This window comes from Callorhinchus milii, unplaced genomic scaffold (assembly GCF_018977255.1).
Source record: "Callorhinchus milii isolate IMCB2004 unplaced genomic scaffold, IMCB_Cmil_1.0 Scaffold11, whole genome shotgun sequence".
In the NCBI taxonomy this organism is placed as follows: Eukaryota; Metazoa; Chordata; class Chondrichthyes; order Chimaeriformes; family Callorhinchidae; genus Callorhinchus; species Callorhinchus milii.
Genome location: NW_024704752.1, coordinates 2,560,732 through 2,625,509, shown reverse-complemented (window position 1 = coordinate 2,625,509; position 64,778 = coordinate 2,560,732). Strand labels below are relative to the sequence as shown.

Sequence of the window (64,778 nt, the reverse complement as noted above, 5' to 3'; positions counted from 1 at the left end):
GATTACGTTGGGGCCAAAGGGTACTTTTTCTTTAGCCATTCCGATCAGACCTTTGGTTCCTAATGACTTATTTTGTTTACGTCACTTGGTTAACCACACCCCTGCAGATTAGTTCTTAGAATCAAAATCATGCACGTTCAAAACCTCCTTGCTCTTCCAAAGAAATTAAAAAAATAATGACATCTAGATGTCTCAAAGCGCTTCACTGATAACCACTGCCAAGTGTAGTGACTGTGTGTTTTTGTAGGTGAACGCAGCGATCAAATTTCACACAGTTAACGTCCCATAAACTGCCATGTAGTAAATGACGGATTTTATTTTTAAACTGTTTGGCCAGGACAGCGGGTGAAACTCCCTTCTCTTTTTGAGTAGAGATGTGGGATCTTTGACATCCACCTGAAGAGTTAGATGGAGCCTTGGTTTAGTGTCTCATCCGAAGGACGGCACCTCCAGCACTGTGTTGGGGTGTCAGCCTAGACTGTGTGAGTTTGAATCCCCATCGTGGGTGGTTTGAACCCACAAACCTGTTAACTCACAGTTGACTGAGCCAGGCTGACACACGGAGGCAGGCGGGGAACATGTTTGTGACTTGTGTTATATGAGGCTTCTAAATCTCAATGATTAAAATGAATGAATCGATAGCTTTAATTATCAATGTGGATAAGTGGAAAAAGCTCAATGATAACGGGAAAAAATGGATTTCCTTTATATAAAAAAAAGTAGACTCTCGGGCCATTAAATTCAGTGCAGATAGCTCTCATTGTCAGAAATTTCAGGTTGAGCCCAGTCAAAACCAGACTATCTCGTTCTAAATCAGATGGCTCATCTCTTTGCTTTACACAGCTGAGATAGTGTTCCCTTGCTGGAAAAATAAGAGCCGGACTGTCAATGATGGTGTTTTATTGGAGTTGCGAGTGTAGTGGTTAGTGCGCTCGCCTCTATCAAATCCTTACGTTTGATGTAGAACCTTATCATGTCGTTGAGACGTCTCAAAGGGCTTCACAGGATAAAGTGGCAGCCAATTGTGCAAAACAGTGTCCCACAAACAGTCGTGGATTGAGTGACCAATGTTTGTTGAAGGGATTATTACCCCCGTAAAGTGATACGCCAATCCGGCTCTTTGAATGAGACGCTTTAAAATCTCTCTGATTACATGGGGGCAGAGCCCCTCAGGACACTCATTAGCTTGAGTGTCCCCACTAAGGAAAACATAATCTGCCTTGATGAGAGAGTGCGTGTGTGTCTGCTCGAGAGTCTATTCACTTTGCAGCCGATCCCCTGAGAGACTGGATGTGTTGAATCGAGTTAAAGCGGGTTTAGCTGTGTTGAACGAGGGCGTTTCAGGGACTGTAACGTGGAACTCCTGCATAAAGGGATTAAGGGCATAGCATTACATCTAACCGACTTATTGGTTGCAGAACTCTCCGATGGTTGAAAGCGCCTACTAAATCTAGCCATAAGCGAGTTCATATGACTCCCGGTAATCCAGAAAATATTTGTAAATTGCTGTTAATCTAGTACGATTGGCGTAGGTAGTTCTGGGAGATTTATTTCCAGAACACAGCGAATCTTCCCCCAGACCCGGCCTGGCTCAGCTGGTAACGCACTCTATTCTGGGGTCCAAGCCCCACATTAGGACTACGAGGGCTTTTTAACCTACAAAATACAGTCGATCCATTTTGCAGTATACTCTGCCCAATCCACGACTGTTTGTGGGGACCCTGGAACTGCTGTCGCAATTGGCTGCCGAGTTTCGCCCACAAAATGCTCTGGTCACTCCATCTTTACAGTTATTCTGTGAAGCGCATTAAGTCGTCTCAACAACGTGATAAGGTGCTGTATCGAATGCAAGGTTTTTTTTATATACAAGCTCACAGTCTAGGCTGACGCTGCAGTGCTGGTGGTGGGGGGGTGAAGAGTGCCGTCCTTCGGATCAGATGTTAAACTGAGGTCCTGTCTGTGCCCGTTAAAGATCCCATGCCATTACTTGGAAAAAAGAAAGGAGTTTCTCTCTCGCGGTGTCCTGGCCAACAATCTTGCCCCCTTCTCCCCTCCCCACTCCCCCCCCCCCCCTCCATAATGCAAATTGACTTGATGCAAGATGTCACATTGGCTGGTGTGTTTGCCCACAAAATACACAATTGCTTCACTTCTCAGTAAATCCTATTAAGATCTTTGAGACGTCCTCCTGATATAAAAAAGCTCTGCAATCAAACGCCAGGATTTTTTTTATTGTTTTATACTCTCTCCCCTTCTGCCTGTTTGTTGGACCTTAACAATCCCGTGGCACGTGTCAAAAAGAGAAGGGACTTTCTCCCGGAGTCCTAGTCAACAATTCCCCAGCTTTTTGTTTTAAAACATCATTCGCTTTGTGGCTGTTCATGGGACATCGATGTGCTCCAACTGGCTGTCGTGTTTGCTTACAATATAGTCATTGTGCTTATCATGAACTACCTGTGAAGCACTTTGTGACGTTCTATAGGTGTCATATCAAATGCAGTGATCATTAAGTATTTGGCGGGATGGGGGGGGGGGGGTGAGGAAAAGGAATAAATCATCTCTCACTCAGACACACACACAATGCCAACTGAGTTGACCTCGACTGGCACGAATATGAAGAAAAAATATGCAGCACAGAACTCCAACGCAGCACTCAGCAAAAACATTATGGAAAGCAGTCCGGAGATTTTGCACACATTTTGCATTTCGCTTGTAGCAACTAAGCAATTTGCTGACTCTCTCTTCAAAGCCTTTCTTTGAAACCTTTACAAAGATCTGGCCGGAGTTTTGGCTTAGTCCAGCACAGTACAGTCTTCATCTTGTCCCCATCACCCACGCAATTAAGTCTCAGCCCTTTTCTCCCCCCCTCCCCACCCCACATTATGGTAATGCCAGCTTTCAGTGCAACTGCTGTGACTTATGGCACTCCACACAGCAGCATAACTCACTGAAGAGTAAGCCAGGACACTGGACTCATTCGGAAATGGCTTCAGTGGCTGTAATGGATAGACTGTGCGGAATCATACACAGTCGTCATTCCCCCCCCCACCCCGTTCCCCTCCCCTGTGTCCCCCTGGAACTGCCTGAATTTTACTTGATTTAACTTTACTTAATTCAAGTCTTGGTAATGCGAGATTACATCCAGCCTGAAGGGACGCAATATAAATGCAAGTGTCGTTGAAAGTTTGAAGTGCAGCTCACATTGCAGACGTAGAGGCAGCGAACTTCCAGCCATGAAATCCGCAAAACTACCTTAATTTTTTATAAAGTTAAGATCATTTTAATTGACGAAATAGAAAACAAAATACCAGGATCTAATAATGTAATCCTGAGGCACTGTGGAACCCCCCCCCACCAGGTGACAGTGCTCGAGAATAACGCCTCTCATTTTGGATCCCACACGGCTCTGTGTACGCTCCGGAAATGCGCAGGTCTCTCTGAGCCTCTGGTTGACAGAATTGCTCGGAATTGTTCTTTCTGTTAGGAAATAATATCCGGGGATGCAATAATAATAATAATAATGCAATATATAGTTTGGGACATGACATGTGCAACAAGCGACTGCCAGGTTGGTGGAAGGTGAACCGGATAGACTTTGGTCTTCTATTGTCCAGCAAATTCTTACGTTCTTACCTGTGAGTGGGGAGTTCCAATATCTTCTCTTGCTTGGGTCTGGCTGAACTGCAGACATGAGGCGCAGTTTTACCTGGGTCTTTTGGTCATTTTTTTAATAAAACGCTGTTTGATCAGTCTTCCTTTCTAACTCAAGATGACTGGCTGATTGAGTTCAGCGTTTTATTGCTTTATATGCAATCATTCACTTATTTTATGGATTTTGTTGCAATGATTTCCGAGCTGCTTTTATTACTGCGAAACACCCATTCTCCAGGAAAGTCAGAATAACATGGGGATCGACTGATTTTTCTCAATGTGTGTTTTTTTTTAATTGGGTTGGTGTGTTGTTGTTGTCCTTCAACCTGTTCAAAACTATAAATAGACCAGCAGGTTGTTTAATTGTTGGAGATAGTGGCGTGAATGACTGAGACATTTTGGTCTTTGATCTGTTGGACAGATGGATGAAAGACCACATCACAGCAGCGAACAGCAATGTTCCCATTCCAGCCAAGCGTGATAACTTGGCTGAACTCTCATTGATTCCATTCCCTGGTCATGAAAACTATGTGGCTGGCTCATTATGGATTTATATTGACAACTGCGCTGGGAATTTTAAGTTGCGCCCCCTCTCTCTCTTTCTCTCTCTTGTGCTGTTCTGATCAGGATTCCCATTTCTTTTCGGGATTCATCTCAGTGTAAAGAGCAATAAAGTGACAATAATATAATCCTTGCAGTGGATATGGCGCCTTATGTCCTCGAGATGTCTTCAAGTGCTTCGCAGAGTATATTGTACACTTCACAGTGTGACTGTATTTTGTGGCCGAAACACAGGACTTTCTCTGACCATCATAATTGTTTGCAAGAATTTGACCTTTTGATTAAAACCAGTTTTGTGAAAAGTTGGGTGTGCGGTTAGGAAACAAATTCCACACTGTGCTGTTAACTTTGACTCTTTCCCTCCCCGCCTGCCGTCCCTGTGGCCCCCCTTGTCTTTCTCTCCCCTGGTGTTAGGAACATAAGAACGTAAGAATTAGGAGCAGGAGTAGGCCATTCGGCCCCTCGAGGCTGCCCCGCCATTTGATAAGATCATGGCTGATCTTCAGACCTAACTAATTACCTGCCCTATCCCCATATCCCCTAATCCCTCTGTGTTTTAAAAATCTATCTGTTGAAAGGGTTAAGACTGAGCCAAAGCCTCGTGTGACCCTGAACCTTCCAATAATCCGGTTTTTGCTAACTACATATTAACTATGGATTAGCTGCTACTTTTCATCCAAATTGCTCCTTGGTTACCAATTAGTTAACTGGTCTTCGGACACAGGACAATAGCGAATGCCACCAGCTTTTCCTCCCCTGCCCCCCCTCCCCTCCCCACCAAAGCTGTACCTGGTGATGGTGGTGTGGGGGGAAGCTGAGCACAGTGCGGGGAATGGGGGGGTGATTAACACCAGCACGGATACAATCACAATAATAATACTTGCGTTTGATATAGCACCTTATCATGTCCTTGAGGCACCTCAAAGCTCTTCACAAAATACACCATGAAGTGGATTCACTGTGTATTTTGTGGGTGAAACGTGGCAGTTGTGCTCAGCAATGTCACAAACACGAACAATTGTGGATCGGGCGACCAAAATGGAATTTATTTATTTTCGAGGGATTATTACCCCGGAAAGCGATCCACCAATCGACTAACAACCGGGTTCCTCCTTACTGCTGGGTAAACAGGGGTGTGTGGAGTAAAGGAAACTTGCCTAACGTTTTACCCCGCCGGGGGAATCGAACCCAGGTTCTCTTGCTTGCGAGGTGAGCGCGCTAACCAAGACGCTACAGGACTCCACGATGGACTTATCGTGGATCGTGCCGACCCAGTCGCCTTACGAAGTATTCCGTTTATGTAGTCGATCTGGAGACGAGAGTGGTGTATTTTGGGGGCCGTGCTTCGGGTCACGGTTATTTATACCAATAATGAATTGGAAATCGCAGCCTTGTCTTTGTCTCTATGGTGTTGTTTGTGTGACCCGTTGTTGGGAGTTTCTCAGTCTGATCCTGGAGATTGCATTCATTCTTTGCCCCTGTGAACAATGAACGGACATTTTGGTCGTTTTTGAAACTGGTTATAAAATGACCCAGGAATTGTCTGGGGGGTGAAACTCTCAACAGAAATCCACCGGGTTCTTTTGGTTTATCTCATGGAGGGTGGGGGGGGAGAAACGCTCCCTTTGTAACGTTGCCTCACAACGTGAAATTGATCCAAATTGTTATCAAACCCAGGAAATCGAGAGGACCTTGGAAAAGTCAAGGAATTTGGCTTTGTATTGTTTGTCGTAGCCAGAGGTGGTACTGTTCATATTCAGCAAAAACTCCCCTTTGTTCTTGGACATTCTTAAGATTCTATTCTGGGCTCTTTTGTGTGTTTCTATCACCTCCTCCACTCCCAACCCCTCTCCAGTGTTGGGTAAACTGTGTGCGGTTCAAGTCAGTTCAACTCCTGCAGTTACGGCACACGTACGTACCCCATCCTCCTCCCTGACGCTCACACACTAGGGTTCCCCCCAAGGCTTGGCTCTTGCCAACCTGCGCCTAATACACTCTGGGATTATTAATAATTCATTTAACAAAAAAACAACACCCACAACTTGAGTTGTAAAAGTCTTCCGCTCCGCTCCCCTCGCACGTCGGAAACCGATGGAGATTTGAACTGGGTTTTGGATCCACGCTGTGATGGTTGTAACCTTGGAGTGTGATCATTAGTCAATAAACAATAATCAATAATAATCCTTGCATTTGATATTGTGCTTTATCACATCATTGAGAAGTCTCAAATGCTTCACAAGATAGTAAAATAATAATAATAAGGTATACTGTGTAGTGCAGTGAAACCAGGAGAATTTTTTTTTAACCTAGAGCGTTGTTATAGTCTGGAATGCACTGCCTGAAAGAATTTTGGCAACAGCTTTGGTTATAGCTTTTAAAAGGGAATTGAATAGGTTCTTAAAAAAAGGAATCATTTGCAGGGCTATTGGGTAAGAGCAGGGGAGCTGGACTAGTCGGTAGCTTTTTCAAAGAGCCGGCAAAGGCACGATGGGCCGAATGGCCTTCTTCGGTGCTGTAAGATTCTATGACTATTTCTTTTTGTGGGTTGAACAGGTTACAATGATTTCACAGCAGTGTCCCACAAACAGACATTGTGTGTGTGTGGGGGGGGCGGTGGGGGTGGGGGGCGTATGGTTGGGAGTGTGGTGTGTGCGCGTAATGAACACTTTTAGTTTGTCCTGCTTTTGGGCGAAAAGAAAATCGAAGCTCAAATGATGTGCTATTTGCACATTGCAAACCGCGGTCTGGCAGACAATGCCGGCTCTTTGAATGAGACGCTTTAAAATCTCTCTGATTACATGGGGGCAGAGCCCCTCAGGACACTCATTAGCTTGAGTGTCCCCACTAAGGAAAACATAATCTGCCTTGATGAGAGAGTGCGTGTGTGTCTGCTCGAGAGTCTATTCACTTTGCAGCCGATCCCCTGAGAGACTGGATGTGTTGAATCGAGTTAAAGCGGGTTTAGCTGTGTTGAACGAGGGCGTTTCAGGGACTGTAACGTGGAACTCCTGCATAAAGGGATTAAGGGCATAGCATTACATCTAACCGACTTATTGGTTGCAGAACTCTCCGATGGTTGAAAGCGCCTACTAAATCTAGCCATAAGCGAGTTCATATGACTCCCGGTAATCCAGAAAATATTTGTAAATTGCTGTTAATCTAGTACGATTGGCGTAGGTAGTTCTGGGAGATTTATTTCCAGAACACAGCGAATCTTCCCCCAGACCCGGCCTGGCTCAGCTGGTAACGCACTCTATTCTGGGGTCCAAGCCCCACATTAGGACTACGAGGGCTTTTTAACCTACAAAATACAGTCGATCCATTTTGCAGTATACTCTGCCCAAACCACGACTGTTTGTGGGGACCCTGGAACTGCCTGTCGCAATTGGCTGCCGAGTTTCGCCCACAAAATGCTCTGGTCACTCCATCTTTACAGTGTATTCTGTGAAGCGCTTTGAGACGTCTCAATGACGTGATAAGGTGCTGTATCGAATGCAAGGTTTTTTTTATATACAAGCTCACAGTCTAGGCTGACGCTGCAGTGCTGGTGGTGGGGGGGTGAAGAGTGCCGTCCTTCGGATCAGATGTTAAACTGAGGTCCTGTCTGTGCCCGTTAAAGATCCCATGCCATTACTTGGAAAAAAGAAAGGAGTTTCTCTCTCGCGGTGTCCTGGCCAACAATCTTGCCCCCTTCTCCCCTCCCCACTCCCCCCCCCCCCCTCCATAATGCAAATTGACTTGATGCAAGATGTCACATTGGCTGGTGTGTTTGCCCACAAAATACACAATTGATTCACTTCTCAGTAAATCCTATTAAGATCTTTGAGACGTCCTCCTGATATAAAAAAGCTCTGCAATCAAACGCCAGGATTTTTTTTTATTGTTTTATACTCTCTCCCCTTCTGCCTGTTTGTTGGACCTTAACAATCCCGTGGCACGTGTCAAAAAGAGAAGGGACTTTCTCCCGGAGTCCTAGTCAACAATTCCCCAGCTTTTTGTTTTAAAACATCATTCGCTTTGTGGCTGTTCATGGGACATCGATGTGCTCCAACTGGCTGTCGTGTTTGCTTACAATATAGTCATTGTGCTTATCATGAACTACCTGTGAAGCACTTTGTGACGTTCTATAGGTGTCATATCAAATGCAGTGATCATTATTTATTTGGCGGGATGGGGGTGGGGGGGGGTGAGGAAAAGGAATAAATCATCTCTCACTCAGACACACACACAATGCCAACTGAGTTGACCTCGACTGGCACGAATATGAAGAAAAAATATGCAGCACAGAACTCCAACGCAGCACTCAGCAAAAACATTATGGAAAGCAGTCCGGAGATTTTGCACACATTTTGCATTTCGCTTGTAGCAACTAAGCAATTTGCTGACTCTCTCTTCAAAGCCTTTCTTTGAAACCTTTACAAAGATCTGGCCGGAGTTTTGGCTTAGTCCAGCACAGTACAGTCTTCATCTTGTCCCCATCACCCACGCAATTAAGTCTCAGCCCTTTTCTCCCCCCCTCCCCACCCCACATTATGGTAATGCCAGCTTTCAGTGCAACTGCTGTGACTTATGGCACTCCACACAGCAGCATAACTCACTGAAGAGTAAGCCAGGACACTGGACTCATTCGGAAATGGCTTCAGTGGCTGTAATGGATAGACTGTGCGGAATCATACACAGTCGTCATCCCCCCCCCACCCCGTTCCCCTCCCCTATGTCCCCCTGGAACTGCCTGAATTTTACTTGATTTAACTTTACTTAATTCAAGTCTTGGTAATGCGAGATTACATCCAGCCTGAAGGGACGCAATATAAATGCAAGTTGTCGTTGAAAGTTTGAAGTGCAGCTCACATTGCAGACGTAGAGGCAGCGAACTTCCAGCCATGAAATCCGCAAAACTACCTTAATTTTTTATAAAGTTAAGATCATTTTAATTGACGAAATAGAAAACAAAATACCAGGATCTGCCAATAATGTAATCCTGAGGCACTGTGGAACCCCCCCCCAGGTGACAGTGCTCGAGAATAACGCCTCTCATTTTGGATCCCACACGGCTCTGTGTACACTCCAGAAATGCGCAGGTCTCTCTGAGCCTCTGGTTGACAGAATTGCTCGGAATTGTTCTTTCTGTTAGGAAATAATATCCGGGGATGCAATAATAATAATAATAATGCAATATATAGTTTGGGACATGACATGTGCAACAAGCGACTGCCAGGTTGGTGGAAGGTGAACCGGATAGACTTTGGTCTTCTATTGTCCAGCAAATTCTTACGTTCTTACCTGTGAGTGGGGAGTTCCAATATCTTCTCTTGCTTGGGTCTGGCTGAACTGCAGACATGAGGCGCAGTTTTACCTGGGTCTTTTGGTCATTTTTTTAATAAAACGCTGTTTGATCAGTCTTCCTTTCTAACTCAAGATGACTGGCTGATTGAGTTCAGCGTTTTATTGCTTTATATGCAATCATTCACTTATTTTATGGATTTTGTTGCAATGATTTCCGAGCTGCTTTTATTACTGCGAAACACCCATTCTCCAGGAAAGTCAGAATAACATGGGGATCGACTGATTTTTCTCAATGTGTGTTTTTTTTTAATTGGGTTGGTGTGTTGTTGTTGTCCTTCAACCTGTTCAAAACTATAAATAGACCAGCAGGTTGTTTAATTGTTGGAGATAGTGGCGTGAATGACTGAGACATTTTGGTCTTTGATCTGTTGGACAGATGGATGAAAGACCACATCACAGCAGCGAACAGCAATGTTCCCATTCCAGCCAAGCGTGATAACTTGGCTGAACTCTCATTGATTCCATTCCCTGGTCATGAAAACTATGTGGCTGGCTCATTATGGATTTATATTGACAACTGCGCTGGGAATTTTAAGTTGCGCCCCCTCTCTCTCTTTCTCTCTCTTGTGCTGTTCTGATCAGGATTCCCATTTCTTTTCGGGATTCATCTCAGTGTAAAGAGCAATAAAGTGACAATAATATAATCCTTGCAGTGGATATGGCGCCTTATGTCCTCGAGATGTCTTCAAGTGCTTCGCAGAGTATATTGTACACTTCACAGTGTGACTGTATTTTGTGGCCGAAACACAGCAGCCAATTGCACACAACAGTGTCGCACAAACAATTGTGGATTGAGTGACCACATTTTTTGGGGGGAGTTATTACCCCCTGGAAAGCGATCCTCCAATCAATTTACTAATTTACCAATTTTACAGTAAAATGCTGCGAAGCATTATTGAGACGTGCTCTTGACATGAAAGGCGTATCAAACGCAAGTATTATTGTTATCCCCTAACGTGTGAGAATTGCAAGAGGAAAGTGCTGATGTGGAACGTCCGTTCAGCGAAGCGGACAGAACACAAAACACTAAAATCCTTCACTGGGTGAACAAAACCAAGGGGGACTTTGCAGAACCCAAGCAAGCAGCAACCTGTAGCCAAGAAATTCTGACGAGTTTTAGCTTGTAAGATCTTTTTCTGGGATGGGGGAAGAGAGACTTAAAATGTTAACATCGTGCACAGCTGTGGACAATTTTTAGTCATTGATGAGTGGAGACCAGGGTTTCTTTTTAAGAACTTTGTATGGTGGTGGTGGGGGGGGGGGGGGGAGGGCTCCCAATTTGAGGCTTAATCGTTTTGCACAATTCCTCTGAGACAAAAATATCCTTGGGGCTCGGTGGAATTTCGGGCAGAACGCCATGCCCGAGTATGTGTGTGTGTGTGAGAATGCATCACGAATGGAGTGTGAAAATATTACCTTGTTGTACCAGAATTGGCATTATTGCTCTTTTTTTGGCCTCCACCTTTTCTGCCCCCCATTCCCCCCATCCTCTGGAACTCCATCCCCGAATCCACTTGCCTCACTTCCTTCAAGGCCCTTCTCGAGACCCTCCTCTTCGACCACGTCTTTGGCCGCCCTCCTACCGCTGCCCTCCAACCCTCTCGTTTCCAATCCCTAGGCCGGGGTGAAACCCCTCAACTGTCCAGTGCCTTGGGACATCCTTACGCCTTGAAAGGCACTATACAAATGTAATTTGGTGATGTTCCTTCTGTGGTGTGTGTGTGTGTGTGTGTCACAGAAAGATGGAGAGAGAGAGAGAGAGAGAGAGAAGCTCCTTTCATGCCACTAACCTGGCAGCTCTTTATAGGCAGATAATGATTCTTTTTTTCTCTGGCATGCAAACCGGAAATCCCTGATGGCACATGGCCTATTAACCCTTTGGAGTCCTGAACAAACAATCGAGAGACAATTCAACGCCCTCCCGAGCCTCGCGCCTTTCCTCTCCTCCTTTCGAGTGCAAATCTTTTGACGTCTTTTGGTTCCGGGCGACGCGTGAGGGACATTCACTAAATGCTGGGTTGCTTCGAGGGAGAATAAAAGAAGTTAACAAATTCGCTCACCTTTGGAAGAGAGTTCACCAAAAACAAAACCCTGCTTGCGTGCAAGGGAATTAAATTGGACGTAAACCTGTAAAGGACATCCGGCTCCTGAAATACCAACCAGTCTGTGCAACTGTCTTTTTAGTGTCTGAAAATATAATAAGAATATTAACAATAATAATGCTTGTATTTGACATAGCGCCTTATCACGTCTTTGAGATGTCTCAAAGCGCTTCACAGAATATACTGTAAAGTGAATTGACTATATTTTGTGGGCGAAACGTGACAGCCAATTGCGCACAGCAGCGTCCCACAAATTGAGCGACCACATTTGTTTTTGAGGGATTATTATCCCCAGAAAAGCGATCTGTCAATCGACTAACAACCAGGTTCCTACTTACTGCAAGATAAAAGAGGCGCGTGGAGTAAGGAAACTTGCCTAAGGTTTCGCCCTGTCCGGGAATTGAATCCGAATCCTCTCGCTTGCGAGGCGAGTGCTCTAACCCCTAAACTAATTATACTTGAGTTTGGTACAGAACCTATCACACAGTGATGTCTGAAAGCGCTTCTCAGTGAACGCTGTAAAGTGTAGTGACTGTGCTTTGTATGCGAACGCAGAAGCCAATTTGCACAACGCTTGTGTGCAGCGGTGGAAAATCATTCAATTGTAAGCACCTGTCATCTGAGCTGAACCGGCTCTAAGATGACGTGCTCGGCAATGGAATCAAGTCCACCCTCTTTGACGGTCTCTAGTCCGGTTCCTGAGCCAGGAGGGGCCGCAGTATTGCAGGGCACTCACTGCTGGTGACAGCACAGCCCGGCCTGGCTCATCGGCAGGACCTGGAAGAGCCGACCAGTCACTGGGGGCAGGGAATCCTCCCCCTCAGCTCCTGTTAACCCAGCAGCCAAAGCCCTAATGAGTAGGATGTCCGAGCTGGACAAGCAGCGCAAACTCTTATGCAATTTTAGCTGGTTTGATACCAGTGCATCTGACCTGACCCCCCTCCCTCCACCCATCACTGCAAAGCACATTACGTCAGGAGACCGAGATCACAGTGGTGCCAAGGATCTGTTGGTTACCAGAGTAAGGCTGGGGCAAACTCTCAAGGAGACATCTTGTGAAATGTTTCGATGTATAAACGGAAATAAGTCCTTAAAGGAATCTTGTCCTTGGGACTGGCTGGTACACTCGCTCCATTGTACTCACTGCTTTTCATTCACCCGTTGGACCTGGGAATCAATAGTCCTGATTTAGAGTGACATGAAATGGGAGCGGGCTTCTCTCTCTCTCTCTCACATGCTCTCTGGTATAAAATTCCCTTTAATTCCAGGTTTATTAGCAAGTGATTTCCCCCACGCTCCTTCCCCACCTCTCTCGCCCTCCACACACACACATACACAAATTACAGAGTCAATTCGCTTTACAGTATATCCCGTGAAGTGCTTTAGTCGTCTCAATGCCGTGATAAGGCGCTATATCAATCGCAAGGATTATTATTATTAGTCGTAGTAGTATTAAGAATTTAGTTCCCTGTAATAACCATCTTTCTGACGACAACAACTTGCATCCGGTGTAGCACCCTGGAGTGCTCGACAGTGGGAAGGAGGTGGGAGGCGACCGTAAGCACGATCAAAGAGGAAGGTCTTTGGCGGGATTGGAAAGTGAAGAGGGAAGGGAGGAGGCGGGGCGGAGGGATTGAAGCGCTTCTTGGGGAGAGAGTCCATGTGTAGATCCTCTCAATCTCAGCCCGCATTCATAGAATTATACAGCACAGAAGGAGGCCATCGTGTCTGCGCCGGCTCTTTGAAAAGAGCTTTTCCAAATCAATCGCACTCCCCCACTCTCTCCCCATAGCCCTACAAACTTGTCCTCCCCGGATAATCATCTACCCACACTGCACAAGTGTTCTTGTGGGTCAGTTGTGGTCTTCCTATGTTTTCTTCCTGAGACACCTGGAGTGAGCCAGTGTTGGGGCCGCTCACAGGATTCGCTTCAGCTGAAAGCCGGAGTGTGAAATCCTGTCCTCACCAAGGACCAGTTTCTCCTGATTTTGGAGGGGAGGTGGAGGTGAGGGTGTGAGCGGCTGAGTTTCTGTTGACCTCACAATAAGGGTTTGGTGACCCCATAGACTCTTATGACGTGGAAGAGTTTTATTGATGTCTATCTAATCCCGCATTAACCTGATTGTATCTCAACCTGGTGGACATCCCACAAACAGCCGTGGAATAAACGACCGATTTTAATCGCGGGGGGCGTGGCGGGGTGGGGGAAGGAGGGGATTGTCGGCCGGGACACGGGGAGAGAGAGCGCGCGCGCGCGCGAGAGAGAGAGAGAGAGAGAGAAAGAGAAACTCCCTTCTCTTTCCAAATAGAGCCCCAGAATTGTTAAGGTCAAAGAAAAAAAAATGTGGTCAATCAATCCGTGACCTTTTGCGGGACGCTGCTGTGCGCAATTGGCTGCCGCGTTCCATCCACAAAATATCCAATTACTTTACAGTATATTCAGTGAAACGCTTTGAGACGTCTCAAAGACGTGATAAGGCACTACATCAAACGCAAGGATTATTATGATCAAGGTCCACCTAAACGGCACAGATGGGCGCTCGGTTTAACTTCCGAAGGACGGGTGGCGTTCTTGACCTTGGGGGTGAAGGGGAAGGAGGGGGGAAGAGATATGAAGAGACTGAACTTGCTTATACCCTGTTAAAAGTTTACCCTCTGACCAAAGCTGCTCATTGAGATCAGATCAGCTGGTGTTTCTCGGAGAGCGAGAGTTCGATCACTCCCATCTAAACATTTTTCAGTTTTAAAGAAAAGTTTAGCTTACGACCACGAGAGCCTATGTTGTTGTTGTTGTGCTTGCGATTTGAGGCTTGAGTTGGGATTTAGTAACGCCTTTCAATAGGAATCACATCAGCTTCACCCAAAGGTTGAGAAGTGTGCGCTCTCTCTCTCTCTCTCTCTCTTTCTCCGTTTTTCTCACTCTCTCTGTCTATCTCTCTTTCTCTCCCTCTCTCCCCATCCCCTGTTCAAACTCACGGTGACCTCAGCGAGAGCAAAGTGATGTGTGGCTCACTGCTTTGGGCAGCCAGAGATGTAATCCCATTAATTAGCAGACGGAGCCTGCGATATTAGACGGGGTGGGTGTGGGGGCAGCTAATCGAGGGCAGAGCTGGGAAAAGCTCCACTGAGGAAGTCTGGCTCCATTCGTTTTTGTTTGTGCCTTTGACCGCCTTCTCGTCTTCAGTCTGTGATCTCGTTGGCTCGCATTGTGGGACAGATTGCGCGCGTGTGTGGGTGCTACGGGGGTGGGGGGATTGGCGGCGTCAGGAGACATCTCACCCCGTCTCTCGGCTCGCACCAGCCAGCATTATCGAGCGCTTTGAGACATCCTCCTGACGTGAAACGTGTTGTGTGGATGCGTGTTGGTTTTGGTACCATCCAAGATGGGCAGATCACAGCCCTTATGCCCCCCCCCCCCCCCCCTCAACACCCGTCACCCGGAGAGGGGGGGGAGGTGTGGGCGGGGGGGGGAGGAGGGGGGAGCGAGAGCGGACAGAAATTTGCCGAAATGCATCTAAACCGCTTTCCGGGCTGGGCCCCAAGTCCTGGACCCCCAAATTTCTGGCCATATTTGAAGGCCATCCCGAAAAATAAACAGTGACTTTAACCGGGCTGAGAAGGGGAAGGGGGGGGGGGGGGGGGGCGAGAGGAGAGAGGTGAAGATGGATCAATGGTGACACTTTAGCTACGATGTGGAAAAACGGACCATTTAGCCAAAAAAAACGGCCTTTTTCAAACCATTGCCTCTCTACTCACGTGCGTGCGTGTGTGTGTGTGTCCGTGTGTGTATCCCAGGGCAGGAGGTTAATTATGGGTGGAACGCCTTGCTCCCTGTCATTCCCCAGAGAACCCCCCCAACCACCTCCCCTCCTACCTCCTCCCTCTCCCTTTTTATTATTGGAGCCAAATCTTTTGAACGAGCCCCCTCCTCACCCCCCCCCCCACCCCCACCAGCCCCCACTTCTCCACGAGCCCTTCGTCGCCAATAAACGCGACACCCCCTGGGAATCCCATGTGGCTTTCATTGTTCACCGGCCAAGACAAATTCCGACACACAAAGGGCTGTATTTCACTCTAAGTTCACAAACGTGCACTAGGAAATGAGATTAGTGCTTATTGCTGCTCGCCTGCTATCTGCAGGAAGTCACCAAGTGGGCTGTGGGCGAGGGTTTGTGTTTTTTTTATTATTATTATTATATTTTATTTTACTGGTCGGTCGCTGATCATTGTGAGCGGGACAGGAGTGCTGGGCGTTTGGTCTCTCCTCGTTCCACTACGAGTGAGCGAGCGAACGAGCGAGCACGGCTCCGGTCACTATGCCGCTCCCTCTCCTCTGCCCCCTCCCACCCCGCCGCAGCCCCCGCCCAGCCCGGCACCGACTCCGACTCCAACACCAGCTCCTGGGCTGACCGGCTCCTCAGGAATGCCGGCGTGGTGAAGGCACCAGCACTGGTGGGCTTACACACGGTGAGTGTGGGATGAGCGATCGGGAACGTGTGTGTGTGTAATAATAATAATAATAATCGTTGCATTTCACTGTTGCGTTCTTCAAACGCGGATTAGATAGTTTTCTTTTGGGAAATAACATTGTGGGCTACAGCACATAAATAGTTCGGGACGTATGTACATACAACCGCCAGGAAGCTGGAGGGCCAACTAGATGGACCTTGGCCTTTTCGCCATCCAGCATTTCTTATGTTCTTATTTGATGCAGCGCCTTATCATGTCGGAAGGATGTCACTCGAAGCGCTTCACAGGAATTAGTGTGAAATGCAGTGACTGCGTGTTTGCGGGCAAAACTCGGCAACGCAGTTAACGAACCTAATCCTTGCATTTGATACAGCGCCTCATCGCGTCGTCGAGCCGTCTCGAAACACTTCACAGAATGTAATAATAATCCTTGCATTTGATGTAGCGCTTTTCACGTCTTCTAGACGTCTCAAATATAGTGTAATACAGTGCAAAGCGGAATGACTGGATATTTCGCGGGCGAAACGCTGCAGCCACTTGCGCCCGGCAATATCTTACCAACAGCCGTGAGCAATTTTATTTGGGGGAGGTTGTTGGCCAGGGACAATGGGAGAGAGAAACTCCATCTCAACACTGTGAATAAAGAGCGAGAGGATGTTCACTTGTGCGTTGAACAGTGTCGCTGTGAATCGTATCGATGTCTCAAAGCCGGCACCTGATCCCAGGGGGTTGAGTTGGGAGAGGTTGGGGATGGTGAGGAAGAGAGACAGGGAGCTGAAGAGGTTTGGGAATGAGGGGGAAGGGGTGAAACATAGATAATGTAATTTTTTTCCCTCTTTCTCCATCCCAAACACCTTTATAGTTTTTGCTAAGATGCTAATCCCCTATATTGAGCATTTCTATTGAAACCGAACTCGCTAGGCATTCGGAGGGGAGGAGAGAGCTAATTAATTTCATACTTCACTTAGTCTCTAAGTGAAGAAATTCCTTCTAATCATTCCTCCCCCTCCAATAATCCTACCCCACCCGCCCCCAACAAAAGCACAATTTATGCCCTGTTTGCCCAAAGCTTCCCCTCCGCAGGTGTGAAGACCTCAATCACGTCCCCTCTCCATCTCTGCTCCGGTGGGAAAAAAGCCCAACAAGCAGTCACTACACTCCCGACCAACCTCTCGATTTATCACACCGCTGAGCATCTCAAAGCGCTTCCCAGGATATACTGTAAAGGGTAGAGACTGTGTATTTTGGGGGCAAAACACGGCAGCCAGTTGCACACAGCAGTGTCCCCCAAACAGCCATGGAGCGAGCGACCGATTTTATTTGGGGGATTGTTGGCCAGGACACTGAGGGAGAGAGAGAGACAAACAAAGTCCTCTCTGCCACGCGTGCAGACGCACTATATAAGTGTTGTCTCTCACCTTCAGCTTGTGAGGGAGAGGGAGGGGGGGGTAAACAGAGGAAGGTGGGAGGGGACGTTACACAAATAACTTAATCGCCACTTATTCTTTTCCCAGATGCCTCTCTACATTGAGTGGGTTTCCTGGTTTACAGTGACTCTGACCTCTGGTCACTTTTACAAAAAAATGCCTAAAATTGTGCTTCCCTCCCTCCGCCCTCCCCACGATGTACAAGTAATTAACTGCTGCAATAACTTTGAGTCTTCATCTGGTGCTGTTGCTCGGATGTTTGGCTTAGCCGGGCGTCTGACACGCGCGGAATCCCATCACTGCTTTGCTTTTAAGAGCCTCCAAACCAAACACAACAGAATAGCGTGGAATCCAGTTAGAGTAGTGGTTAGCGACCTCGCCTCGCAAGCGAGAAGGACCGCTGGTTCGATTCCGAGGTGGGTCAGGGCAAAACCGTAGGCAAGTTTCCTTACTCCACACGCCCCAGTTTACCCAGCAGTACGTACGAACCCAGTTGTTAGTCGATTGGCAGATCACTTTCTGGGAATAATAATCCCATCAAAATAAATAGAATGAATTTGTTCACTCAATCCACTGCTGTGTGTGGGACACTGCTGTGCGCAATTGGCTGCAGGGTTTCCCCCACAAAATATACAGTCAATTCACTTTACAGTATATCCTGTAAAGCGCTTTGAGACGACCCAATGATGCAATAATGCGCTGTATCAAATGCAAGCATCATTATTATTGTTATCATTATATAATCTTCCCCACACGTGGGTGGAAGTTGCCCTACGTCTGGAATGTCTGGCGGTTGTTTGTTTCGGGTGAGAGCACCAACAGTGGGTATGTGGACCAGAGAGAAATGGAGGAGAGTGATCTGATGGGGGTGGGGGAGGGAGAACGCGATGGGATGGGTGGAGACAGAGTTGGTCTGTGGGACGTTGCGCCCTCTGCCACTCCCCCCCGTGCCCCCGTCTTTGCCCGCTGTTGTCTTACCTGTGCTCGTTCTCTCTCCCCCTCCCTCTCTCTAGATGTACGGCCGCTACACCCAGGACTTGGGGGTGTTTGCTAAGGAGGAAGCGGCCCGTTTACGCCAGGAGAAGAACCGGGCGGGGGTCGGGGAGCGCGTCAAGCGCACCGAGCTGATCGAGTACGACCGGAGCCGCTGTGCCAGGTGTAGAAGTGAGTGCCGTTAGCCGTGTGAACTCACTGCCACCGTGAGCCTGTTGCAGTGTGTGCGAGGCGATGCGATGTGCCTGTTAGTCTTTTATTGCATCTAATAATATTGGCTTTGATGCCTTTGCGTTTCTTTGTCCTAAATTTACACGATGCCTTTCACATCAGGAGGATGGCCCAATGTGCTGGACGCTCAGGGGTTTGGACCCGAGCTGGGGCGAGGTGTTGGGATCGGGGAAGGGCGGAGGTTGGGAGGGTGGCCGATGGCCCGGTCGAAGAGGAGGGTCTTGAGACGGGTCTCGAAGGAGGCGATGGAGGGAGGGAGGGAAGGAGCAAGGCGAAGAGAATGTCGGATGGAGTTCCAAAGGGTGGTGGTGGGAGGGGGGGGCAAGTAAAATTCACGCAAGTGATATCAGTCGGGACCAGAGCGTTTCACGTGACTTGCCTGAACTCCTAATTGTAGGCAAACTGTACAAATCGCACAAAATCCGATTTAAGAGATAATCTACGCTGAGCACGCGTTAATCAGTGCAGCCGGTAAAACTGCACGGGGAGACAGATCGAGGCTACGTTTTCCCGTGCGGCGATGCGTCTTGACCCGTCACCAGGTGCCCCGCTTGCCGGCAAGGGTTGGAATCGCCTCGAATCGCGGGAAATTAAGTTCTCCTGCTCAAGTGTCACCGGGATTGCAACCACGTTTCCCGCGATTCAATGCAGCCGGTAAGTGCGGGAGTAATGGAAGGGAGGCGAGCGGCGTTCCAGGTTAGGAAGCGATTCCTGCGGGGGTAGCGCAAAGAAACCTCAAGTGGGTTTCGAGAAGGTGAGACGTTAAAAACCGAGTTCCCATCTGTGCCTGTTCGGTAGGATGTTCAAGAATCCCACGGTGATTTGGGAAGGGATCACCAGGGAGTTTCTCTCTCTCTCTCTCTCTCCGGGTGTCCTGGACGACAATCCCCCAAATTAGATGGGTCACTCGTTGCCCTGTTTGTTGAACGGTGCTTTGCACAGTCACCAAAGCGTCACTCTATTTTGAAGCTGGTTTGCCTCACGTCTTTAGAAGGGAATCGGACACATGTTTTTCTCTTGTTAAGGAACTTGGAAAGATTCGTAGCTATTGGATGGGATGAAGGAATCTCCAAGGAGGCTGTGTATGTGGCGTCCTCTGCTGACTGACCGCTGTTACTACAGTACAGCAGAGCCTTGTTTGACCCCCCCCCCCCTATATTATTCAAAGAATCATGGAATTATACGGCACAGAAGGAGGCCATTCGACCCATCATCTCTTTCAAAAGAGCGATCAAAATCAGCCCCACTCCCCCGCTCTCTCCCCATAGCCCTGCAAACTTGTCCTCCCCAAATAATTATCTACTTCTCTCTTAAATGTGGTTACAAAGAGAAGGGAATTTCTCCCTCTCTTGCTGTGCTGCCGACAACCCCCCCCCCCCCAGAAAAAACGGGTCAGTCGCTTCACGGCTGTTTGGGGACGTTGCTATGCGCAAATTGGCTCCTACTGTTAAGAGCGCTTCTACAATAAATCCTGTGAAGGGCTTTGAGATGTCCTGAAATGAAAGACGCTTCATTAAATGCAAGGATTATAATTTATAATATAATAATAATCCTTGCATTTGATACAGCACTTTTCACGTCTTCTAGATGTCTCAAACCGCTTCACAGAATACACTGTAAAGTGAATTGACTGTATATTTGTGGGCGAACGCAGCAGCCAATTGCGCACAGCAATGGATTGAAAATGACCAATTGTTGGTATTGTTTTGTTTTGGAGGGAATATTATTAGGCTCTGTGGCGTAAAGAAATTTGCCCAAGATTGATCCCAGGTGTCTCGCTTGCAAGGCTCTCACCACTGAGCTACAGGACTCCACGTACAATTTCTCCCCCTCCCGTACACCCGCCCCATCTTGTCGCAATCCGCAACATGATTTGCTGAGAATTCTTTTTGGGGGGGGGTCAGACACATGGGGAAACCCATCACCGTTGCTTAAGAGTCTCCAAACCAAACTGTTATTTCCAGGCGTCCCACCTACACATGGAAATCCCAGAGATAGATTGTTGGAATGGAACGCGCACTCTCTCCCTGGAGGGACGCCAACTGCTTACCTAATTCCAGAAAGTATTAGGCATTCCTGCTCCCAAATTGAACCAAATCACTGGGAATAAGGTCCTGGGATGAGACAGGTCTTTGAATTACTGATCATCTTCGTTGAGTCGAAGTGTGCAGTGGGTAGAATGGGACCCAAAGTATTAAACTAATCAAATAATCATCCAGTCAGGCCCCTTGTCAATCGCTCTGACTACTCAATTGTTCCGTCACAGCTTTAAAGTGCGGATAAGATGAATGACCCAATAAGACTGGTGCTTTTGTCTCTGTCCCATTGCTGGGAGCTAGACGTACCCATGAAGTGTCTTATCTCTTTATTATATTCACCGTGACTCTAGGAGAGGGAACTGTAAGCCTCGTGTCTGTGAATGCACAAAGGGAAAGCTTCATCCATTCAGCGGTGTCTGACCGTTTGAGGTTGGTAGTCAAACTGTAAGGCAGACGTCAGCAGTTTCATGGAGATTGAATCTTGGTCTTACTCTGTGTCCATGGAACGATCCATCAGACTCCCAATACAAACAGTGGTTATGTAGCTAATGTGCAACTCCCTGCACCCCCACCACCCAATCAATGTGCTCCTATCTTTAGATCTTGGATCACAGGCTGGAGCTCGAAGAGTGAACTTGACAGAGAGAGAGTGAGACAGAGAAAGTGGGATAGAAACAAAGAAAGAGTGAGACAGAGAAGCACAAGGCAACAACCTCCAAATGGCATTATCTTGTGAATGGCTGATTTCACCAAACGTCCGGGCGCTGAAAATCGGTTCATGTGAGTTAGAGCGCAGAGGCTTTGGCCTTCGTGTTTAACAAGATTGTTTTTTTCTTTCTCTCTCTCTCTCTCGTTCCTCGTCTATGGTGTAGGCAAAGGGCTCCAATTTAGCACATTCTCCGCTCCATTGAGCGAGCGAGCGAGCGGGAGGACATTTTGATGTTGTCATCGACCCAGGTTCAATTCCCGGGCGGGTCAACATTTTTGGCAAGTTTCCTTACTCCACACGCCTCTGATTACCTAGTGGTAAGCAGGAACACAGTTCTTAGTCGATCGGCGGATCGCTTTCCGGGGGTGATAATCCCTTCAAGAAATAAATAACCTGTGGCAGACGTGTGGGTGAATCGCACGTGTGCCCTAGCAGCTGGAAGCGTGTGCCCTTTGTCTGTCATGTGTCCAAACCCGAGTCCGTGTGAAACGTTACTGGCCAGTTTCCCCGGCGACGGTCCTCATGACAATCATCGGAGGCAGGGACCAGGACCTTGGGAAACTGATTCCACCTCAACCCTCCTTCCCCCCCCGTTTAAGGAATAATCAATAAGTGGCTAATCAGATGCTGAGGGTGTCAGTTCAGGAGAGAAATTGCACATCCCCATTGTGGTGTGTGCTCCTCGCTGCGGAGCAATGCCACACTCTGATGTGACTAATGGAGGGTGATTAGGAGCTGGATAATTATCCCGATTGGCCTTAAATAATGGAGAGATTGACGACGGCCATCTGCTAGGCTTATTTAAACCAGTGTCGAATGTTTACGAACAACACTAACAACATTACATTTGTGTAGCGCCTTTCACATCAGGAGGACATCCCAAGGCGCTGGACTGTCAGTGTTTCAGACCTGAGCTGGGGGATCAGGGATCTGAGAGGGTGGAGGGCAGGGAGGGGAGAAGCAGGGAGATCAAAAGCACGGCCGAAGAGGAGGGTTTTGAGACGGGTCTTGAAGGAGGCGAGGGAGGGGGTGAGATGGAGAGACTGCGGGGTGGAGTTCCAGAGGGTGGGGGCAGAGTGGCTGAAGGCCCGTCCACCAATGGTGGGGCGGGCGAGGTGGGGGACATGAAGCAGAGGGAGCGGGCTGGTTGGTAAAGGGGGCTAAGAGAGCTCGTTCAATCAACTTCTTGTCTCTTTTTTTACGTTTTAAAATCGCTCCTGTGGCTGTTAATTGCTTTGAAGATTTTTCTGCTTCATGTTCGAATCTGACACCAAAAAAATAAAGTTGTTCAGGTTACGATGAGGTGGAATTCTAATTGGACGAAGTAGCATTCATAATAATAATAATCAATAACCTTTGCATTTGATGCAGTGCCTTTCACATTGGAAAGACGTCTCAAAACAGGTTTTCCTGTAAAGTGTAGTGACTGTGTTTTGTAAGCAAATGTGGCAGCACACCAACGTCAAAGTGAATCACAATTTTTTTTTACAATGAATAATCTTTTAACGAGCGCCTAAAGGGGGCGCAGACCGGGACGTAGGATGTAAGATCGCAACTGAAAAGGGCGGCATCTCCTACAATGTGGAGCTCCCTTTCTGCACTCCCTCCCCCTCCCCCCGACCTCCTCCAACCACCGCGCTGGAATGTGAGCTTAGACTGTGACTGAATTGTCAGCAGATCTGATCGAGTCTGTTCTGAGCACCCTGTCGTATACACTGATCATCCTTTGACTTAGGTCCTGATATCCTTACCCTCTTTCTCCCCCACCCCCCCACACCCTCCCGCATGAATCAGGTTTTGATCACCTTTAACGGCAGCTTCCCGTTGAGTCAGAGCCTTGAGCTGAAGATCAGTAATTACATCAAAGCCTTTTGTCTCCTGCTCCTCTGCTAATCTCGCCCCAGTGTGTACACATATTTACTGTTTCTCGTTGCGATCTGTATTTATCTCCAGTTAAATCCCATCTGTCGCTCCGAGGCTCATCTGCCTAATGGGTTTCGATCGTCTCCGCTGCCATTTCTTCCTCCTTGTGGTGTTTATCTTCCCCAAAAACCCACTCTGGGTAGATGAAGGGTGTTTCATCTCTCCCAGTGTCCTGGCCAACAATCTCTCCAAATAAAATAAAACTCGCTCGCTCGCTCGCTCGGTCCATGGCTGTTTAAGGGACACTGCTGTGCGCAACTGGCTGCCGCGTTTCAACCCATAAAATACACCATCAACCCACTTTACAGTGAAGCACTTTGAGACATCTCAACGATGTGATAAGGAACTGTATCAAATGGGCAATTGGACTTGAGGTACAGATCAGACACGATCTTGTACAATGGTGGATCAGGCTCGAGGGGGTGAATGGCCTACTCCTGTTTCTATGTTTCTACCCTGGCCTAGACTATGAGCTGAAAAAGGCCTCGACATTGGGGCTTGAACCTACGACCTTCTGGCTCAGATGAGGAGAATGATACTGCCTTGCCTATTCTCCGATTGACTCCGCAAGTTAATCAGGAAACGTTTTATTAATATTATTCAGGTTATTATTAGTGTCAGCCTGGTTCAGTCGGTAGCTCTCTCGCCGCTTGAGTCAGAAGGTTGTGGGTTCAAGCCCCAACGTGAGGCACTTGGAATCACATCGTCTAAGCTGACACTGCAGTGCATTGTCGGAGGTGATGTCTTTCGGATGAGATGTTAAACTTAGGTCCCGTCAGCCCATTCAGGTGGATAGTCAAGATCCCAGGACGCTATCCGAAAAGAGATGGGAATTCTTCCCCGTGTCCCTGGCCGACAATATCTCCCCCCCCCCCCCCCCGATCAAATTAGTCATTCACTTGACGGAGTTTAACATGGAGTGAATGAGGCGGAAGTTACTGGTATCAGACATTGTTACACTCCACTAGTCTGTCCTGTCTTACAGTACTGTTTTTATCCCGTTTGAAGTTCACCCAACCTACAGGTGGCAGCTAAACCAAGACCTCTTTATTGTCGAGCACCCGGTGAGCTGTGTGCTGGAATATGGCAGCTTGTTTATATGAATGAGTCGCTTTGTTATTTTTAACCGTGTGAGGGGGAGAGAGGCACCGAGAGAGAGAGAAAGAGCTTTAATGATGAACGTGTGTGGGAGAGATAAACACTCCACGGCTCCTGCCTCGTAAATATCTCTCCAATCTCCTCGCCAAATCTCTGCCCTTTCCATCGAGGATCCACAGCAATAATTGTCGAGCTATTGCGTTACCCACTTTGTTTCCCACGAGTTGGAATGAATTAGTTTGACATGTGTTCAACAGATCCACAGAGGTGTTGGTTTCAGTTTTTTGTTGAGCGTGTGGGTGGGGGAGAGAGAGAGAATGCAAGAGAGAGAGAAGGGGAGAAAATGACTACTTTTGATCAGTTTAGAAAACTCTGAATGATATCTGCAATGTAATAGGACGCTCGAGCTGTACCAAAACTTGTACAGTCACTGCACTTTACGGTATATTCTGTGAAGCGCTTTGAGACATCTCAATGACACAGGAGAAGACCTGGATATCCGAGGCCCCAAATTCCAGCCAGCCTTAGCCTGCGAGACGCTTTTTACTTTGAAGTTTAAAAAAATTGTCCACGCTTCTGAAGTTTTCTTAAATTGGATCTAAATTTGGAAGCTGCTTTATTGTGGTTCTTAAAAGAACTGTCTTGGAAATTAAGCTTGAATTTCGCTATTTCAAAGAAACCCAGAGTCTTCCACCTGCTTTATATTTTCTTTGCCCCCCTCCACCCCTCCTCCTAATCCAAATTTTACCCCAAACTGCAATGAACAGGCTGCTAGCCTCATTGCGGCTGCTGCCGGGTTTGTCTGTGCAGACGATGTTCACTTCATCTCTAATCAATTCTATTTATGTTCTCCTGAGAGGTCTATTTTTAGTGAAAGCCGCTGGATAAATGCGAGTGGTTAATTATTATAATATTATTATTGTACGGCCAATTCACTTTACAGTGCTGTGAAGCGCTTTGAGACGTCTCGAAGACGTGATAAGGCGCTATAATCAACTGCAGGGATTATTATTATTATAACATGATGGTTGTGTGGGTCAAACCAGGTCAGGGTTTCAGTGCTCAGATTGTCTATCGCTGTTGGGAGAGCATGTGTGTGTCTGCTCTCTGTGTGCCTCGCGCGTGCTCTCTCTCTCTCTCTGCTGTTTTGGTGAAAGATACCATGTTCTGCGAGACAGTGGGCGAATGCTATTGATGCCCTCTGATATGCCATGGTTAGATTATGTATTCCATGCCCCCACACCCCACACCCCCCACCCCCCACTGCCACCATGGCAGACTTGGTGTGAAATCACAGTGCATTGATTCCAACAGAGAAGCTGGTGGAGTGGGTGGGAGGTGAGGGGTGAAGAGGTCTGAAGGTGCAAAATAACATTATCACCACAGGTTACGAGTTCGGATGCGGTTTATGTGTGAACATCAGATGGCAGAACAACAGGTTGGGAGTAGGTCAGAAGCGACTGGAAATGGGATCGACATCTCGTTCATTTCACCTCCCACCCCCCACCCCCACCAAACTTCCCACCACCCCCACCTCTCGTTCCCTCGCTCAGTTGGTGACAGAGTTGGGTTGAATCGTCCTTTTAGCCCTTCTGCCCAACTCTCTGGAACTCCAAGCCAGAATCCCTCCACTTCACAACCCTTCCCCCACCACTCTAAGCCTTTTTTTTGGCTATCTTACCCTCCTCACGGCAAGTCGCATCAGGCTTAGATTTTCTTTGCCTTTCCCTCTCTCTCTTTCTCCCTGCCTTTCTCTCTTTCCCTCTTTCTCCCCTCCCTCTCTTACTGTGTCCCCCTCTCCCTTTGCCCCCTCGATCTTCCCCCTTTCTCTCTTACTCTGACCCCCTCCCTCTCTCTCAACCTCTCTCTCCCTCCCTCCAAGTCTCTCTCACCCCCACTCTCTCCGACTCATCTAACTGATATTACCCCCACCTTCCCCCAATCTCAGTGGAGATTTGTGCAAGGTAAGACGTCAATTAATTAGTGACACGGTTTAATACGTGGAGGCGCATAGGTTTTTTTTATTTTTAAAAGGCTGTTTCTATGGCAACTGAAGCAGTTGCCAGGGAGAGAGAGAGACGTCCGCATATCGTGGGGGGGTGGGGTAGAGTGAGGGGAGGTGAGGAGGGGGAAGAATCTCTTTAGCGGCTGGAAGGGGGGAATGTACGTTAGATTCACTGTGCGTTGGATTCACAAGTTGAGTGTGGTGGGGTTTGGGGATGGAAAGGGGGATGGGAGCCAGATAGAGAATGCTGACTCCATGGCCACAGCAGGAGATGCTCCAGGGGGAACTGTGTGTTTATAAAAGCCCCGAGTCCATCACGCCAGAGGGTGTGGGGCGGGGAGAAGACCTTAACATTGTCTGCAAGTTGTCAGAGCACGGAAATTCACATCTGAAATAACCGTTGAAGTTGGATTGGAAATAGCATTTCATGGAACATAAGAACATACGAATTTGCTGGCGAAAGAAGACCAAGATCCATCTCGTGTACCTTCCACCATCCCGGCAGTCGCTTGACATGTCGTTTCCCCAAACTATATACTGTATCTCGAGAGATTATTTTCCAGCAGAAATCTATCTAATTTGTTCTTGAAACAAATGACATTTTCTGCTTCCACCATCTGTTTCCCTAGGGAGTCTCTGCCATAAGTTTACCACTTGCTCACTGAAGTAGTGCTTCCGCAGATTTTCTGAATTTTACCCCCCTTCAATCGCAAGCCATATCCTCTGGTTCTACTGTTCAGTACAAGATAAAACAGCTTATCATGGTCTACATTATCTATTCCCTTCAGAATCTTAAAGACAGTAATCATATTGCCCTCAACCTTCTCTTCTCCAGTATGAACATGCCCAGTTTATCCAATTGCTCCTCATAGTCCAGTCCCTCCATCCCCTCAATCATTTTGGTTGCCCTCCTCGGTATCATTGGATAAATAGTTTCAGAAATAAAGCTCAGATGGGGCACGAGCAACAGCATGATGGGGAGCGAGAGCAGGGGAATGGGATTTCGCCCACAAAGTATAGTCAATTCTCTTTACAGTATATTCGTTGAAGCGCTTTGAGACATCTAGAAGACGTGATAAGGCGCTGTGTCAAATGCAAGTATTATTATTAGAGTGGAGAACTTCAGTGGGGGAATGAGCATCAGCAGAGATACGATGGGGAGGAAAGAGGAGGGGAATGGGGTTCCAGATAAGGCCAAAGGGCCTCCCTATTAATTGTTGCAGCAATTGTGTCTGGTCACCAGGTGTTGATGGTGAGCTGTGTGAACCTGCCCTGTCTCCAATCACCGGCTCTGACTCTCTGCCAAGGTGATGAGTTGCTCCTCCAGTTTTTAACCTGAACTTCTCCGCTGATTTGATACAGCGCCTCGTCACATCTCCTAAACGTCTCAAAACGTGTCACAGATACACTGCAACGTGAATTGACTTGTATGTTTTGCGGGCGAAAGGCGGCAGCCAATTGCACACAGCAGCGTCTCACAAACAGTCGTGGATTAAGCGACCAAATTATGAATATTATTATTAGTTCTGTTCCAGATCTATTATTAGATCATGTTCTGGCAGATATATTTAGAGACTGGCTGAAAAGATTGAGATTGTGCCCCCAAACCCTGGTTTCTCCCCCTGACTCTGATGGTGGTGGGGGAGGGGACACGGAGTGATCCCCTGGAATATCAGAGACCCAGCTCGACCCCAGTGGGAAGATCTTCCTTCTGTTCTCAAGAGGGCTCCTAAGTGGATAGGAGTGGGTGTTTGTTGTGATAAGTCTGTGCCGGGGAATTAAATTGAGCGTAAAAGCCGTCTCACTGGCTCAGTGTTCCTTCTCTTCTCCGGTCCATTATACCCCATGTCTGGTGATCAATCAACCGGGCTCTGTGTATCGGTGACTCTCGTTCCATGCAAGAGAGAGTAGGTGGAGAGCTTCATTGATGATGTATAGCTCAGCTTCTTGTTCATTCATCACTTTAAAAAAAATCTTCAATTCCCTCTTGCCTCTTGCTCCTCTCTCTCTCTCTCTCTCTCTCTCTCTCTCTCACTCTCTCTTTCTCATGCTTTCAGCCCACTAATGCCCCCGAAACTTTGGAACTCTCTCCCCCAATCCCTCCGCCCTGTCCCCTCCTTCCCCTCGGTTATTTCACGACCGAAGACTTTCCTCTTCGACCGTGCTGACGGGCACCTCCTCCCTCGGCGTCAGGCTCCGCCACAGTTAAGCGCTCTGAGACACTGCCCGGCGCGGAGGGCGCTGTGCAAATGCAAGTTGTTCTTGCCGTCTTCAGAAGCCTCCTAAGCACCATATTCTCTTTGGGCATCCGCGCCCTTCAATTCTCCATCTGAGTTGTTGTAAAAAGAAAAGCTTTGCATTTGACGCAGTGCCTTTCAAAGTCAGAGAGACCTCTCAAAGCACTTTGCGGGACATACTGCAAAATATAAACGACTATCTAGGCTGTTGTTCCAGCACAGTGCTGGTGGGAGGAGGGAGAGCACTGTATTAATAGAGAAGCCGTCCTTCTGATGAGACGCTAAACCGAACTCGGAAAGGCATTAAGAGGCCAGGACACTGGACTCGTTTAAAATAGCAGCTTTGCTGCTGTGATGGGAGGACGCTGAGATGGGATTGAAAAAGCTGAAGGTCTTCTTCATCTGCCCCTCCCACCGGCTCACTGATAAGGGCACAGTTCAGGTACCAGTGACGTCAGGAGCTCTGTAACAATAGGACTGACCGTCCTCCCACAGTGATAAAAACAGATGCCGTTAAACGCGTGTTTTAATGGACTTTTTGGATCACGAGCAGGAGGCTGGCGAGGGTACATCACACACAGCCTCGTGTGCAGAAATGTATTCTGCGTTTTAACCCCGAAATGCCATTAATCCCAGTGACAGCTGCTGCTTGTTGCTTGTTAGAAATGCTGACAGCTCATCCCTCTTTCCAATGCGCTTCCGTGGCAGTGTGTGTGCGCGTGTGAGTCTGTGTGTGTGTGTGTGTCTCTCCACCTCGGGAACTTTAAATTCACGTAGTTTAGGCTGAAAATCCAGTGCGGTGGTGGTGGTGGTGTGTGGTGTGTGGGTGAGGGGAGGCTTCATTGTCGGAGACGCTATCCTTCGGCTGAGATGCCAAACCAAGGTCTCGTCTCTGCCTGTTCAGGTTCATGTCGATCTCGTGACAGTACTGGAAGGGAGTTGCTCTCTCCCAGTTTCCTGGTTAACGATCCTCAAAATAAAATTGGTCACTCACTTCGCATAGCTGGTTGTGGGACATCGCCCTCTTTGAACTCCCTTTTCTTTTCAAATAGCGTCACGGGACATTTAACGTCCACCTGAACAGGTGAGACCGGAGCCGGTTTAACACCTCATCTGAAAGTCTGCACCTCCTACGATGCAAGGCAGCCCCCAGCAGCCCATTGAAGCGTTGCCGTGGGGCTTGAACCCACAAACTTCCTGACTCTGATACGAGAGGGCTACCAACTGAGCCAGGCTGTCACCCAATGGCCAGCGATGTTCTCACGATTTTCCATATTCATTTTTTTTCCCCCCTCTTTGTTCCCCCCCACCCCACCGGCAGTATGTACAGTACGATGTCAAGCGTTCCTCATTTCCAAAGTGGGAGAAGACTGGATCTTCCTGATTCTGCTGGGATTGCTGATGGCTTTAGTCAGCTGGGCGATGGACTTTGCAATCGCCATGTGTTTACAAGGTAAGAACTTCTTGGTTATGTCTAGTTATGGTTAATTATGTCTCGTTCATTGTGGAAATTTTGCTAGTCTCTCTTTTTTTGGGGGGTGGTCAGCCGGGTGTCTGACATGTGGAAACCTGTAACCGTGTGCAAAAATTAGCTGCTACATTCGTCTACAAAACTCCAGTCCTCTCACTTTACAGTCAATTCTTCTGAAGCGTTTTTGAGATGGCCTCCCAACTTCAAAGATGTTGCCACGGTCCTGTAGTTTAGTGGTTAGAGCACTCGCCTCGCGAGCAAGCGGACCCGGGTTCGATTACCAAGCAGGGCAAAATCTTAGGGAAGTTTCCTTACTCCACACGCCTCTGTTTATCTAGCAGTAAGTAGGAACTCAGTTGTTAGTCGATTGGTGGATCGCTTTCCAGGATTAATGATCCCTCCAAAAAAAGTAATCCCTCCAGCATTTCTCCCACAAAACACACAGCTAATCCCTAATACAGTATATTCTGGTACTAATATATATGTGTGCTTTGAGAAGGATTCTGAAAGGCAGGGTGTTGGGGGGAGAGAGCACGAGGTGGTGGGATTGAAGGAGCGGGATCCAGAGAGCCGGCAATGTCTCTGTTATTATTCAGATGGTGCAAGGCTGACATTTAGGAGGCGTCACTGTAGGAGGCTTGAAGGAAATATGGAAATCACAGCAAAAGTGTCCCTCGCACAGTGTGTTGTCACCGTGTGATAGAGCAATAACAGTCTCGTCTTGTAGCAAAGCACAAAGTGTGATCCCAAACCCATATCTAATCTCTTGGCACTTAAAGAAAACATTCACAGATGTTTTCTTTTCCACAGGAGATGTCAAGTGATTGAACTTTCACAAGCAGCACAGCATCGTGTCTTTGCTGGTGCTCGCTCCCCCACTGGAGCTCTCTACTCTAACCCTATTCCCTGCTCTCTCCCCATCGTGTCTGTGCTGGTGCTCGCTCCCCCACTGGAGCTCTCTACTCTAACCCTATTCCCTGCTCTATCCCCATCGTGTCTGTGCTGGTGCTCGCTCCCCCACTGGAACTCTCTACTCTAACCCTATTCCCTGCTCTCTCCCCATCGTGTCTGTGCTGGTGCTCGCTCCCCCACTAAAACTCTCTAACCCTATCCCCTGCTCTTTCCCTCTCTCCGCCCACCACCCACCCCTTTGTCGTATATTATCAGTTTCTAAATGAATTAACATGAATTTTTCCTATCTCCCATCGGCAGCTCAGAAGTGGATGTATGGGGGGCTGAGGCACAATGTCTTCCTGCAGTACCTGGCCTGGGTCACGTACCCCATCGTCCTCATAACCTTCTCAGCCGGATTTGTGCAGATCATCGCCCCTCAGGCCGTAGGTAAGCGCTCTGAGACGCTGCCCCGTGTGAGGGAGCTTTATCAATGCAAGTGGTTGTTGCAGGTACCTGCTGCCAGGCTTGTGATGTGGGAGCGCTAGGGACTGCACAGCTCGAGAGTCCAAGTCAAGATGGTGGCCAGAGGATGTTACACCATCAACAGGAACACATCGTTCACACCACCAGCATCACCAGCACCACCAAATCTAAGAGATTTAACGCCACACAATGAGGCTTCATCACTTTCTTGTCCTTCGGTCGAAACCTTAAACCGAGCTCCCCGTCTGCCTGTTCAGGTGGACGTTCATGATCACGTAGTGCTATTCGAGAAGAGAAGGGAGTTTTTCTCTCTCTCTGTCTCTGTCTCCCGGTGTCCTGCCTAACAATCCCCCAAACAAAACTGGTCGCTCACTCCACGGCTGTTTGTGGGACACTGCTGTGCGCAATTGTCTGCCAAGTTTCACCCCCACAGATACATACAGTCACTACACTTTACAGGATATTCTGTGAAGAGCTTTGAGACGTCCCAACGACACAATATCAAATGTGTTAACCTGCGCTTTCTCTGTGTGACCTCGACATGTTCTCCGTTTAGACGCTAATCAGCGCTAAGCGCTTAAGCCGGGCATTAACAGTGACCGTTGGAAGGAATCTGTGGCTGTTTAGCAGCAGAGCCGCTGCCTGAGGAGAAATGGAGGAGCTGAATGGTGGAGGAGCATGTGCGTGTGTGTGTTTTACCCCCGTGTGAAAGCGTTAACCAACGGCGTGTTACTGTTTGTGTTTTGCCAGGTTCTGGGATCCCGGAGATGAAGACAATCCTGAGGGGGGTGGTGCTAAAAGAATACCTCACTTTAAAAACCTTTCTGGCCAAAGTGATTGGCTTAACGTGCGCTCTGGGCAGCGGGATGCCCTTGGGAAAAGAGGTCAGAGCCTTTTGTCACACCACCACCACAACAACTTGCATTTACACCGCGGGCTTCAGCGTCTCGGAGCGCTTAACGGAGGCAGAGCCTGACACCGAGCCGGGGGGAGGCGGGGGGTGGGTAGGTGGGGCGGGGGGAGCTGACCATAAGGATGATCGAACAGGAAGGTCTTCAGGCGTGATCTGAAAAAGGGCAAGGAGCAGGCAAGGAGGGGGGATTCAGTTGAGTTCCAGAGTTTGGCGGTGTAGTGGTTGAAAGCGCGGCCTCCAATGGTGGAGCGGAGGGAACGAGGGACCAACAGGAGGACAGAGGCAGCCCAGCGAAGGGAGGAGGGGGAACAAATTGTCATTGGGTCTAATTTACTGATTCCTAGAGTCTCTCTCTCTCTCTCCACAGGGCCCCTTTGTCCACGTGGCGAGTATGTGTGCCACCTTGTTAAGCAAAGCCATGTCGCTCTTCGGTGGAATCTATGAGGTAAGAGACGAGAGTGTGTGGATGGTGGGGGGAAACCTGTGCTTTGCGATTGAGGGGGTGGGAGGGTTGAGGCCAGGACACTGGGACTCGCTCACAGAGGATCTGGATGTCAGGGGTGGGCGGTGGAACCGGGCAACAGTGGACGGAAGAGATGAAACAGTCCCAAGGCCCGTTTTCTTAAGAATCTCTCCGAGGAGGATGAGGGTAACCCTCGCAGTGTGTGAGGACCTTTACGATCAACACAGCGGCCGTCACCTGGGAATAATAAAGGTCTGGGAGTGCCCCGCGGCACTTCACAACAAAGCGTAGTGACTGTATTGATCGGTGAAGGTCTAAAACATTGGGATGGTTTGGATTGGGGGGTGGGGGTGGGGGTTGGGAGAGGAGGGGTCATTTCTGCACGGTTCCCAGCGATGGCAGGTCGGGTTAATCGGAATGACGGGCTGGTCGCTGGTTTCAGGGCATTTTACTGTGAGTGACGAGTGCCTTGGCCTGAGGGGTGGGGGAGTAGGGGAGGGGGTAGTTGATCATTCAGTGACTATGGGGAAGGCTGGAGCCAGTCTGTGTCCTGCCATCGCCAGGGTGTCTGACCGATACATCCCAGCGAGTGGAAACTAATGTCTTCGCCATCTGTTTGCCCAGAAGCCTCGATGCCTCATGTGGTGCTGTGTTTGTGAATCTCCGTGATCCATGCTCTGCTTTTCCACCTCCAGCACCTAGTGTGTTAGCGTGCGTGTGTGTGTTAGCGTGCGTGTGTGTTAGCGTGTGCGTGTGTTAGCGTGCGTGTGTGTTAGCGTGCGTGTGTGTGTGTTAGCGTGTGTGTGTGTTAGCGTATGTGTGTGTTAGCGTGTGTGTGTGTGTTAGCGTGTGTGTGTGTGTTAGCGTGTGTGTGTGTGTTAGCGTGTGTGTGTGTGTTAGCGTGTGTGTGTTAGCGTGCGTGTGTGCGTGTTAGCGTGCGTGTGTGTTAGCGTGCGTGTGTGTTAACGTGAGTGTGTTTATGTTAGTGTGCATTAGTGTGTGTGTTAGTGTGTGTGTGTTTTAGTGTGTGTGTTTTAGTGTGCATGTGTGTTAGCGTGTGTGTGTGTTAGCGTGCGTGTGTTTTAGCGTGCGCGTGTGTGTTAGCGTGCGTGTGTGTGTTAGCGTGTGTGTGTGTTTATGTTAGTGTGCATTAGTGTGTGTGTGTTAGTGCGTGTGTGTTTATGGGTGTGTATCAAACACAGGCTCTATCTCCCTGGCCAACAGCCCCTTCCTCCAGATTAACAGTATTTTGTGGGACATTGCTGAGTGCAAATTGCCTGCCCTGTTTTCACTACATGTTACAGTAAATCCTGTGGCACTTTTGAGAAGTTCTCCTGACATGAAAGACGTTTCTAACTCTGTCTGTGTGTCAGTGTGTGTCTGTGTGTCTCTCTGCCTGTCTGTTTGAGTATGTGTCTTAGTATCTGTCTCTCTGTTGTGTGTGTGTGTACATGTGTGTCTGTCCCCTTTTGTGTGTGTGTGTGTGTAGGTATCTCTCGGTCTGTCTGTTCTTCTCTCTACTCGTCTGTCTTTGTGTATTTGTGTGTCTCTCTCTCTCTGTTCGTGTGTGTGTGTGTCTGTGTGTGTGTCTCACTTTTTGTGCATGTGTGTCTCTGTGTGTGTGTGTGTGTGTGTGTGTGTAGATGAGAGCGTATGTGTTAACCGTGGTGTTTCTTCGCTGTGTTTAGAATGAATCCAGGAATATTGAGATGTTGGCAGCTGCCTGTGCTGTGGGTGTTGGCTGTTGCTTTGCAGCACCGATAGGAGGTAAGAATCTGCTCCTTATTTATGAGACTCTGTACCCGCAATCACCAGCCACCTGGCGGGCTAGTGTTTGCCAATAGCCCTGCCCATCGCACTCTCGTTAAGAAATAATAAGATTAAAATTGTCTGTATAGGACTTGGCATTTCACCAGCTTCGGGGTCAACCATTTCCCCAAAGATGAACGGATGTGCTCTCTTCCCTGTCCAACCCCACCCCACCACCACCCCGACCCAACACTGGTTGGATTCACACGTTTCCAAGGCGCCATTATTTTTATCGAGCCGCGCGTGAGTGCAACTTGTCACGTGGCGCAGTGGTTAGAGCACTCGCCTCGTAAGCGAGAGGACCCCGGGTTCGATTCCAGGCCGGGGCGAAACCTTAGGCAGATTTCCTCACTCCACACACGTAGGGATAATAGTTCCTTTTTTAAAAAAAATCCAGTCGCTCAATCCACTGTTTGTGGGGACGCTGCTGTGCGCAATTGGCTGCCGCGTATCACCCACAAATTATAGTCAGTCCACTTCACAGTGTATCCTGTGAAGCGCTTTGAGACGTCTCAACGTTACTCTCTCCATAACATTTTGTGGCGGGGGGGGGGCGGTGGTGGCTGTTTTTTTATGTTAACCGATGATTTACTTAACACGTCCGTCTCCGCATAATTTCATTCATTGCGAGCGAGCAGCCTTTTTATCACCTCTTCATTTAACCCTCTTCACAGTCCAGGCCGTTGGCTGCAGGTAATGACTTTCTCTCTTTCCTCTCTCTTCCCCACCACCCCCCAACTCCTCCCTCCCCCCCCTCCCTCCATTTCCCAAACCTTGCAGCTTACCTATTGTAGACTAGAATCCCGCTCCCCCCCCCCCCCACCACCCGCCCGCCCACTCTGTTTAATCACTTGACCTCCCACCTTACTGTGGCTGTCGGCTTTGTTGGTGTCAGTCCGCTGTAACTGCTCGCTTTTACCCGCCATATTTCTTGTTTGCGGCTCGGTCGAGGGTTTAAAATACAACTCATTTCCGGCGGGGGGTGGGGGGGGTGAAGGGAGGGAGAAAAGAGGAGAGAGAAGATTCCAGGAAGTGCCTCACTCCGACCCACAGGAATTGCCTCACTCATATTTAAGGGAATGTGGCACTTCCTGTGGGTCGGAGTGAAGCACTTCCTGTGTGTCAAAGAGAGGCACTTCCTGTGGGTCGGAGTGAAGCACTTCCTGTAGGTCGGAGTGAGGCACTTCCTGTAGGTCGGAGTGAGGCACTTCCTGTGGGTCGGAGTGAAGCATTTCCTGTGGGTCGGAGTGAAGCACTTCCGGTGGGTCGGAGTGAAGCACTTCCTGTGGGTCGGAGTGAAGCACTTCCTGTGGGTCGGAGTGAAGCACTTCCTGTGGGTGTGGGTCGGAGTGAAGCACTTCCGGTGGGTCGGAGTGAAGCACTTCCGGTGGGTCGGAGCGAAGCACTTCCGGTGGGTCGGAGTGAAGCACTTCCGGGGGGGTCGGAGTGAAGCACTTCCGGCGGGTCGGAGTGAAGCATTTCCGGCGGGTCGGAGTGAAGCATTTCCTGTGGGTCGGAGTGAAGCACTTCCTGTGGGTTGGAGTGAAGCACTTCCTGTGGGTCGGAGTGAAGCACTTCCGGTAGGTCGGAGTGAAGCACTTCCGGTGGGTCGGAGTGAAGCACTTCCTGTGGGTCGGAGTGAAGCACTTCCTGTGGGTCGGAGTGAAGCACTTCCTGTGGGTTGGAGTGAAGCACTTCCTGTGGGTCGGAGTGAAGCACTTCCTGTGGGTCGGAGTGAAGCACGTCCTGTGGGTCGGAGTGAAGCACTTCCTGTGGGTCGGAGTGAGGCATTTCTTGCTTCTTTATTACTCCGACCCACCGGCAGTGCCACGTTCCGACACACAGGAAGTCGGTTCCGATTTGCAAGCCGTGTTGGGAGTGGGCATTCCTGGGAGTCGGGGAGACGGGCTTCCTGAGGGGGTTTCAGAAAGGAGTCTCCACGGTTAAGGAATTCCTGTTCTTAAGGAATCCGGTTACTCGGAGGTTTTATCCTGCCCTGGTTGGCGTTGGCATCCCTCTTGGGTCCAAACGGTACATAGATATCTTTTAAAACTTTGAATTAAATGTCGTCTGAACCTGCCTTCTTGTTGTTGTTGTTTTGATCGCCATGTGATGGACTCTCTGTCTGACCCTATCCTAACTTTTCTGATCTCTTTTNCCCCCCCCCATCACCCCCTCACTCACGCGCACACATACTCACGTGCACACTCCCCACATGCACTCCCGCACACACGCCCACCCCACACGCGCGCACACGCACACACAGGTGTCCTCTTCAGTATCGAAGTCACCTCGACTTTCTTTGCCGTCCGGAACTATTGGCGAGGATTCTTCGCTGCCACGTTCAGTGCCTTTATCTTCCGCGTCCTCGCCGTCTGGAACAAAGATGAAGGTGAGGAGAGGGAGGGGCCGGCGGTGGGTGTGGGGGGGTGGGAAATGGCACACGGACGCCTGTGGCACATGACACGGGATTCATGACTGTTTTATTACACCATAAAGGCAATAATAATCCCGGGTTTGTCCAGCGCCTCTCACTGTCTCTCGGGCAAACAAACAAGGTGAGCGTGTGATTAAGGTAAAGACGCTCCCTCGGGAACATAACCTCCCGTAACCAGCGACGGGGACGAGACATGCCTCAGGTTGAATTTTCTTTTTCGCTCCGAGGGAAGAATTCGGGTGAAGGTCACCAAAAAATACACAGTCACTCCACGGCGCGGTGTATTCTGTGAAGCGCTTTGAGAAGCCTCAACGTGAGACGTGATCGGGCGCTGTATCAAATAATAATCCCTGCATTTGATGCATCGCCTTACCACGTCTTCGAGACGTCTCAAAGCGCAGAATATACCGTAAAGTGAATTGACTGTACAATTGCGGGCGAAACACGGCAGCCAATTGCGCACAGCAGCGTCCCCACACACAGCCGTGGATTGAAATGACCAATTTATTAGGCAAGGATTATTATTATAATAATAATAATAATAAAGAAGGTCGGTTCTTTGATGAAAGCCTCTTTGGCCCATCCGACCTCGTCCTTTCAGAACTCCCACCCTCCGTGTTCTGTCCTCCCCCCAAAACCCCCATCACAGTGTCGATCTGCTTTTTAAACGAATCCTCGTGTCCTGGCCTCAAANCCCCCCCTCCACGCCACCTTCCTGACTTCCAGGGGAGTTGTTTGTTGGCTCGTTGTGATGTTTTCCACGAGCCTCACCTCACGCTCTGCCCTCTCGCAGAAACCATCACCGCCTTGTTCAAAACCCGCTTCCGCCTGGACTTTCCCTTCGATCTCCAGGAGCTTCCGGCCTTCGCCGTCATCGGGTAGGTGTCTGACCCGACTGTCGTCAACGCAGTATCACCGGCGCAGCGCAAGCTACAGGTACACAGCGGCGTTCACACACTCCGGGGGGAGAGCCAGGGGCAGAGCGGCCGAAAGCCAGACGGTGGGGGCGTGTAGGGTGGGGGTGGAAGGAGGGGATGGAAGAAGGATGAAACTTCTTCTCTTTTCGTTAAGAATATTTAACGACTGTCTGAACCGCGCACAGAGAGGGAGAGCTCAGGTTAATGTTTCACATGAAGGACGACACCTCTGACAGTGCAGCCCCCCCACCGCCACCTCTCCCACTCCCCCCCCCCCACATCCCCGGGGGCTGGAACACACGCCCTTCTGACTCGGGAGCTGACGAGCTGGTCAGGCCTGAACATGCATGATGTGGGTCACGGGGAGAGATTAACGGCCTTGTGTGTGCGTGCGTGTGTGTGCGTGGGCGTCTCTCCTAGGATCGCGAGTGGGTTTGGCGGAGCTTTGTTTGTCTACTTCCATCGCAAGATTGTAGCCATCATGAGGAAGCAGAAGAGCATCACCAAGTTCTTAATGAAGAAGTAAGTGCGAGACTTGCACGGAGTTTGATCCACGTGTCTCCCCCCCCACCCCAACAGCACCCCTCCCCGCCCCCCCAACACCACCCCTCCCGCCCCCCCCAACACCACCCCTCCCCCAACACCACCCCTCCCCGCCCCCCAACACCACCCCTCCCCAACACCACCCCTCCCCGCCCCCCCAACACCACCCCTCCCCGCCCCCCCAACACCACCCCTCCCCGCCCCCCCAACACCACCCCTCCCCGCCCCCCAACACCACCCCTCCCCGCCCCCCCCAACACCACCCCTCCCCGCCCCCCCCCAACACCACCCCTCCCGCCCCCCCCAACACCACCCCTCCCCGCCCCCCCCCAACACCACCCCTCCCCGCCCCCCCAACACCACCCCTCCCCGCCCCCCCAACACCACCCCTCCCCGCCCCCCCCAACACCACCCCTCCCCGCCCCCCCAACACCACCCCTCCCCGCCCCCCCAACACCACCCCTCCCCGCCCCCGCCAACACCACCCCTCCCCGAGGAATGAACTTTTAAAAAGAACTTTGGGCTCTTTTCACTTAGTCGCCCCCCAACACCACCAAATTCTTGTCATCTCTCGAGGAATGAACTTTTAAAAAAGAACTTTGGGCTCTTTTCACTTAGTCGCTTCTCGCTTATTGCTCTCCCCATCTTTCTCTCCCTCTCTCTCTGCCTCACCGCCACCCCCACCACCACCTATCTCTTGCTCTCGCACACACACATACTCCCTGTCTCTCTCTCTTAACTCACTCTCTCCCCTCTCTGTGCCCCCCTCTCTTTCTCACACACCTCTCTCTTAACTCTCTCTCTCTCTCTCTTTCTGCCCCCCTCCTCTTTCTGCCCTCCCTCTGCCCCCCCTCTCTACCCGCTTCTCACACACACACACCACTCTGTTGACTCTCGCTGCGCCTATCTCTCACACACGCACACACTCTTAACTCTCTCTCTCCCTCTCTCTCTCCCCCTCTCCCCCAGGCGTCTGCTGTACCCAGCACTGGTGACCTTACTGATCGCCACACTCACCTTCCCCAGAGGGTTTGGGCAGTTCATGGCTGGAGAGGTACGTACGTCCCAACTGACTGCAACTCGTTCACCCTCCCCTCCGTTTTAGCAGAGACTGTCTCCCTGTTCCCTTCCCCCTGCCCCATCCCCCCACCTGTCCGCAGCACCGTGTAAGTCTCTGCGTTCTGTTCGGCCACAGTTGACCCAGAAGGAGACGCTGGTCACTCTATTCGACAACAGGACGTGGGCGAAGCAGGGGATGGCCGAGGAGTTTGACTACGTGGGGATCTCGGAAGTCTGGAAGAACCCGCAAGTCAACGTCTTTGTCACCCTGGTCATCTTCATATTGATGAAGGTAGGAAAACAAAGACACTTATGGAGTCCCCGTAGCTCAGTAGTTAGACCCCTCGCCTCGCAAGCGAGAGGAGCCGGGTTCGATTCCGGGCCGGGCGAAACCTTAGGCAAGTCTCTCTTACTCCACACACCTCTTTTTAGCTAGCAGTAAGTAGGAACCCGGTTGTTAGTCGATTTCCGGGGGTAATAATGTGCGCACATGCACAGAAATATACATGTACACGTGAGCGCGCACACACACACACACACACACACATCAGCCTCCTCAGCAAGTGCATTTTCGAGGATTGGATTACAGCTGTTAGATTTGGCATTGAACGTGGGTCAGAACAAGCTGGTTTTTCTGCTTGGCTGACAGTAAAACGCTGTAGGTTTCTCACCCCATTCTCCTGCTCACTCCCCCACTGGAACTCTCTACTCTAACCCTATTCCCTACTCTCTCTCTCCCTGCCCGGCACTCGCTCCCCCTGTAAAAGGGTATTAGTTGACAAAAAAGCGGGCATTGGGATTAAGACGTCCAATGCCTGCTAATTGACGGAACGCTAATTATATTCTACACTGATGGCCTTCCAGCTTTGATGTGCTCCCTGTAGCTTTCCTCCCAGGCGGTGAATTATGATCTGGATATCTGGCTTCCGGAGCCGGCCAGTGACCCAAATCCCCGCTACCAGCCTGGAGATCCCTGCTCCTCTGTGCCCACATCACACGTTGGTCTTAAGAGCTCGGTTGGGATGTGGGATGTGGGCCTACCACTCACCGTCAGTCAAGGTCGGGAGCAGAGATCACTCACACTCCTAGGCTCATTACATGCTCATTTAAATTAGCCATCAGTCAGCCAACCAGGCCATAACCCTGGAGACCGGAATGATGGACAGAGATGTGGTTAAGGCAGAGAAGGGGAAGGAGAGAGAGAAGGGAGAGAGAAAGAAAGAGGGAGGGAAAGAAGGGGGGAGGGGGAGAAGGAGGGAGAGAGGAGGAGGAGGGAGGGAGGGAGGGAGAGAAGAAGAGAGAGAGAGAAAAAGAGAGGGAGAGAAAGAGAGAGAGAGAGGTGGAGAGGAGGAGAGGGAGGGAGGGGAGAGCACTCCAGAGGGAGCCAGGCTGACACCATCACTGTAGGGATTAACCCTAACCCATTATAGATGATTAAAATGCCAGACAGATTGCCAGTCACAGAGTGAGTGTGGAGCTGAGCCCTGGAGGCTAATTGATTCCTCTCGGGCTGTTTCACCCCCCCCGGTGGAGTCAACTCCCTGCTTTTAATAAGTCCGTCCTTCGGAAGCTCCCGTCTTGTCTGTTCAGGTTGATGTTAAAAATCGCGACACTGTCTGGAAACGGCCTGGGAAACAATCCCCCAAATTACAAAAATAAATAAACCGGTCACTCACTCCGCGGCTGTTTGTGGGACGCTGCTGCGTGCAAACTGGCTGCCGCGTTTCGTCCACAAAACACACACTTTGAGACGTCTCGACGACATGATAAGGAGCTACATCAAGTGCAAGGATTATTATTGATGTTGTTAAGAGTTGGCCTGTCAGTGGTGTCGGAGACAAACAGTCACAGAAGCAGAAGCAGCGAGAGTGTTTAAAATGCACGGTGTGCAGCTTCTGCAGCGAGCTGGCGCATGCAATGCGTCTGAGCCTGAAACCGCAGCGCTGTGAGGAGAGAGGCAGATAGAGAGGGAGGAGATTTTCATCAAGAGCAGAGAGAGAGCGAGAGAGAGAGAGAGAGAGAAAGAAAATCAGCCGGATCAGCTAAGCAGGAACGTAAATGGTTTGTCCAGGTTTACGAGGCATTGGGTTCAATCGCCCTTGAAGAAAGTAAATGACACGGAAGGTGTTTTAAGAGCCCTGTATCTGCTGAGCTCTGTTGAGCTCAGTTAGCCAGCGAACACGCTCTACTCTACAGGGTGTTCACAAAGTCCTGTTACCCCCATGTGTTTTTTCCTACAGTGCGCACTGACCAACAACTGAAACATGTGGCAGAATGATGATGATTGTAACTAGAAAGAACTTAACTGTATTCAGCGCAAGTGTTTAACTGTATTTTGACGTCCAGAGGATCGAGGTGTGTGCGAGTGTGAGAGTTTGTGTGTGTGTGTGTGTGTGTGAGTGAGTGAGTTTGTGTGTGAGTGTGCGTGTGCGTGCGTGAATGCGAGTGTGTGTGAGTGTGAGTGTATGAGTGTGTGAGAGTGTGCATACGTACACACGAGTGTGTGTGAACGTGTGTGTGTGTGAGTGCCAACATTTTCATGGCAGATAATGATCTGTCACAGTTTGATCTTCCATAACATGATTGGAGGATAGTGGAATCTGGAACTCTCTCTCTATCCCCCAAAAGGCTGTTGGATTCATTTGAAATTTTAAGACTGAGGTGGATAGACGTTTGTTAGATCACGGTATCAAGGGATTTGGGGCAAAGGTGGGCAAATTGGGGTTGTGGCATAGATCAGGCCATGATCCTACAGAATGGCAGAACAGGCTCAAGGGACTGAATGGCCTCCTCCTGTTCCTGTGGAGAAAGGAGGAAGTGACTGGTGTCAGACATTACTAAACCCGATTCGTCTGCAACAGAAAATGTGAGTCCCGGAACACTTCACAGTCTGGTCAAGCGCAGCCCTGGAGTGTAGCGTATAGCCCCGGTCACTACCACATAAGGGTGGGGGTGTGAAAGGGGGGTAAAGGCAGTGCAGACGGGAGCAACCAGGATGATGTCCCCCACCCCAGGCTTAGAGACATGAGCTGCAAGTGATGATGAGACACGCAGCAGCTCTTCAGCAATGAAACCACACAGAGTCATGTCACTTTACAGTATATCCTGTGAAGTGCTTTGAGACGTCTTGAGGAGCTTTCATGTCGGGAGGACATCCCGAGGCAAAGGACAGGCAAGAACAAGAGTATTCGGGTTTAGCTATTGTATTCCTCCTTCCTTTTCTGCTTCCAACTGAGCCCTTCACAGGATTCTACCGTCAAATGTAGTGACTGTGCGTTTTGCACTGTACTCCATGAATAGCTAAGAAGTGAAGTGAGCGATTTTTTTTATCGATGGGAGGGGGGGTGGGGGTGGGAATTGAATGTGTGTGTGTTTGTATGTGTGTGTTAGTGTGTGTGTGTGTATTAGTGTATGTATGTGTGTTAGTGTGTTTGCATTAGTGTGCGTGTTAGTGTGCGTGTTTGTATTAGTGTGTGTGTGTGTGTTAGTGTGTTTGTATTAGTGTGTTTGTATTAGGGTGTGTGGGTTTGTGTGTGTTAGTGTGTGTGTCGGTGTTCTGTGTGTGCATACCACACAGCGAGGAGGCCTTTCGACCCTGTGTTAGTATCTCTCTTTGCTCCTCCAATGGCTGACTTGATTACAACAATAAAAGTCCTGACTCGAGCCTCTCTGTTTCTCTTTCTCTTTGTGGCAGTTCTGGATGTCAGCGTTGGCCACCACCATCCCAGTGCCCTGTGGAGCCTTCATGCCTGTCTTCGTAATCGGTGAGAGGAGACAGGGACTCGGGTTTATTTTCCTCGCGGTTCTGGGTGAACGACAGCCACTTTAGCTCAGTTCGATCCCAAGCAATCCACAACCGTTTGTGGGGACGCTGCTGTGCGCAATTGGCTGCCGCGTTTTGCCCACAAATACACTGTCAATTCACTTTACAGTATATCCCATGAAGCGCTTTGAGACATCTCGAAGACGTGATAAGGCGCTGTATCAAATGCGAGGATTATTATTAGTAGTAGTCATCTCATTGATTACTTATTTGTAAATATGTTAAGGAAATTTTTTTTTGCAGGTAAAGTCACAAAAATACACAAATAAATGGTTCAGGCATTTTAATTAAATGTACAACTATTTGTTAAAAATAAATCCATGGAAACACACGTAAATCCATGGTTCAGAAATATTGATCACAGAATATTCATTAACTTCTTGCGACTGACTAACAAACCGGCTATAAATAATAATCCTTGCATTTGATATTGCGCCTTATCACGTCATCGATACATCTCAAAGCGCTTCACAGAATATCTGTAAAGTGGATTTTCTGTGTATTTGTGGGCGAAACGCGTTATGTCAAGAAAACATGAATGCTCATCCCACATAAGTGGGTAGGACTGTATAAATGTGAGCAGTAAAACTCTCCTAAGTCTTTAGCCATCGTACAATTGCCAAAGGCGTACAAGCACCCGAGTGCCATTCAGTTTCCTTCCAAAAAAACCTTAGATTTCTTGTCACCAGTTAATCATTAATCATTCTCCTAACTGATAACAATAACAACTTGCATTTATATAGCGCCCCTCACGCACGATAGCGCCCCCAGAGCGCTCGAAATGCCGCTATCTCATTTGTCGGCTGCATTGGAGTCCGTGGGCGCACGGTAGATTATTAATTAGATTGGATTTTATATAAAACTCTTTTAAAAAAGTTTTTCTGTAAATCTGCGTAACTCGTATTAAATGTTTTTGTTCCCGACTGACGCACCTCGTGGGAGTTTTACTGTATTGTGTGTGTTACAGGGGCTGCTTTTGGCCGGCTGGTGGGAGAGAGTATGGCGGCCTGGTTCCCCGATGGTATCCACGCAGACGGTTCCATTTACCGCATCGTCCCGGGCGGTTACGCGGTTGTAGGTGAGCGGAGTTTCTAACCCACACCCCTCCCACCCGCCCTCCTAACCCGCTGCCACCCTTTCCTCCATGCTAACTCGGCAGTCTGGCTCTCTTTAGCCACCCACTCGCCTCTCAAATGGATCAGGACATTGAGCTCACTATCCAGCGCAGTACTGAGGCAGGGAGGAGGGGGAGAGGGTGGGGGAGATGGTGGGGTGGTGGGCGCAACATTGTCAGACATCCTTCAATCAGGAGAGACGTTAAACCTCCCGTGCTGCTATTTGGAAAGAGACAGGGGTTTCTCTCCCTCATGGTGGCTGAGCCCCAACGCCCCCCCCGTCCCCCCCCAGATAAAATACACACAGGTCCCACCACTTTAATTGGTCGCTCAATCCACGACTGTTTGTGGGTCACCTCTTTGCGCAATTGGCCGCCGCGTTTCGCCCACAAAATACACCAGTCACTCCACTTGACAATATTTCTGTGAGGCGCTTAGAGACATGATATAAAGGCGCTGCTTCAAATGCAAGGATTATTATGATGATGACGATGATTATTATTATACTCTCCCCCCCCAACCCATCTAACCCCCATCCCCCCACCCTCCCCTACTCCCCACGCTCCCCCTACTCCCCACCCACCCCCAACCCCCCCCTCCCCCCTTCCACAGGTGCGGCAGCGTTGTCGGGAGCCGTGACCCACACGATCTCGACCTCTGTCATCGTGTTCGAGCTGACCGGGCAGATCTCCCACATCCTGCCCGTCATGATCGCCGTCATCCTGGCCAACGCCGTGGCCCAGAGCCTCCAGCCGTCCGTCTACGACAGCATCATCCGCATCAAGAAGCTGCCCTACCTGCCCGAGCTGGGCTGGGGTCACCTGGAGTGAGTGCAGGCGGGCGCTGCGCTACCACCACCAGCCACCAGGGTGCACTGCTCCACAGGGAGCGGGAGAGAGCACCTCTGGTTACCTAACAGTCAGTAGGAACCTGGTTGTTAGTCGATGGGCGGATGGCTTTCCGGGGTGGGGTGGGGGTGGGGGTGTGGGGGGAATAATCCCTTCAATCCCCCTGAGACGTCTCAAAGCGCTTCACCGAATACACTGTAAAGTGTATGTTTTGTGGGCCAAACGCGGCAGCCAATTGCGCACAGCAGTGTCCCACAAACAGTCGTGGATTGAGTGACCAAACTCTTATTTTTTGAAGGGATTATTGCCCTCGGAAAAGTAATCCGGGTTCCTACGTACTGATTGGTAAACAGAGGCGTCACGAATTTTCCACACGTTCTGCGTCGTCTTCAGGATTTTTTTTTGAGGGAGTCGGTTGGAATTTGGTGCCGGGGACTCGGGAGTTTGGAGGCAGAAAGAGACGCCCTTCAGAAGGGCAGATAGATCGGCCAATAATTATTGACTCACTCTTAGTGTTGACTCATCTTGGTCAACTTCCAGGCAATCTGTTCAAACATACAATGGGAATGTCAGCATTGTCCCTATTAAACCCTTACGAAGAGGAGTTCGGATTCATCAGAACCTCCCCTCCCTGTTCCCTGCTCTCCTTTACACCCGCTCTGTCCTTGAACTCGGGAATTGTCTTCCTGCGATTTCAACTTTGAGCTTTGAGTCTGTCATCTTCTGCCACGATCCTCTATGGGTCACCATCTGCTTTTATTCTTGCCCTTTTACTGATCCTCTGCCTCTACCCCTCCGCCTCCCACCTCTCTTTAGCTACCTTTGGAGTCCTGTAGCTTAGCGGTTATGTGCGCTCGCCTCGCAAGTGAGAGCACCCGGGCACAGCAAAAACCTTAGGCAGGTTTCCTTACTCCACCCGCCTCTGTTTCCCTAGCAATAAATTGGAACCCGGTCGATCGGCGGATCAGTTTTTCAAGGGTAATAATCCCTTAAAAGAAAGAATGTGGTCGCTCAATCCATGACTGTTTGTGGGGACGCTGCTGTGCGCAGTTGCCAGCCGAGTTTCGCCCACAGAATACACAGTCAATTCATTTTACAGTATATTCTGTGCAGAGCTTTGAGACGTCTCGACGACCTAATAACGCGCTATATCAAATGCAAGGATTATTATTATTAATATTATTATTATTAAGGACCATCTGTGACGGAGGCAGAACATTCCCATTCCTATTGATTGCCCCCCCTCCCTCAACAACAACAACAGCAGCAGCAGCTTGCATTTCACTCAGTTCACATGGGATAGTGACCCGAAGTGCTGCTGTGCTGTTGACACTCCGTGCGAAGAAACGGCGAAGAGCCTTACTGAAGCGTTCCAGATTGGTCCTGATTTCCAATTCCGTTTCAGGAAATATAACGTTCGGGTGGAGGATATAATGGTGAGAGACATCCGCTTTGTGATGGTCAACTGCAAATACAGGGACCTGCAAGATCTCATACAGAGCACCAAACTCAAACACCTGCCCCTTGTTGAGTCATCAGGTGAGAAATGTTATTGCTATTAATAAAGTTATAAATGAGTTATTAGTAATAAGAAAAGTTACGACTCCTATGTTATTCATATATAATCATAAGGCTATTAACTACGGTAAGATATTAATAGCACATAATTAATAATCAGTTATTAATGAATTAATAGTGTTATTAATACTAATAAGTTAACAATAAAGTTATTAATCATGGTAAATATTAGCTTTGAGACGTCCTGCCGTGAAAGGAGCTGTGCTGTGTATATGCTTTGTAAATATTAATAATAGCAATAACGAAATGCATTATTGTTAATAATTCTCGCGTTTGATACAGCGCTGACGATGTCAAAACATCAGTTTCACGGGTTTTATGTAAAAAAAAAGTAACAATAAGGAAAGATTGTCCTTCTCAAAGGTCCATGTTGAGGTATATTGTGGGCACCTCAGACGTCATACTCTCACCTGTGGGGGTCAGAAGGTTGTGGGTTCAATCCCCTGTCTCGGGAGCACTGCATTGTCAGAACGGCCGTCCTTTACATGAGGTGTTAAACCGAGGCTCCGACTAACTCAACAAGGAGAACAACAACAACAATTTACTCTTGTATAGGGCCTTTCACATCGGGAGGACGTTCCAAGGCGCTGGACAGTCAGTGATTTGGACCCGAGCTGGGGGTTGGGATTGAGGAGGGGTGGAGGGCAGCGTGGATAGGGTTTGGAGGGTGACCGAATGCTTTGAAGGAGGCAAGGGAGGGAGCAAGAACAAAAGGACTGTGGGATGGAAGGGAGTTTCTCTCCCAGTGCCCTGGCCAACCATCCCCCAGATAAAAACTTTATCGCTGTTGGCGGGATGTTGCCGTGCGCAAATTGCCTGCCCCGTTAACCTACAAAACCCACAATCACTACACTTTACAGTAAAAACTCTTTAACATCTCGACGCGATAGGCGCTATATCATACACAAGGATTATTTTTGTGTGTTTATTTGCGAGTCTGGTAGTCGCTGTGCTGCTCGGCGTAATATTAATTTAAACTGTATTAATTATTACTCATGCATAAATCATGGCAATTAATAACTGGGCTAAATATAAAACGGATCGTACCATTCCACGACCCCCAGCGTGTCAGTCAGCGCAATCACACACGCAGCCAGTCGCTCGAATCAATAGATATCGAGTCGATATCATGCACCAAGCCCATCCTCTTGCCGCCCCCCCATCTCCGCCCACTAGTCCTTGCAAGGATATTGGATAGGCAGAAACGCTTCTCAATAATTCATAGATACAGCACATTTCGCTTGCTAACAGCTTTCTGGCAACTCACTCCCGGCGATACTAGGAAATCAACAAGCTGAATGCGGGGGAAGATTGTGAATTGTGGCTCCGTCAGCAACTCTGCAGTGTAACAGCCTCTGATTCTCCGGGGTTTTGTTGGCTCCGAGTGATTGATAACTTAACATTTCATAAAAGAAACACACTGTTGGCTATTGCCACCCCTCTCCCTCCCCCTCCCCTCTCCTCTCATCTCCTCCCCTCCCTCCCTCCCTCCCTCCCTCCCCCTCCCCTCTCCTCTCCTCTCCACGCCTGTCCCTTCCCTCCCTCCTCCCCTCCCCCTCTCATCTGCTCCCCTCCTTCCCCCTCCCCTCTCCTCCCCACTTCGTAAACATCGATACAGTAAACCTTACATAAGTCGTATCAGCTGAGTTACGTCTAAACGTTTGAATGGGACTTGGCCAGATCTACGACTCGAGCGATTATGTGACTTATGTAGATCAGACACGCGTAGGTTTTACTGAACTCACTTCGCCGTGGGTTTAAGTGCCCCCTCCCCACACTTCAGGACTTGAGGTCACACAGTTTGGAGTCACATTCCAGAACGGTTACGGGGAGTGTGGGGGGGTGAGGGGAGTTGCTTGCGATAAGCACCGAGTTGGCAGAAGCGACGTCTTTGGGATGAGACGTTAAACCTCACTCCCCAATCTATGCCCTATTCAGGCAGACGTTAAAGATCTCGCGGGGCTGTTGGGAAGAGAGAAGGGACTTTCTCTCTCCCAGTGTCCTGGCCGACAATCCTCCCCCGATAAAATTGTAGGACGTTGCTTTGTGCAAATTGGCTGCTGTTCTTGTCTACAAATTTACAATAAATCCTGTGAAGCGCTTTGAGACGTCGCAAAGATGTGCTAAGGCGCTGTATCAAATGCAAGGATTATTATTCTTATTAGGTTTTAATGCACTGGGAAGTGGGAAGGGGAGAGTAGACATAACTTTACATGTTGTTTGTGTTTGTGGTGGTTGGTGCTTAGATGGATGTTAAAGATTCGGCGGCGATATTCGAAAAGAGAAGGGAGTTCCTCCCTCCATCCCTCCCTCCCTCCCTCCCTCCCCACCTCCCTCCCTCCTCTCTTATTCTCTCACTCCCTCTCTCCCTCCCTCACTCACACTCTCACTCTCCCGGTGTCATGGCCAACAGTCCCTCAGATAAAATCGTGTGGGACATGTGTCTGCTGGGAATACTCAGTGTTTACAGCAGAGGCGTGTGTATTTCTGACTCAATTCAAGACCTTTCTTCAGTTCTTTTTTAATTAACTTCCAAGCTACTCACTGCCCCGTGTAGCGACCTCTATTGCCGCTGCTATTGATCCGCTTGCCTGGCTCATGGCTCGCATTAGTCAAAGCAAACACCGTGGAGGTGTGTCAGCGGCAGAGAGGACCTCTGTGTGTGACTTGCATCCATCGACCCCCGGCCCCGGGCGAGACAGACCCTCGGGGACCAGTTGCCGACCGTTCCCGTTTCCGTTCGTGGCCGGTTTTGCTGCGAATCAGCCTGGCCTCTGGGCAAGAAGATTGTGGGTTCAAGCCCCCACATCAGGACTCGAGCTCGCAGTCCTGGTTTGTGCTTTAATGCAGCGCTGGATGTTGTGGGGGAGTGTGGGGGTGGGAAGTGGAGTGCACACTGTATGGTCAGAGATCCTATCTGCCCCTGCTCTCTGAAACTCCCATCGCAGTGACCCTCCGACTCACCCCCCTCCCTCACAAGAGGTTTGCTCTAAGAACTTCCTCTTTCACTGGGCTTTCGGTCATCATCCCCTCTCCACCCCCACCCCCACCACCCCACTCTGTTCCCACCCCCAGCTCAGGCACCCAGGATTGTTGAGTGCCTTGGACATAATCCCACTGTGAAAGGCGCTGAGTAAATGTACAGTTGTATTGTCGCTGTGGTTGTGGATGTGAACAATGTCGCTGTTTGTGGTGGTTGGTATCCTTCAGACCAAAGTCCCGTCTACCTGTTCAGGTGGACGTTAAAGATAGCATGGCGTTGTTTGGAAAGAGAAAGGAGTTTCGCTCTCCTGAGACGGTGTCCTGGCTGCCGATCCCCCAAATAAATTGTGTTCACTCAATCCACGGCTGTTTGTGGGACGCTTTGTGCTCAATTGAGCTGCCGCGTTTCGCCCACAAAAATACATTTACAGTGTAAATCCTGTGAAGACGCTTTGAGACATCTCAACGATGCGATTAGGTGTTATGTCAAACCAAGGATTATTGTCAGTATTATTATCCTGATGCGATGCACATTCTTGACTTGTCCAGCACGGTTGGAATGTCCTATTAAAGTGAAAGGCTCCATTACAAATGTAATGGGTGGTTGTGGTTGTTGCTGTTGTTGTGGTGGTCGTCTGACCTGCTCTGATCCCTGACCTTCCTCCTCAGAGTCCATGATTCTCTTGGGTTCCATTGAGATGGCCCAGCTACAGGGGCTGCTGGACGACCAGTTCAGCAGGCGACGCAGGCTTGAGTACCTGAAGGAGAGAGCGATCGCCAAGAAGAAAGTGGAAGACGACAGCTACAGGCTTATTGACGAGGAGAATCGCGTCGTCAAGGACAGCGAGGTCAGGATCCAGGTGAGGGACTCTCTTCTTGGACATGAGTAAATACAGGACCAGGAAGAGGCCATTCAACCCCTTGAGCCCGTTCCGCCGTTCTGTTGGGTCACGGCTGATCACTGCTGATCTGTACCTCAACTTCAATCACCCGCCTTTGCCCCATAGCCCTGACCTAACAAAAATCTATCCAAACCAAGCTGAGAATTCCACGCATCCCAGAGATAGATGATTGGAATGGAATACACTCTCTCTCTCTCTCTCTCTCCCCCGTGGAGGGATGCACATCCTGCTTACCTAATTCAGGGAAAGTATTAGGCGCAGGTCGGCAAGAGCCAAGGCTTGGGGGGAGCCCAGAGTGTGCGTTCTGACATTTTCAGATGAAAGCCCATCTGACTCGTGGACTGTGTTTCCTTCTTTCTTTCCCCACCCGCCTCCAGTGCTAGAGACACAGCTGTTGCCTTGGCTCAGGGTACCGGGCTTTGTGGGGGGTGGGGGGGGGGGGGGGGGTGGAGCGGCCAGCCATTACTAAACACTGATCACGTGATTTGCCCTCTCTATTCGCTGAACAGTTATGTTTTTTCTCTGCCTCCCCTCCACCTCTCTTCCCCCCACCCCAAAGATCACCACCGATCAGTCATCGTTACCCCCCTCCCGCAGCGGCTCCCAGAAGCCCCTGAAACCAGCACTTAAACGAGCGTCGAGCAGCTCACCTGATCTTCCCTCAACAGGTGAGTGTACAGGAGAGGGGGGGGGGGGGGGGGGGAGTGTATGGGGAGAGGCTAACAGGACAGTGTATGGGGAGGGATTTAAAGGGAAGTGTATGGGGGGGGACTAATACGTGAGTGTATTGGGAAGGAGAGTGTATAGGGAGGGGCTAACAGGTGAGTGTATGGGGAGGAGAGGGGCAAACAGGTAAGTGTGTGGGGAGAGGCGGGGCTAACCGGGTGAGTATATGGGGGGGAAGGCAAGCAGGTCAGTGCATCTGAGGGAAACGGGTGAGTTTATGGGTGGGGGGGGTTTGTGTGACCTAAATATGGTTGGACGTGATGATAATAATAATAATCCTTGCATTTGATACAGCGCCTTATCATGCCTTCGAGACATCTCAAAGCGCTTCACATGATATACTGTAAAGTGAATTGACCGTGTTATGTTGTGGGCAAAACGCGGCAGCCAATTGCGCACAGCTGTGTCCCACAAGCAGTTGTGGATCGATGACCAAATTTATTATTCTTTTCTTACCTATTTCTCCGGGAAAAGAAATGTTGACCGTACACAGTAATATGGACTGCGCGTAGTTGTGTCTGAAGTGCGGGGGATGTAAACTGCGTGACGTGATGGGGGAGTGGGATGAGCTCAAGCCATCAAAGCTAAAACCACTTCAGATCGGATAAGGCCATTTCGTTTTGTTCTGTCTCTTTTATCTGTCGCTGTTCCTCTGAAGCTAGTGACTAGAATGAGTCAACTTGTGATCAGTCAAATGCACTCGTGTCAAGCACAGCGTCTCCTGATCTCACCGTTCCCTTTTTCTAACTGAAATCAGTTTCGGATTTTTTTGGGTTGAAATTCAATCAAATCATCAGGTTGGCAGATTGCTGTGTGGGGTTGGTGGTGGGGGGCGGAGGGGTGGGGTTGGGGTGGGTGGTATGTGGAGGTGGGAGAGGAGGTGATAATATTTGCTGACTGGCCGAGGATTCTTCAATAAGTTTTGAGTTATAATTTAAATGTCAATTGGTTTTAAAGGCAGCCAAATCCGCTTATATGTGAATCTGATAAAAAGGAACTTTGTCCGTGGGCAGCAAAATGCCGAGTTGCTATTATTTTTCCTGTCTGAGCCGTTTAGTCTGTTTATAAAAGCAGATTCTTTTTTCTGTGCTTGGAAGAGAACCCTTTTACATTAAACCGGCAAAGCTTCTGTTCTGTTACCTCCCACTCCCTTCGGTTCGGGTGAATAATTCCCCCTCCCTTCATCTCCCGTAGCATAGTGGTTAGCCCGCTCGCCTCGCAAGAGAGAGGACCTGGGTTTGATTCCCGGGCGGGGAATAAGGGAATAATATGTGGAATAAGGGAATAATATGTGGAGTAAGGAAACTTGCCTAAGGTTTTGCCCTGCCCTGGAATCGAACCCGGGTCCTCTCGCTTGCGAGGCGACTGCTCTAACCACTGCGCTACGGGACTCCACAAAGAAGAGCTGAGGAGCGTGGGAGCCGGGGTGGGGGCGGTGGGGTGGGGGCGGGAGCAGAGAGAAGAAATGCTTGGTTGAAAAGTTAGGACTTCAGAGATGCGGGAATGAGGAAAGCTCGCGAGTTTTAACTCGCTTGTGTTTTTGTTTGCCCCTCCAGGCCCTCTGGACACGACCAGCATTGCACTGAAAAGCCTATTCTGTGTGAACACCGTGGACGAGCCGGGAGAGGTAGGGAATTGCTATCCGTGCCTCGTCACCACCATTCATTCTTCCCGCTTTCTCCCAAGCCATTCCGAGCCGTGCTCGCACTCACACCCTGGGACAAGGCTCCCGGTCGTAGCCGACATGTGCTTTCTTTATTTCATGTTTTTGTTATTCGCAGCGGAAAGCGATCAGCAAGGCCGCTGTGTTGCAGTTAAACAAACACTTGTTTATGGGTTTAATTCTACCGTACCGTGCGCAGAGTGACGTTTCACAGGCGGCCGAAAGCGTGCTCTGGCACACTCTCTCGTGCTTTTCAATGCGGTTCGAGCTTTCAGCCACTGCACCACCAACCGCTGACATTCCCTGCCTCTGCTCCTCCGCCTCGTACACCCCCACTCTCTGTCCAACTTCAGATCCCACCTTAAAAACCTTCCCTCTTCTACCGTGCCTCTAATGGCCTTTCCCCCTCCCCACTTTCCTCCTATTAACCCACCACTGTGCAGCATTGCCTTATGTGAAGGGCGCTGTGTAAATACAAGACGGTGTTGTTCTTGCCGTCGTCGTTCCTCATCGGCCGTGCCTTCGGTCACCCTCCCACCCTACTTGCCTTTCACCCCTCTTGATTCTAAGTCCCAGCTCAGGAGCAAACCCTTGAGCGTCCAGAGCCTTGGGACGTGAAAGGCGGTAGAGAAACACAAATTGTTGTTGTTTTTGTGGTGCGAGTTGGCGTTAGAGATTCAGCGACACGGAAGGAGCAGGCCCTTCAGTGACTGAGCCCCTTAACGCTGTGTGACACCCGCTTGAATTATGTAACGAATCTTCTGCGGCTCCTGTACATCTGTCACATCGGTTTATCATCTGGCTGGGAAAGTCAAACGAATAAGCGTATTGGTTAGAGAGCTCGCCTCGCAAGCGAGAGGGCTGAGAGAGGAGGAGGTGGGAGGGGGGCAAAAACACAGTGGTTTAACAAGTGTGTGTGGAGGGTGAACGAGAGAGGCTCCCAACTGGAACCAATGCATAGCTACGGGTCTCAATTGTATCCATCTGAGCAAAATCACTGCTCCCTCCGCACCCCCTATATCAAATGCAAAGATTACTATATTATAATAAGACAGTGAAGAGCGCTGTCAGGCTCCGCAGCTGAATAACCCGCGTTGTCCTGTGTTTCTATCGAAGACCGATGCACAGTCAGCGCCGGTAGACAGCAAAAAGTCCAAACGGGTGCGAATTTCTGTAGTGGTAAGTGAGGAACCTGAGCTGCCAGCCAAGCCCAGCACAATCATCACATCTTCAATAACAGCATCGATGTATTCTCTGATCAAAATTCATCTTGATTTTTTTTCACTAGTGCTACTGGGCAATATAATTTATGTAATATATATATGTATTATTATATTCCCCCTCCAAAAAAAATGCATTTCAATCTTACACTTTGAGCTTGGAAGAGAAACAGAGTTTTCAGTTTAATCATCATTTGCGTCTTTCTCTAAACCCTCCTTCATGCATCCCTCTCCGCGCCTCCCCCCCCCACCTCGTGTGTGTGTGTTTTGTGTGTGCGCGTGCGCATGTGTATGTATGTTTCTGTGTGTGTATGTGCGCGTGTGGTTGTTTGTTTGTGTATGTATGTATGTATGTATGTGTGTGTGTATGGTTTTGTGTCTCTGTGTGTGAGTATGAGGAATCCACGCTCTTTCAAGCTCAATGGACAAGCAGATTCCAATCAATATTTCCAGGAAAAATTTCCACTGGTGGGGGTGGGAGGGGGAATCAGCGAGAGTGTGACGCTGCCGTCGGCATCCTTTGGTCACCTCCGAATTCTAAGCTTTGTCCACAAACAGCTGGACATCAAATCAGTAGAATAAAAAGCCAATGCCATCGCCTGCCTTAGTGTCTGTTAGGGTAGCCACCGATCGTAGCCACCGATCGTAGCCATCGATTGTAGCCATCGATTGTAGCCACCGATCGTAGCCATCGATTGTAGCCATCGATTGTAGCCACCGATTGTAGCCACCGATTGTAGCCACCGATTGTAGCCACCGATCGTAGCCATCGATCGTAGCCATCGATCGTAGCCATCGATCGTAGCCACCGATTGTAGCCACCGATTGTAGCCACCGATTGTAGCCACCGATCGTAGCCACCGATCGTAGCCACCGATCGTAGCCACCGATTGTAGCCACCGATTGTAGCCACCGATTGTAGCCATTGATTGTAGCCATTGATTGTAGCCATTGATTGTAGCCATTGATTGTAACCATTGATTGTAGCCATTGATTGTAGCCATTGATTGTAGCCATTGATTGTAGCCATTGATTGTAGCCATTGATTGTAGCCATTGATTGTAGCCATTGATTGTAGCCATTGATTGTAGCCATTGATTGTAGCCATTGATTGTAGCCATTGATTGTAGCCATCTGTATCTGTATCTGTATCTGTATCTGTATTGACTGATTCGCTAGAATCATGCATAGTCCCATCTTCTAAAACCATGCGATCAAAGTAGTCACTAACCTGCCCGCAATCCGCTGTGATTCCCTTTCAGCTCGGCCGTGATGCAACGAGGGGGGAGGGGAGTGGAAAGGGGGTGGGTGGGGGAAAAGGTAGGGGAAAAATAAAAAATAATTACGCAGATTGTTTTTGTGCTCATTGAACGTTGCTGTTTTATTCCGGAATTTTTTTGGGAGATGGAGATTATTTCTCCGGACCACCCCCCCACCCCCCCGACACACATCAGACGAGTGGGTGTAGAGAGACTGACATAGTCTTCTAACAATCCAGGGTGATGATTATCTTTGCAGGTTCAATGTTGATGTATGTATTCAGTGCTACTCCCGCAGAGTCAGCTGAGAGCCCAATTAGTACCTGAGGCTTTCGTCAGCGTCTGCGAGGAGTCATTAGTGTGAGGACGTCATGGCTTTAAAAACACTAACCTCCGTCCCTGGGTCCTGTTTCATTATCACACGGTTGTTTTAGAGCAAAGCAAATGGGGGAGAGGGGGAATAGGGGGGAGGGGACCACGGGAAAACAGCGACAGGAGGGTGGAGGAGAAACAGAGACATCTCCTCCCCCCTTTGACCCTAGGCCTGTGGTCTAAGCCCTCGCTGACGCGATAACCTAGGATCCTAGGAATTACCGTCCATCTTGTTTGCCTTCTACCATCCTGGCAGTAATGGAGATGTTGATGGCAATTATTTCTGAATGAATTAGTCTATAACAGAGTGGGAAGCTTTGGGAACCTAAGATCTGCAGTTGTCTCGTTCTTCCCAGCTGTACCACACTTACTGTGTGTCACGTCTCAAATTACTCATGTATCCCAAGAATATTATTTTTTCACCAAAACTGATTGATACCCACTTCACCTGTGAAACGGCCATATTGTATATTGTGGATGCCACGTAGAATAGAAGGGTTCCAGTGAGAAATCACCATAGGTCGGAAACTGCCGAGTGCGGTAGAGCACAGCCTGATATGAGATGGTAGGGATGGGATGGGTGATGGGGGTAGGGGGAGTGGAATGGGGGTGGGAAGGAATGGGGGGAATCTTATACCGATCCAAAACGGCCGGTGGTCATTATAAAGAACGGGCGAGATGATTTAACGCTTGGTTCTAGTAGATCAACAGGTTCCTTTCTCCTGTCAGGGGAGTTCACTTTTTCACCCTCTCCTTCTCCATTTCCTCTCTCTTTCTCTTCCCTCTCTCTCTCTCTCTCTCCCCCTTCTCTCTCTCTTTCAACCCCCCCTCTCTTCCCTATGTGTCTCTCATCTCTCTCTCTCTCTCTCTCTCTCTCTCTTCCCTATGTGTCTCTCATCTCTCTCTCTCTCTTCCTTCCCTTTCTCTTTCCATCACTTCCTGCACACTGTGGGGCTCGAGAAGCCCAGCGAGAGGCATGTTTTAACCCCAGAGTAACCCTGTTTCTCTCTCTCTGTTTCTCTCCTTTCAGGACCAATATGAGTTGGAGGATGACATGACACCCTCTGAGGTAGGTGGTCAACATGTTCAGTCCAACAGCAGCAACAGCTTGGGACTTTGGCTTTCAGGGTTAGTGGGAGCTAAGATGGGAAGAATCTCTGCACCGCCTTTCCTTTCCCCGCCCCCTCCCTTTTGTCCCCTACTCCCCTTCCTCCCCTCCCCCTTCCCTTTCCCCCCTCTCCTTTCGCCCCTTTCCTTTCCCCCCCCCTCGCCCTCCCCCGAGTGGATCGCTTTGCATTTTGCTCCAAATCGGACGAAGCTCTCCATCAAAAAGTGAGACATGGCAACAACAACATCTTTGCGTTATCCATCGGCTGCCGCGTTTTGCCCACAAAACGTACAGTCAATTCACTTTACAGTATATTCTGTGAAGCGCTTTGAGACGTCTCGAAGACGCTATATCAAATGCAAGGATTAGTATTATATAAGCGCCCCTATGCAGGTAGTGTCCCAGAGCACTTAACTCCCTCACACAGGGTAATAAATCCACAAATTTAAACCCAGCCCCGAGAGAACAAGGGTACCTTAATTCCAGGGAGTTGATGAGTTCAGCTACGTTGAGCTCCTTTTTACATGGGGACAAATAGATACACAACCCGCCTGGCCTTTACTTTAATGTACTTATTGATTTGACATCTCCCGGAATAATTTATCAAAATATTCAAAGAATTTCTGCCCTAAAGCCTCGGACTCGTATTAACTTTAAAGCCATTTAAAATGATTTTCTCAGATGATAAAGGTGCAGTCATGCTCTCTCTCTCTCGCCTTTCTTTTTCTCTCTCCCCTCACCACCCTCTCTCTTTCTCTTTCCCCCCCACCCCTCTCCCCTCTCTGTCTTTCTCTCTCCCCTTTTGCTTTTTCTCACTTTCTCTTTTTCAGAGGAGTATCATGCAAGGATTTTTTTTATATTTTATTTTTTTCTCTTTTCTCTCTCTCTCTCTCTCTCTCTCTCTCTCTGTGTGCCCCGAAGCCATTCCAGTTCCATTACCGAGGATAATTAATTCCACCTCTTTGCTCAGGTCTCTTCAAACTCACAGATTTTGCCTTTAGGTGAATAGCACTGGTTGTTCACTTGTCAGAGAGAGAGAGAGAGAAGCAAGGGGAGAAGAAGTGCAATGGAACTAATACTATATCATTTAGAGACAGCCGTGCGCTGCACTTAATGATGCCTGAGCGAGCAGATGGCAAGTTGAGGCTGGGGGTTTTGTCATTGTCTGCCATGTAATTATAACCCTGGCGTCTCTAATGCATCAGCTCTAAAGTAGTTCACAACGTTCAAGGCTCTTTACCTTCTGATTCTCTCCGTGGCTTGCTGGGCTCGGAACACAAAGCGGTGGTGGGGGTGGGGGGGTGGTGGAAGTATCACCACGTTTGGCTACAAAACCCACAGTCGCTCGTGAAGCGCTTGGAGACGTCCTCCCTACAGCTCTGTATCAGATGCAAGGATTGTTATTGATCGCAACAACAACTTTGCATTTGTATAGCCTGCGCCCTTCATGCAGGATAGCGCCTCACAGCACTACAGTGGAGTGGTCAGAGACGGGGGATTATTGGTTATATTAGCTCAGTCGAGCTCAGCGTGGAATCCTTTAGCGCAGTGGTTAGAGCACCCGGGTTCGATTCCCGGTTAGGGCGAAAGTTTTGGCAAGTCTCCTTACGCCTCTGTTTACCCAGCAGTAAGTAGGGTTGTCTGTCGATTGGCGGATCGCTTTCGGGGGGGTAATAATCGCTTCAAGAAAAAAAAGTCACTCAATCCACGACCGATTTTGAGACACTGCTGTACACAATTGATTGCCGTGTTTCGCCCACAAAAATATACAGTCAATTCACTTTGCAGTATATTCTGTGAAGCGCTTTGAGACGCCTCAATTACGTGATGAGGCGCTATGTCAAATGCAAGGATCATTGTTATTAAGTAAAGTTCTGAAGCCCCTCACAAAATTATAACCACGGCTATAATTTTGTTTCCTCCTCCACAGATAGCCGAATGGGAGGACAAGCAGTTTGATCAACAAGTGGACTTCAGTGACTGTAAGATTGACCCAGCACCTTTCCAGCTGGTCGAATGGACATCTCTACACAAGGCAAGAAACTTTTAGCTTCCGTTCTGTTCTCTTCATTGCTGACCCGTTTATTGTTGGTTTTGTGCTAGCGCTTTTTAAATTCCCTCCATAGCTGTCAAACTACAGGAACCCGTTCAGCCTATTATATGTGTGCCGGTGCTCGCTCCCCCCTGGAGCTCTCTACTCTAACCCCATTACCTGCTCTCTCCCCATCATGTCTGTGCTGGTGCTCAGTCACTCATCTCTCTCCCTGTCCTGTCTATTGAATCACCCGTTCCTCTCTCCTCCTGCAATCTTTAACATTTTCTCCAATTCACTTTCTAATGGCGATACGTACTAAGTTTCCACATCTATTTGTGCTGAGGCATCCACATTCCAGGAACGTCCCGTGTCTCACAAATTGCTCGAATCTCCCTCTGCTCTGGTGAGAATCCTTGTTCAGTGTCCTCATGTTATTGATTTGCCGAGCAGTGGAAATTCCCTCTCTTTACCAAATTAAATTCATTCCACATTCTGAAACTCCATTAATCTGTGTGGAAATTCATGTGTTGAGCCTGGGTCGGTCGGTCGGTCGATCGCTCGCTCGCTCACATAATAAATTACAGTCAGTCACTAAACTTCACAACAATTCTTGAGAAGTGCTTTGAGATGGTTTGAAGCTGCATCAAAGGCGAGGATTATTATCCTAACGAGCGAGCGAGTGAGTACCTGTTGTCGGGTGTTGTAAGAAGCCATTGTCTAACCCACGCGTCTCTCTCCGCAGACTCACACCATGTTCTCTCTGTTGGGGTTGAACCATGCGTACGTCACCAGCATCGGGAGGCTGATAGGCGTGGTGGCTCTTAAAGAGGTGAGTTACGTTGTAACTGCATTGTGCTGGAGAGTTCTGGGCGTCTGAAACAGTCAGAGCCTGTTACTACCACAGTCTGTATGTGACGCACTTCCGTACATCTCGTTGTGTAAGTAGCACACTTATCTTTATTTTTTGAGTCAGCCGAGTGTCTGACACATGAGGAAACCCATCACCATTGCTTAAGAGTATCCAAACCAAGCTCAGAATTCCCTGTATCCCACCACCTACACATGGAAATCCCAGAGATAGATTGTTGGAATGGAATGCGCTCTCTCTCTCTCTCTCTCCCACCCCACCGGAGAGACACTTCCTGCTTAGCTAATTCCGGAAAGTATTAAGCGCAGGTTGGCAGGGGGTGTGTGGGGGGAGCCCAGAGTGTGCGTTGGGGTAACTGCTGGAGTCTGGCCAGCTAAAACCACAGAGCTTGCCTTTGGGAGCGCAGTCTGACGAGCTTTCCCGCTGCTTGTCCGGCTAGGACCAGCTGAGTTTACAGAGGGTTGCAATTGCTAACTTGCCTGACCTTTTATTTTCACCCCTCTCCCACTACTCTCTTCCCTTCTCCGCATTCCCCCTCCGACTCTCTCCCCTTTCCCCACTCCCCTTTTCTCTTCGCTCTCTTCCCCCCCCCCTCTTCCATCCCCCCCGTACAGCTGAGGAAAGCCATTGAGGGCTCGGTCACGTCGAAAGGTGTGAAGATGCGCCCGCCCCTGGCCAGCTTCAGGGAGAGCGCCAACAGCAGCAGCGAGTCAGACACCACAGAGATACACAAGCTGTGGGACCGCAGAGAGAGCCTCACCGTCCCCAGGGAATACAGCCCATCAGACACCGACGACAAGTCACACTGAGCCAGGCTGGTGGGGGGACAGGGCCAGAGGGTGCGGGGTGGGGTTGGGGAAATGGGACGTGGGGCGAACGAGCGAGTGGGATTAAGTTTGGTTGCAGGAGGGGTAGAAATTGGGTCGGAGCAATAACCCGACCAATTTTATTGTGGGGGTTGATGCCCATTGCGCTCGATTTTATAAAAACATGAACAAATGAATAATGGTTAGAACTTGAGGTCCATGAACCTCGATCGCACTGAGTATACTTTTTTTGCTGACGCGTTTTACTGGAATTTTTTTTTCTCTCCCCTCCCACCCTCCTCCCTCTCTTCAGTCTCTTCAGATTGCGTCCAGCAACCGTTGCCTTTTATATGAATGTAAGAGGACAGTCAATTTTATATATATATATATTATATATATATATACGTGTGCAGTTAATCTGGAAACAGATGTGCCCAGTTTTTTTGGAATTCACAAATAATCAATGAGCCTGTGAATATCTCGAATTAATATCCTAACTTTTCTCTCCATGTCCTCCCACGTGCCTCTAAAATGCTCCATTTCAAATGAGATTTCCTAATAGGAAATCGCGACTTGCTCGCTTTGTGTGGGTGAGTGGGGAGGAGGGGGTGGAGGGTGGGATAGGGGAGCGAGGTCTCCTCCTGGTAACCAGGACGACGACATTCCATGGATTTTCCGCTCCGACCTCATCCAATTCCGCCCAATTCCACAGCGTTCCTGCCGAGATAACTCATCAAGAAAATTTGTAAGAGATCTGGTGGTTTAAGGGCTCGGTTTCAGTACCTTGTATCCTGTTGTACCGATGCTGCTACGGGTATTTTGTTTCCCTTTTTTCCCCCCCCTTTCCGGTGTTTTTGCCAGAGAAAAGCTCGGAAAATCTTCCGGGGTGGGGGAGGGAGAAAAAAGTGGAGGTGGCATTACGTGAGGGATCCAATGGGAGTTGTATTGCTTGATGCATGTAGTCTCTGAGCGTAATTCCTGATGAAGTGCTGCACCGAGCGAGGAGGGAGGGAGGGAGGGAGGGAGGACATGGCTGTATGAGTTTGCAGTGGCTTTAATCTTCACACACGCTCACACACACCCAGAACGCTAATTAGTGTGGAGTAGAGAGAATGGCCCATTCTCAGTGATGGGTTTGTGAGGTTTTCAAGCAGTTGTGCGTTATGTTTAGCATTCTTCCAGTCTTGTGAATGGGGTCACTTTCGTAAACGGGGAAGGGGAGGGGAGGGCGCTATTATGCATCATGTGTTAACCGTGTGTAAACCCGGCTGTAATATGCGCCGCGTGCAAAGTGCACATATCATGCGCAGGGAAAAGTACCTTGGTGTGTGTGTGTGAGTGTGTAAAAAAAAAGGACTTGACTGGAAATCGCGAACGAAATCCATCTCGTTAGCTGCTATCGACTTAACTAATGCCACTGAGATTCCCGCGGTTTGCACACGCACACACACACACGCACACGTGTAAAAGGCACAAACGGTCCTTATTTCCTTTTGGAGAGGGAGGGGGAGGAAACATTCCGAAAATAACCCCGACAGTTGCTATATTTTTAATTCCGTCTTTCGATTTATTATAATAATAAAATAAGTGAGTTTGGTGTGATAGTGTAGGTAGGGAATTTGCATCATGGAATGGTAATCATACATACATACAGTAAACTTCTGATAACTCAACATGACCCTGGCTTAACTTGTCACTACCACTTAAGTCGTCATTGCTGTTAATATCCCGGCTGCATTTATTTATGTATTTATACGCACACCTAACTCGCCACTCCTGATAACTCGTCACTGAGCCCTTTTTTTCTGCCCCTCGGGAGTGACGAGTCATCAGTAGTTCACTGTATGTATTGCCAGGAGAAGAGCACGTTGGAGTTTGGTTTGTTTGCTGAATTCCATCAGTCAATCCTTTAGTGTCACTTCAATTCAGAACAAATGATCAATGGTGCTAAAATGTTTGACCAAGTGTTTTAAAAAAATTATACTGTATATGTATATATAAAACGACAGAACAATATTCTGTGGAACAAAATACGAAAAAGCCTTAGTGTTTTTATAACCTGGCGTCTGACAGCTCGCTAAACTTGGTTTGCCATAAATATATATACATATATATTTGTGAATGCGACTGAAATTTGCCTTGGTGTATCACTAGGATAGGGTGTGCGCTTGCTCACTGTGAGACAGCGACTCAGGATTGTGTAACTCAGTGCCTTGTGATAATTATCACAAGAAATGGCGCAAATTCCACCATTTCTCCCTCCTTACCATAATTATTCTCTTTGCACTTGACTCAGAATTTCTCGACAGACACCTGAGTTATTGGGGACTTTTTATTTCCTTCCCATCGCTTTTGAGACCGTTCCGCCCTGAGTTTACGCAAGGACTTAATATCGGAAATTCTTCATTCCGGCTGTGTGGACCCCGGCAATGGTGTTTTGGCAATGTGATCAGCGTGTCGGAAGGTTTCCCACCCCAAAAAAACCAACCACAGTCACTCCACTTTCCAATAGATCCCGTGAAGCGCTTTGGGACATCAGTCTGACGTGAAAAAGGCGCTGGACCAAATGCAAAGATTTATTATTTTAATGATAATTATTATTTTTTGTTGGTGTTGATTCTATGTAATGCCAAAATGCCGTTACGAAATGAGGTACCGATTTTGGGGGCGAACATTTCTTTTAAATCCGGCATTGAGCCCTTTAACCGCAACCTTTTTCAGGCGAGAGCATCACTCTACGCTGGGGTTGCTTGGTCACTTTGGGCAGTCGATTGGCGGATCGCTATTCCAGGGGTAATAATTCCCTTCAAAAATAAATAAATTGAAATAAAAAATAATTTAGTCGCTCAATTCACAACTGTTTGTGGGGACACGGCTTGTGCGCAATTGGCTGCCCACAAAATATACACTCTACCGTATATTCTGTGAACTGCTTTGAGACGTTCTTGAAGACGTGATAAGACGTTTTATCAAATGCAAGGATTATTATTAATATATTCCTCTGGCTCCGATTTGTAGCAAAGGATTCGTGGGGGCCGGGGAGAGCATAAATTTCACTGCCCTTCTTCGGGCATCTCTTTTCTCCCTCCCCCTCCCACCCCCACCCCCCCCACTCTTCTACCCCCTCCCTCTCTAAGGGCTGGATTTCCCAATAATAGTTGCTCCGTGAGCATCAAAGGTGGCAACCATTTTAGGTCTGAAGTGGCACATTCCACCTCCAGGGAGGGAGGCGAGGGGAGGGGGTGCTGCACCGGCATTAAGTAACCCAATACCTGGCTCATTCGTCACACTTTCCAACCCCATTACATACACACACATGTCTTCCCACTTACACACAGGCACATGCATGCACACACTCGTACACAGGCACATATACATACGCACGCATACACGAGCACACACGCACACGCCTTGAACTCAAACGAGGCTGTAACAATCCTGCAAAATGTAACCTGATTGTTTTGTGATTTCCGTGTTGTTTGGTGGTGGTGGGGCAGTGGGAGGGGGTTGTTTAACCCCATGGCCCCTTTTCCTCACCGCGGGGCCACCAAAGCCATTGTACAGACCTGTCCACAGAACAACTCGCAACAGAGTCTGGCGCTGTGGAGAATTGTCCGTCGGACGTATAAATCATGGGACAGCCCCACCCACACTGGTAATCAGAGCCTGAGCGTAACAATTGTGCAATAATA

At 49.0% G+C, this 64,778-nt stretch overlaps 1 protein-coding gene across 1 annotated transcript; it reads left to right on the top strand.

The window, feature by feature from the left end:
• Nucleotides 1–18,570: 18,570 nt before the first annotated feature.
• Nucleotides 18,571–61,089, top strand: LOC103184410 (chloride channel protein 2). Its single transcript, XM_042339275.1, has 23 exons — nucleotides 18,571–18,721; nucleotides 30,114–30,245; nucleotides 31,476–31,604; nucleotides 32,391–32,524; nucleotides 32,921–32,998; nucleotides 34,705–34,783; nucleotides 37,092–37,217; nucleotides 38,056–38,140; nucleotides 38,600–38,701; nucleotides 39,692–39,776; nucleotides 39,918–40,073; nucleotides 43,476–43,545; nucleotides 44,572–44,682; nucleotides 45,332–45,545; nucleotides 46,973–47,106; nucleotides 50,797–50,987; nucleotides 51,589–51,697; nucleotides 53,312–53,382; nucleotides 54,535–54,597; nucleotides 57,300–57,338; nucleotides 59,308–59,412; nucleotides 60,155–60,241; nucleotides 60,895–61,089. The coding sequence occupies exons 1-23, from the start codon at nucleotides 18,571–18,573 to the stop codon at nucleotides 61,087–61,089; spliced, it is 2,646 nt and encodes an 881-aa protein (XP_042195209.1).
• The last annotated feature ends 3,689 nt before the right edge of the window (nucleotides 61,090–64,778 follow it).

What these genes read in the sequence shown, in the direction of transcription:
- LOC103184410 (XM_042339275.1), top strand. Translation starts at nt 18,571, where the DNA reads ATGTACGGCCGCTACACCCAGGACTTGGGGGTGTTTGCTAAGGAGGAA. An exon ending in AATCGCCATGTGTTTACAAG is followed by an intron (nt 30,246 to 31,475) that starts GTAAGAACTTCT and finishes TCCCATCGGCAG; the next exon opens with CTCAGAAGTGGATGTATGGG. An exon ending in GCCCCTTGTTGAGTCATCAG is followed by an intron (nt 47,107 to 50,796) that starts GTGAGAAATGTT and finishes CTTCCTCCTCAG; the next exon opens with AGTCCATGATTCTCTTGGGT.